Genomic DNA, 63,221 nt, shown 5'->3' on the forward strand with positions numbered 1-63,221 from the left:
GCAACTGCGTCTGTTGTGATCTTTATGATGACAATGACAACACTTTGACACACATGTTTCAATTTAAGATGATACCCTCTTAGTCCCCCTACGACTTGACTGACTACGTACATCAAGAGCGTTGATTACATTTCCTACATCAAGAGTTGACTCGTTAATGTTAACAGTTGGGATTGGATTAATAATTCCTTTGTATGCTTGACGATACATTTTAGTCTTAAAATACTTGTCGAAAAAATCATACAACGACAATGACCTTGACTCAATAGCGACGCAAGCGTGTTTGCATGGAAGCTTATTGATCTGCCAAACTCTATATAAACAATTCTTATCCATTAAATAAACAACAAAGAATTTTTTACCATCAACTACCTCAAACCTCCAATTACATGACCAATGCACTCTCAAATTTCGGGATTCAAGATATACTCTTGGAATAGTCTTCTCCTTTCTTGGATTTAATTTTTTAACCATCGTCAATGTTGATTCACGTTGTCGGTGTATTATATTCATGATCTACATGCGTATGTGGTCCACCATAACCACAATAGAGAGATAACGAGTTAGTTTAACCCAATTATTCCAACATTCAGCTATGTTATTATTCATAACACCCCATCTATCACTAAGAAATAAAGCATTTGCCCAACATTGAGGATGCGATTGTACAATAAACCCTCTGGAAAGTGACATAGAGTTGATGATATTATTTATATGTTGTTCATGCTCTTACAAAAATGAAGCATACACAACTTTCTTGATTACCGAAGACTAGTGTTTTTTGTTATATTTTGGATAAATTTGCAACACCTAGAATGAGGCAAACAAATCATTTCAGATTCAAAACATGTATCTGGATAAAAGTAAGTGATTAATTATTTACCTGCTTCATAAAATTATCTACTAAATGCCTCGAACAATAGGAATGGTGACTACCCACAAATAATTGCTCAACTGCCTTTATAATCTCAAGATGTCTGTCGAAGAAAAAAGTGAACTCGTTGAATAAAATCATTCTCAATTAGTGTCATTCTCCGCATCCACTATAGAATAACCAATTGTGAAAAGATTATCGTTGGCATCCTTCAACACAATAACTAGGATACAACCTTTATACTTATTCTTTATATGAGTTCCATCCAAAAAAACAACGACCAATAACCAATAAGAAAACTGACTGCACATGCATGGAAACAAATGAATAACCGTTTAAATTTAGATGTTACGGGATCAATCTCGTACTCAGCAACACTGGCAAGATTTGTTTCTCGAATAGTATATTAATACCATCTTAGCTTATTGTAGCATCTCTTCTCTATACCATGAATATCATGAATCGCTAACTCCTTGCCTTTCCACACTTTGTGGTAGTCTAACTCTACCCCATTCTTTGCAAGTCTTTTTAAATTGTACAATGGTGATAAGAGAACTCTCCTCTCAATTTATCTTTTACTACATTAGCAATCTAAGTTGCATCGGCTTTAGGATGCCCTTTACTACACAGATTGTTCTCACCACATGTACGTCGCAGTTGCATTTTCGAATCACAAAAAAACTATCTGCTTTATATTATGAAGCATAAATTCTCCATCCATAACTCCTTTCACTATAAATAGCAATTACTTTCTCGTGGTCATTTTTTAATAAAAAAATGAACGTCTTGTAGCAACAGCATAGTTTTTAACACATCTTCTAAAATCAAGCATCTATAGCATCCTTGAAATTTTGCCCTTAGCTGTGGATGCAGTTAATCTAAGCATCTATAGTATTAGGCCTGTATGATCTCCTCATCACTCTTTGACTGTGTATATCCTCCTCAACCCTTACCAGTTTGATACGATTAATAGTGTCAAGTTAATTATATCATATGCACTTGTATTATATGTAACATATAATATTATCAAAACGACAATATGAAGAGGGATATAATATATATTACCTCCTCAAATTTAGGCTATCGTCGACATGTTTATTTCTATTCTCTATTCTCAAATCGATCATGCTTAGCTTCATACACATGAAAATGTATCATGTTGAGCACATCATCATCATCATTCAAAGTTACATACATCTTATGTTGCGGAGCTAGCTAGGTATTGCAGAATCACAAATTCAGGAGTAATCTCTGTATATTTTTTGCCAAGACTCGCATATATATCCATCAAACTATAATCACTGAAATTAAAATCACAAACAACTAGTTCTTGCACTTACAACTATCCAAAAATGCAAGGTTGTAAGGCCCACTTCCAGAATCCATTTTAACCTAATCCACAAAAACATAACATTCGATTCAATCATATAAAAACTAAAGATCAAAGCTTTATTCATATACAATTCAAGAATTTTTTTTTCCCAGAGATTTACTAATGATTTAAGAATTTTTGTATTCAAGAACTAAATAATAAAAATTTGCCATCAAGTTATCTCTAAATAACACAAACTCAACCAAAAAACTAACCCCCCCTATCTTGTTCACAAACTCAGTTTTATTCAACCTCACAAATTTTGAATATCATACTGCTTAAATTGGGTACAATACTCTATTTATTGATAATCACTACAAAATATTCATATATCTCATTCTTTCTTTAAATTGAAGAAGATGCAATATAAACTCATTTATAAATTCGTAGTTCCAAAATATAAATCAAATTTTATTCAACCTCAACCTCATAAAATTAAAAATACCCATGAACTAAAATACTCATGACCTAAAGCTTCGATTTTTCTCACAAGAATAGTAAATTAGTCGAAATCTAGGGCAAAAAAATTATAACATACGGATGATTCTTGCTTGAAGGTGAATGTAGAGTTTTGTCAGTTCTTCGATTTCTACCTTCAACGTCGATGGAGATGCTTGAGGGTCGAAGTAAGGGGAGGTCAGGTCATCGCCGATAGTTTGGAGGAGAAGTCGGGGACTGCGTTAACGATGGTTTGGAGTCGCGGAGGCTCGAAGTAAGGGGCAAGAGTGTGTCAACAATTGGGAGAAAAATAAATAATATTTGAGGATTTTAATTTAATACGAGGGTAAGTTAGTAATTTTGCATGAGTTAGAGAATTGAAATAAGTAAAATGGTTTGGTTAGATATTGATATTGGGAAGAAAGAAAGTATGGCATATTGATTGAATGTAAATATTTAAATTTGCACGGGAATTTGAAAGTAATTTCCCCATAGACTATCTTAAAAATTCTTAAAGATGATGAATATCGGGCTCATTCATGACTGGGCGTTTCCAGGCCCGTTAATCTCCTCCCCCAAACCCTAGATCGCTTGTTGAGGTTTTTTTATTTCGCCTTTTGCAGCTGAGGTCTTTAACCGCAAGGTTTTAAATATCTCGCCGGTTCATTAATTGCCTCCGCTTCCATGGATTCTTTCCGCACTGTAAAATGTTCAACTTTTTGACCTAATTATCTGTCTCGATGAAGGTTCGTTCTCGGCGGCGGCGGCGGCGGCGGCGCCACCTCGAATGCCTGCGACCGTAAGCTTTGTCATCGAGGCTTCCGAGCGGAATCTTCACCATTCTTTCGTTCATCTTACCCCTCTCCATTGCTTTCGCATGAATCGTACGGTGTTCGTGGCTTTGTGCATAAACTATTTTTACTCTTTAAGCCATGATGAACGATGCTACTTATTTATGTCTGGACATATGAGATCCAGCATCCGTGATATGATCTGCATCGTCTGAGCTATTTTTCTTCCAGATTTTTTATATGTTTGGTTCGATCGTACGTTTTTTGTTAGCTGATCCTTTGGCTTTGTTGCAAGCTTCCCCTTTTTACATTTTTCGATCATTCCTTTTCTTCTTCTTCTTCTTCTTTGCATGAAGATCCTTGAATTCTGTCACTGTCATTTTGCTGCTCGTTTATCTTTTTGTCTTCCCCTTTCGTTGCTTGTACAGCTCTTTAGAGATGAACTGAAACTTGTGCAGATTTGTGCCGATCAAGCCCCTTTTTTTTGGTATTCTGTATTTATTTGATCTAATCGATTGCAAAACTGGCAAATCTGACTACGCATTTGGCCAAATTCCAGTTCTTAATCTTTCGTTTGTCCTCAGACTGCATTTATTTTCAGATTCAATTCAAAGCTATGATGAAGAATTCATGTTCTCTCAACAAATGAGGCATTCTTTGATTATTAATGATTCTACTGAGCTTACAATACAATTTTTTTCATATTATTTTTAAAAATATATACTTGAATATAGATTTTTAAATTAATCAAATGTTTAACTAGCGATCGAGCTAAAGGTCTCGTTAAATAATAAAAAGGAAGGAAAAATCTTTAAAAATGATTATTTATGCTATTTAAAATAATTTTCAAAAAATATTTTAAGCTGTACTTTAATATTTAATTATGTTTAACTAAAATGTATTTAAATATTATTATAAAAAATATAAGGTAAAAATGAAAAAATATCACCTATTTTAAAAAAATAATTGAAAGGGTATTTTATTATATTTTACACTTTAAAATATTAGTTAATGCTGTATAAATAATTTGATATTTTTTAATCAAATTTAGTTAAAGTTATTAATGTTAAAATATTTTTATTAATCTAATTAAAATTGTTTTAACCGTTATGATTATCAAAAAATGTCTAAATTAATCAATAAATTATTTATAATTTTTAATAAATATTAATGTTTAAATTTTTTATTGTATATTTTTTTTTATTATTGAACCAGCATAAATTAAATTTATTATTTTCATTAATATAGGATAAAAGTGAATAATAATATTGTTAATTTTAACCAAAAAGATTTTTGATATCCGATGAAAATGAATAATTGGAAGCTGAGAATAACGGCCTATTTCAATTTTTTTTTCTCCCAAAATAATAATATATAAACAGTCATAAATTTATTCCTTCTCTTCCGATCAAATTTGCTGCTATGAAATCCCTTGCCTCCGCTCGCCGCCTCTCCGCCGCCGCCTTCCCTGCGGCACTTCCCATCCCCTTCCATTCGATCCCCGACTCGCGAGGCCGCGACCACGACTTCATCTCCGTCGCCCACAGCCATCTCCTTCATGGCGATTGGGAGGCGCTAAACGCGCTAGCGCCTTCCCTCACACCCTTCCGCACCACCCACATCCTCCTCCGCCTTCGCCACGATCCAATCCTCTCCCTCGAGTTCTACCGCTGGAGCCTCACCCACGGCCCCCCCGCGGCCCACTCCCTCGACACCCACGCCATCGTGCTCCACATCGTCACCAAATCCTGCCGCTACACCGTCGCGGACCGGATCTTCCGGCAAAACGTGGTCCCTCGCACCCAGAACTCCACCTCCGAGCTCTTCGACGCCGTGCTCCGCACCTACCGCTTATGCGACTCGTCTCCCGCCGTCTTCGACTCCATGTTCAAGTCCTACTCCCACGAGAGGAAGCTCAGGAAAGCCAGCGAGACCTTCCGGCTGATGCGGGACTACGGATTCTCCCCCAAACTCAAATCGTGCAACGCCTTCTTGAGCTCTCTGCTCGATCGGGGCCGGGCTGACGTCGCGGTGGCCTTCCATCGGGAGATGCAGCGGTGCCGGATCTCGCCCAACGTCTATACCCTAAACATGGTGATATCCGCCCTTTGCAAATTGGGGAAATCGGAGCAAGCTATCTGCTTACTCGAGAGGATGGAAGCGATCGGGTGCAGTCCCACCGTCGTCTCATTCAATACCTTGATCGACGCTCACTGTAAGAAAGGGATCACAGATCTTGCCTCGAAGCTGAAGAACACGATGATCAGCAAAGGCTTGCGGCCGACTGAGGTAACCTACAACACTCTCATCCATGGGTTCTGCAAGGAAGGTAAAATGCGCGAGGCTTACAGATGTTTTCGAGAGATGAAAGCCGCCCAGTTGAAGCCGAACACGATCACCTACAACACCCTGATAAACGGTTACAGTGGAGTCGATGATATAGAGAAGGGATCGAGGCTGTATGAGGAGATGGTGACCAACGGGATCGAGGTCGATCTCGTCACCTACAATGCTCTGATAAAGGGCCTCTGCAATGTCGGGGAAACGAAGAAGGCTGCTTGTTTGGTGAAGGAGCTCAATGGCAAGAATCTCGCCCCCAATGGCATGACCTATGCTGCCCTCATCGCTGGGCAATGCAGGAGGAAGAACTCCGAGCGGGCGCTCGAGCTTTACAAGGCCATGAACAGGAGGGGATTCACACCGGACGGCGATACGTTCGAGCTCTTGATATCGACCTTTTGTGAGAACGATGATTTCGAAGGCGCGGCTGAAGTGTTGAAGGAGATGGCAAGGAGGCGCATGGCGCTTGATGAGGCATTGCTCGCTAGACTTCTCGAAGGGATTTCTGCTTCCGGAAAGACTCGTCTGGCTTCTGAATTGCAGTCGATTCTTGTCGGGACAAGGCTCGTTCCTGAAGAAACAATTTGTAAAGCTGGTTCCTAAATTCCTCTGCACATTAAATTTACAAAACAATTTGCGCCTAAATTTAGGGCAAGAGTGGCTTTTTTGTGCTCTGGATATTTAAAATGTTCCATTTGTTATAACTGGCAGTAAAAGAAGGGGTATGTATATCTTTGGCACCAAAACAATAGGATCTAGAGACACTACACAAATACATTCAAAACGTCTCCATTGATTTAGTTACCAGGTTTAAATAAGTGTCATAAAGTTACAGAGCAGTAGCCTTGAGTTATAACAATTGCCCTTCCAATCTGGTCTAGGCCGCGCCTCCACTGGTGGCAGTCCTAATAATCTGAAACAAAGCTGCAACCAAAAGAAAAAAAAAGGATTTTAGAGGTCGTTAACAAAGTCAGTATAAGTATGACCTTTAGAGAAGTTTGGTTGGATAGAAAAGTAGGAAAAATAACAAAACATACACATAAGCGGAATGTGCCTCTCCCTCCTAAATTTCTAACAAAGAAAACGACTTCTCATAAATCTTCTAGTAGGTGATGTGAAACAAAGTAACAGCAAAAATAGAATAAAAATTATTTAAATAAAAATGAAGATATATCAAAGGATTGAATTCAATGGCGCGAAAGGATTCATATAGTCGATCCCTCTTAGTAGGAGAAAGATAGGTTGTTATTGTTGTTGCTCGATTGAAGATTAGGAGGAAATACTAGGGAAGATTAATGGTCTTTTTGCCAAAATTAAGGGTAAGTTTTCTTGGGTAGAAAAACAAGAGGGGGGATGAAAGGAAGTGTACGTGCATGAATGGTGGAGAAATTTAGTGTGTGATTCCATCTGTAGGTTATATATTCGATTCAAACGATGGGGAGTGCAAAAAGATTTTGATCGCTCCTTCAAAAGAAAACTTGCCCTTGCACTATTTATCATGTTTTTGAACTATTATACCCAAAGAATCCAAACTCAATCATTGAGGGAATGAGGTCAGGATGTCTTACATGATCCGATGACAACAAAGATGAAGAATCCCAGGACAATGGGCCCAACAGGGTAGTCATTTCCCTTTTTCACTGTTGTCTCAGGTACAGATCCCCTCTTTGTTATATTTTTCTGAAACTTAGCTACCTTCCTCTCTGCGAGGCGTCTTGATGTCGTCTGCAAATGAAGGAAACAAAGATACTATAGAGAACCATCCACATTCACACCATTCCAGAGATCCACATTACAACCATTAAATGGATTCTACGAGTAGCAAGACCATTACACAGTATGCTGATTGAATTGCATATAAAAACTACTCAAAAGAAATCACTAACTTATTTGAGACAGACAATTTATCCAATTGGAATTCTCTTGTGTGCGGTGTGTGTTTGGTGAAAAAAAAAGAGAGTCTATAATATAATGCAGGTTAGATTCATGATCTAGTGTTCCAAAATAATGGGATTGTTATTTTCATTTTCTCAACTCCAAAGATAATCATTGGCATTAGAATTCTTTTCCAACTGGAATTGATTCCAAACAAGCTATATCAGAAAAGAATTTTCAGAAATTAAGTTTCAACTCTTGTGCCTGGACCTTGGAGGGACAGGGGAAAAAAATTTCTCACTACTAAATTAGTTTGGATAGGAATTGAAATTAGACTCTGATTATACAAGTAATGTAGACAAACATAATTGATTAAGTAATGAGGCACCCTTAAGAATTAGGAAAACCCAAATTATTGGGAGTTACTCATCTTAAGCTGTCATTAAAAAAACTGGCTACATCAAACCTTGGAATTCTAGTCCCTTTTCCTCTATTTTGAAACAGATAACTATAAAGTAATTCGTCATCAAAACATGAAACTGAAAAAGATAATGTATCAACTTTTACAATCAGTGATTGCATGTGTGAAAGAAAAGGTATAGAAAATTGTTGTCCATTTAAAAAATTAAAGGACTAAAAGCAATTAGAGCTCTTCCACCAATCATTAAAATTACGAAATCAAGTTTTTTTCCCTCTAATCCATGCCCAATGTTAACAGTTTTCTAATGTTGTATATAGGGCGCAACCCAAACTCGGAAGTGTGATCTGTGAGACTTCATTTTATGCTGCTATCACTAGAGATCCACAGGATTATAGCTTCTAATATGCATTTGAATAATTCAATGCCATAATTTTAGCAATGAACATTTCAACGATAGAATCAATTACAGCAAACTGATAAAACATAAGTTTGACAATTACTATTCTTTTATTACTTTTTTGATAATATATCCATAACGAAGAGAAATTGCGTCAAAAAAAAAAAGAAAAAAAAATCTACCTTCTGATATAGTAGATCGAGCATTAACTTATGCGTTAAGAAGCAGTAGGTTTATCAGAATTTCTTTTCTCAATCAACTCACAGTACGTACGTCGGTACGAACTATTATTCCTAAAAAAATTATTTCAAAGAACAAGGCAAGCGAGCAGATCGCAACCGAGGAAAAATAATTACCTCGCGCTGCAAAAAAAGGATCAGATCTACAAATTCACATGCAATATCAACAGAGAGCTAATATTTGAACATCAACACAAAATTTCCATTGGAAACTTCGAGGCGAACAGCGTGAATAATTGAATCGAACAGATCCATTCGAGAAAAGGAGGAAAAACATTGAACTGGCGAAAAATCCCCACAAAGTCTCGGAGGCCTAAGAAGAATCTGAAGAAAAGAAGAATTAAAATCAAAGCTCCTATCGGAGGCTTACCATATTTTCGCCGGGCAGATGAACGGAGGGATCTATAAAACTGGAGATCCTGAGGAGAGATCGAGGTCGAGCCGGCGTCGCCGATGAGGCACGTTACTCGGATCGCTGCCAGTGTTGAAATAAACGCGCCGGACTCGGAATAGTAAATGAGCGTGCTTTGTGCACTCGCAACCCGCCCATCGCACCCGGCCTTTGGTCGCCGAGAGTGGAAGACGTGAACGGTGAGGATTGTTTGGGTGGATGTCGGTATCCTTTTCCGTAGTGATAAAATAATTTTTCCAAATAAAATCCGTACCGGTCGTCGGGCCGGACCGCGTCCGCCTTTTAGCTGGTAAATATCACACGCGATGTAATAGCTCAATCCTCTTTAATTTAGGTATGGCAATTTCTGCTGAATCGGTTGTAAATTTAATATCCAACCAATCGAATGGGATGGAAAAAAAAATTATACTTAATTAAATAATTAGGTATTTATATGGATATTTTTAGATTACATTGCACACTCACTGGCGAGCGCCTGGAAGTAAGACTGCAAACGAATCAAACCGGCGCGAGCCTTTCGAGTCGGTTAAAAAAATATTCGATTCGTATTTAAATTTATCGAATTCGAGCCGAACTCGAACATGTTCAAACTTTTTTTCAAACCGAACTCGAGTCCAAATTATATTATTCGAACCGTTCGCGAACCGCTCGCGAGCCTTAATATTTATTAATATAAGTTAAATATATATTAAATAAATAAATTTCGAGCCTTTCGAATCTATTTTCGAGCAATAATTTGAATAGTTCTTGAACATGTTCGAATATCGAACTTGAACTCGAGCCCTAATTCAAACCGAACTCAGAACTAGACATTTTAAATTTTTCGAACTTCGAATCGAGCTCGAACTCGAATATACTTATTTCGAGCCAAATTCTAGTCTTACATTTTACTATATATTCGACTCGATTCGATTCGTTTATATCCCTATCCGGAAATCTGTCCAAATGTCCTGATCAGTAAAAGTGAATCGGACATTCGGAGGGTTTTCATGCTGAATTTACACAGGCGTTTATTAGTTTATTAATATGTAGGGTAAGAATGTATATATCATATTTCTTTTATTGGAAAAGAAAAATTTTAGCTCATTTTTTTTTTTTAAAAAAAAAAAATTAGTTTATCTTTTTATCAAGTCACCAACAGCGTGAGAGAAGAAAAAGAGCAAATAAGTACAAGAATTTAAAATTTTAATAAATGTTCATAAATATAAATCCATTGAAATAATTTATTTTAAAAAATAAAGAATGATAAATAGTAATAGAATAATAGATATCCTATCATTTATTAATACAAAAATATGGATAAAAATTAAATACCCGATCAATATAATGAAAATAAATAGATATAAAATTCGACCTAATTTCTATCCTTTATAATTCCTAATTTAATTCAACAAGAAATATAGTTATTAAAAAATAGGAAATTTTTACATTTATTCATTTAAATTCATTTTCAGAAAGATTTTTTTTTTCATTTAAGACTTCAAAGCCTTTGTATAAAAATAGTTGACTGCTCGTCTGTGAAATTTATCTCTTTCATCCTTTCTCTCCAATGCCCCAGTTTTAGATTAATGTTTCTTATATTTAATATTTAGAACAGACTACATTCACCGAACAAACATAATCTACCTTAGTCATTACAAGATTAGTCCAAGAGAGGTACTAATATCCCGTTGATAAGCTAAAAACATCTTTATAGTCGATTTACCTTCATCACACTATAGGATTAGAACAAGTTGTAGGCAGCCAGCAGTGGATCATTTTGATTGTTGCCCATCAGTATTTGCTGTCACAGTATACATATTCTTCAGCAAGTCCTGAATTTTGTTTAGTATCTGGTCGCCACCGCCACTGCTGCTTCCCTGTGGCGGCCTCTGGCTCTCTTGATGTTTTATCTTTTCGTAGATGTACTGTTTTTCAGCTTCAGCTTCCTCTAGCCGACGTTTCAGGTACATACTTGCATAATCCTGCTCGGCCTTCTCTGACTTGGACATTGCGATGCTCTGTAGTCTCTCAGCTTCCTGCTTTGCCTCGGTCGCTTTAAGCTGGAACATCTCAGCCTCTGCCTGCTTCAGCCTGATTATGCTCTCCAGTTCCTCCACCTGCTGCTTCTTCCTTTGTCTCTCCAGTTTTAGCTCTTGAACTTCTCTAGCCTTGTCCTCTAGCTCACGATCGCAGCTCTCAAGAGCTAGACGAGCGCGCTTGAACATACGCATCTTTTCCTCAGCAACCATCTCCATCTTTTTCACAGCTTCCTGGACAACCTCGGCAATTTTATTGCAGGCCTCTTGTGGAGAAATCAGACGTCCAACTTCTTCATTCTCTGGATTTTTTATTGAATCTATGTCTAGCTCTGTTCAGACAAAAAAAAAAAACCTTCAAACCAGTAGAACACATGGGGTATATTAGGAAAACAAGTAAGACCAGATGAATGCATGAGCTATACTTAAAATTGATCCAAAGGGCATAAGTTGGTCCAAAACTCATTAGGGTGCTTATAACAAAGTATATATGGACAATGCACATCAGTAGAGATTAATAAGCACTAATGTTGTTTGGGTATAGTGCAACAATAAGTTTTAGGATGCACAAATTTCTAATCTAGAAGTTTGAATTGAGACCATTTGACAGAATTTTATCTCTGGAATTTTTACAAAATTATCTCTTTCAGCCTAGATTTACAGTTGCTAGCTGCGACAACAATGATACTGATGGCAGAGTGAAGACTGGCATATTTGCTATAATGCTTACTGGAGTTGGTAGTTGATGGCTCGCAATGCTTAGTGAGGTAGTTGGGATTGTGATGAGGCAGTGCTGCACTTTCTGACATGGATCAGTTCACTTGAAATTATATAGAATTTTAAACATTTGAGTCATTCATGAAATGTGATGTTAAATAAGAAGGTATCGACCTCTTTTTCATTAAATTAACAAGTTAGCATTTCTCCTAGAAGTCTTTCTGAAACATGTCTTCAAACAACCCAAAGAATATATTGGCAGTATGCTATAGAAGTTCAAATGATCTTCACAGAAATGATCATTTACCTCATGTCAGCTAAAAGCTACTCAGAATTAACAAGGGGTGCATCACATGAAAGTCTTTTTGACCTCATGTCAGCTAAAGTTCCTTAGAGTTGAGTTAACTAGGGAGTAGGGTGCAACACATGAAAGAATAAGCACCCATGTGGCAAAAGGCGATTCGCTCACCCCCAGCGCCCCCGCCAACCCGTCCCTAGGCCAACACGGAGGAGGTAAATCACGGGTGGCTACTAGCCATTAGTGCAAATGGCCAAGACATGGGGGAGGTTATGCTCGGCCACGCCGAGTTTCGACCCCAAGACCTCATGTGGCAACACCCCATGCCTTAACCATCGCACCGCCCCGAGGGGACAAAGAATAAGCACCCATGCACCTTATGAAAGTAAAAATACAGGACAAACTATCTTTCTCAAGTGTTGGGATATAGCAAAGATCTATTAGAATCTTTATACCAAAAACTAGTAAAATTAACTCACAAACTTAATTACATTATCACTATGAAAACTGCATTCAGAATGACATATATGTAGCAAATGGAAAAAACATTGAGACATAACATATGAATCAAAAAAGATATTTCAAAGCAGTACTAATCTAAACCATGAAAGCTAAAGTCCTCAAAGAACAAGTGAAATTTGAATGTTAAATTTAACGTGTTCAACATGATAATTCTTATCTATACCTTGAAAAAAGTGCAGGAGCATTCTGCAAACCATGGACTCAGGCGTTCCATTTTTCAGTTTTTCTATGAGCTCACTAAACTTCCGGGACAGCTTCCTTCCTTTAGGATCCTGACTTAAGTGAAAAATCTTGCAGACGAAGTCTATTTCTCGTATCAAGGCCTCTCGGTCCCATGCAGGAGTGCATTGTTGGAACACATCCTTAACCCACCCTAACAACTCAGATGTTCTGTGGCATGCTTGACACCTGAAAAGCATCTCAGTATGGCCTCCTCCACTCTTAATAGATTGACCTGTTCCAATTTGTCCAACTCTCATGGCACAATCTGTGTGGGTCCAATGAGTGCATGTATCACAGCCAATCCAACGGCATGTATTTACCTCAAAATCAAACTTGTTGCAAATGACACACATACAGAGGTTGCAGAAACCATTCCGGTTGGTGCATATCTCACAGCTACAATCATCTGCAGGGAGAGCATTTTGACAAGCAATGTTCCTGCACCTCTTATACAAGAAAACTTCAATGAGACTAGTCTGTGGTAGGCTGACACTTGGATGCAAAAAAGCCTGAATGCCTGTATTAATTGCCACAAGAATTTCCAGTTGTGCGTGATGAGTAGCAGCAAGGGACTTGGCGTTCAGGTCAACTCTACCCTGGACAAGCTTCTGGAGATACAGAAACTCTTCTATATGATGAGACCCCCCTGCACCCTCAAGGATCAACCGGAGTTCACTCTTAAGCTCCTCAAGAAGCTCATCTGGCATACCTTTCATTTTTTCGGCAACAACCTCAACCCTGTCACGAGCAACTTCATGAAGAGATAATCTATTTGCATTTGCCATCCTTTGAACCTGCTGTTGTTCCGCCACTTCATTTTCTCCTTCCTTTTCCTTGTCTACTTTATTCCCTGCCATGGCATCAGAACGGTTTGTCTCAACGGGCCAGGTCTCACGAGAACTTGCACTCTCAGTAGGCGAGTCTTGCACTTGGTCAGAATTTGATCCTGGCTCCAGGGTGTCAGGTGATGCCACTGGATCAGATGAAGCCAGAGAGAGAGATGCTTGTAGCACTGTTGACCTTAAATGCTGACGAGGCGGTAGCATAGCTAATGATGGTTGGTGGGGATGCTGAGGATGGTGGTGGTTCGCACCAGAAGAGGTGCCCATCTCAATTACTAGCTTTCTTCTATAACCTTACCTGTGACATTGAAAAACTTGATCATCACAAGTGCACACAATTTCTAAAGCTAAGAAATAAATTACAGATCAAATGATCAAATCTAGAAAGATTCAGGAACCATGTGTGCAAAGGAAGGAAAAGATACAACCCATTGCAAAATCCCAATTTTTTTTGCTGTGTTTACTTGTGCAAAAATAGGGCACAGAAGAAATAAGCATATAAATTCTTCTTGTTTATTTGGAAGGTGATAGGAAGTAGGAAGGAATTTAATTCCATCCAATTCCTCTATCTCACTTTCACCAAACGGAAATGGAAGGAGATGAAATTTATGCAGCTAAAAAAGACAAATGGATAAGTAATATTATTCAATGTCATCCAGGCAAACAGGAATAATGGAAGAGAGTGCAATTCTACGTTCTTTCCACCCCTCTTAAGTGAAACAACATAGCACAATGCGCAAAATCTGATCTTGCTCCACAAATCAGTACAATCAAATGCTAACTATGAATTTCACATGGTTATATGTTTATGGCAAGAAATAAGCCGGCAATAAATCTAAAATCATAAGGACACAATTATTCCACCATCAAACACAATTGGGTAACCCACAACAAGATTGCATACCATAGGCTGATGAGAGAACATGGTCAACCTAAACATGAGAAAAGTTGAGCAAAGGAGGAGAACAAAAAAGGGATTGAGGAGCAAGATCATATTTTGCACTTTGAGCGATGTTGTTGCACTTAGAAGGGAGGAAAATAGAATGTATTGTTACACTCACTTCCATTAATCCTATTTTCGGGATGACATTGATTCATATCGCATATTCATTTGTCTTTTTGGATGCTTAAAATTCATTTTCTTCAATTTCCATATTAAAAAAAAAAATGAATGGAGGCAATGGATGGAATTGAATTCCTTCCTAGTCCCTATTTCTTTCCAAGCAACAGGTGGAATTTATGATCTTATTTCTTTGTTTCCTATTTTGTAGAAGTAAACAGGAAAAAAAATAATTTCCCTTATTTACTACTAAATTAGTCTGGCAAATTTTTTATTGGAACCTGATTATAGAAGTAGTGTAGAGAGCAAAACTGGAGAAAAATAAAAGGATTGATTTAGTAATGAGCGCCTTTAAGAATTAGAAAAAACAAATTATTGGGAGCTACTCATCCTAAATTTTGTCATAAAAAAAAAAACTGCCTACATCAAACCTTCGGATTCCAGTCCCTTTTTCTCTATTCGAACCAACAGATAAATATCAAACATTTCGTCCAAAACAGAACTAAAGTGAGAGAGAGATCAAAACAGGAAACTGAAAAATAATGCATCAACTTTTATAATCAATGGAAGCATATGACAAACAAAAGGAGTAGACAATTATTGTCCATTTAAAAAATTAAAAGGCATAAAATTAATTAGCGCTGTCATTAAAATTCGGAGATTAAGTTTCTTTCAGTTTTTTTTTCTTTTTTTTAATCCATACCCAACAGTATCAGTTTTTGTTGTTCCCTATATATAGGCAGCAACTCTTACACAAGTTTTCTATTGCTTTTCCATCATTTCCTCTATTTATTAATTTGTTTCATGGGCAAGTCGAAAAGTATGATCTAAGAAACTTCATTATATGTTGCCATCACTGGAGATCCACTGGATTATACCTAATATTTCAATGCCATAATTTTAGGGGGTCAATATTTCAACGCCATAATTGAATCAATTACAACAAACTGATAAAACATAAGTTTGCCAATTACATTAATTTCTTTCCTTTTCCATAATATATCGATGACGAAGAGAAATTGAGCCCGGGAAAAAGAAATGATTTTTTCCTACCTTCTGATATATTAGATCGAGCAAGTAATAGGTTCATCGGAATTTTTTCTCTCAATCAACCCACAGACCACAGTACGTACGGACTATTATTCCTAAAAAAAATATTTCAAAGAACAAGGCAAGCGAGCAGATCGCAGCCGAGCAGACCTCCCTCGGAAAAATAATTACCTCGTTTTATCTACAAAAAAGGATCAGATCTACAAATTCCCATGCAATATCAGCAGATAGCTAATCCTTAAACATTAAGATGAAATTTCCATTGGAAACTTCGAAGAAAACAGCACCAGCAACTGAATCGAACAGATCCATTCGAGAAAAGGAGAACAAAATTGAACTGACGAAAAAAAAACGCAACAGAAATCGCGTAGGCCTAATAATAATCTGAAGAGAAAAAGAATTAAAAATCAAAGCTCATACCAGAGGCTCACCATATTCTCGCCGGACGGATGAACGGAGAGATCTATAAAACCTGGAGATCTGGAGGAGCGATCGAGGGCGAGCCGGCGTCGGTGACGAGGCACGAGACTCGCATAGCCGCCAGGGTTGAAAATAAACGCGCTGGACTCAGAATTAGTAAATGCGCAGTGTTTCGGGCACTTGCAAGAAACCCGCTAATCACACCCGGCCTTCGGTCTCCGAGACTGGAATATATGAACGGTGAAGATTGTTTGGGTGGGTCCCGGTATCCATATTTATAGTGAGAAAATTATTTTTCTATATAAAAATCTGGGCCGGTTGGCCTGGACCGTCGCCCGCTTTTGAGCTGGTGGCGTTGCACGCGGTGCATTAACTCAATCCGACGACTCGATTAAATAAGAAATATAATCAATGGAAAATACAATTATTGTCCCGTGGCGTAACACAGCTGAGACGCATAGTTTTGTGATGGAGAAATTTTTTATTTTAAATTTTAGATAAAATAGTTAAAAAAAATTTACGTCAGTTATCCTATCTATTTTCTAAATTATATATTTATGAATCATACTTCTCTAAATTTAAGGAATGGATTTCATTCCCTAAATATTATAGAGGAGATAAAAGAAATAGAGAAGTTGATATAAAATATTTTGAAAAATAAATATTTAAATTTAATAAAATAATTCTTTTATCTTAAATTATACATTTTGGATTAAAAAAACTGGTACGGATGCTCGAAAGCCGTCTCGGCTATACATTTATTTTTAGTTATGTACCTATTATATCTATATCCATGCAATCGGCTGGACATGATATATTATTCAATTAAATTCACTTATATAACAAATATTGATCTTCAGCTAATTTATATGGACAAAAATTAAAAAGACATCCTAATTTATAAATCATAAAAAATACTTTTAAAAAAAATATCTACCAAATATTTTATCTCTAAAATGTCTATTATTGACATTGTTGTAGCTACAATCTTAGTCCTTACTTTTAAAGTTATAATTAGCTGTTATAGTGTGTGTAGAAGATATTTTATAACTGGTATAACGATCAAAAGTTACTAAATAGTTATTATAATTATTTTAAAATAATTTTAATTAAATTAGTAAAAAAATATTTTGATATAATAATATTCAAAATTTAAATTTTAAAATTTAAAATTCAAATTTTTAAGATTTATAAATCAACTACACCATATAAAAGTTATTCAATAGTTGTTTTAATATATAAAAGTTATTTAATAGTTTGTACAATGAAAATTTTAATATTTCATTATTTAAAGTTTAAGATTTAAGACTTAAGATTTTATAATTTGGTCCAAAATTTATAAAAATAATTGATAGATACTATAGTGTATAGAAGTCACTCGATAGTTACTGTTATATGAAAAAAAAAATTATTTTATTAAAACTTAAACCTTAGTCCATCAATTCTAAATACTATTATCTCAAAATATTTTTTACTAACTTAATCAAAATTATTTAAATTTAATTAACTAAAATTACTTTGAAACAATTGTAGCAATTAATAAAAATTATTAAATAACTACTTACACTACTATAACAATATTATATTAAGTGTTATACGCAGTAGTTATTCATTAATTTTTATATGGTGTAGTAGTTACAACTAGTTGATATGATAAAATTGAAAGTTCAAGTGTTTTCAAAATAAAATATCTGAAGTCCTTTTAATAATTTACTTAATTATTTAGGATGTTATTTTAATTGTTGTCCATTTTATATTAACAAAAATATTGTGTCTGCAATCATGATCTTTAGAAGAGAAATTAATTGTCACTTTACTTAATTAAAACTACTAAGTACATACTGCGCTACAATATTATATTAATTGTTACTGATTCGGTCCAAAAGTCTAGTCGACGGATGTTAGGATATGGTGCTCCTATTGATCATGTGAAGACTCCGAGCAAAGCAGACTTGTAACCACAACCACATCAATGTCGAGCCAGGGAAGGGTTCCTCGATGTTGGCACTCCGACGCTCAGTCACTGGCGATGTGGAAGCAGTAGAGTGAAGAAGTAGAAGAATAGTAGATTATCGTATACCTCCGTTGAAACTTTGACCTCCTTTATATAGGGCTCTTGTAGCGCACGTGCACGTTTCTCAAGGCTTGCACGCTTCTCGAGACTTTTCTTGAAAAGATATATCAGTAAAATGTCCCTGACACAATACCTTAACGAGTCGAGCATATCTCCGAAGTGACAGTGGAAGCTTCTGCCGTACGATCTTTTATCTAAACCAGCCGCCGACCATGTTGTCTGTCAGCGGCACATGTTCCCAAAAAGATAATATACAGCTAGTAGTGTCTTTTACTGGGCCGAGCGGGATAGCCGCTCGGCTCGGATGTGTGTGTTCTCTGGCCAAGCAGGGAGGCCTCTCGACCTGCGCTTCCACTGTCCTTAGAAAGCCGCTCGGCGGCCCTTCTATTTGTTCATAGCTCTGTCATAAATCCGCTCTGTCCTTGTAACTCCATATGAGGTCGAGCGAGGAAGCCGCTCAACGTGCGCTTGCAGATACCTAGCAGTCTTTTTGAGCGTTGAAAGCTCAGAACCTTGCTGAGTTGTTATGATTTCGGATCGGGTCTCCCTTATCCCTCTCGAGTGAGCGTGCTACCTGATCGGCCAGTGGTCTAGGGGCATTTGACTGCCTTGACTAGCCCCTACCATGACACTGACCTCCATGGCAACGGGGTGGGGCCCTCTCCCCTTATCACCGCATTACAAGCCTCTCCTTCAAGTCTAGTCGAAGGAGGTTGCAGTCCGACTGATTAGACCAGTGTGCGCCGATTTCTTCCCGATCAGCCTTCATCATTGTATAGCCTCTGGTCAGGTCGTACCTGATCATCACCGATCGACCTTCTGAAAGTAGTCACTCCGGCGAGCATCATGCTTCTTTAATCTACTCGGTAGAACAAAGGTTTGCCCTTGTAGAATTTTTCCTCTGGCTGTCTTAAGTGAGCGGGGGCTCGGCTGACGCCACCTGAATATCTTGGAATTCACGCAAATCCTTTTTCATTAAGGCAGAACGGGTTCTCATGTCATTCTTAATTACCACCCAGTGATAGCCGTCATGTGTCAGACCCGCCTTGCGAAGCTTCAGAATGCCGAGATCGAGGCGGTCACAGTTAAGGAATTGGCGAACCGCGGCCTACAACCGGTCGACTCTCAAGATGAGAGCGCAGCGACTCTCATCCTGGCGAGTTGGGGGAGGGGGGCAGCTAGCCTAGCCCCCAATGTCGAGGTTATTAGTGGCGCGAAGTAACCATCCGAGCAAGTGCCCATCGTCCGCTCGGAGAGTTCAGATTCCTCTGGCGAGCCATTGCTAAGGCGTAAAAGGCGCCGCACAGAGTCTTCGCGCTCTGCTGCCTCGACGGTGGGATCTACCGAAAGGGTCGAGGTCGACACCTCGAATCCCTCCGCGGTTCCTGCGACTACGCCTAAGGTATCCTCCAACCAGACTCCATCGATGGTTGAGTTATCGCTGGAGCCTATTGCCGCGGAGCCACTGGCTTCTATGCCGCTATCGCGGCCATCGAGGGTTCGGCGATCGACCATCATCCCGGCATCTACGTTCCGGCTGGCCGGCCCAGCAACCTAGACCCATTCGGCTCCAGGCAGCCGACGATCCATTACGGCGATCCTTCACCTACCCACGGAGGAGTACAGTGAGTCGAGCGCCCAGTTGAGCACTGCTGAGCATCAAGTCATCATACGGGGTCCGCTCACCCAAGTCTGGGAAGAAGCTTCAGCCCGAGCGGCGGTGATGCCCCCGGGCGCGCTTGCCAACAATCATACCCAAATAACAATTGGAGTAACCTCCTTGTAATTATCTTTCTTTCGATCAACTCTAATCCTTTTACCTGCTTGTAGTATTGGTGGAGAGCTTGGCCAGGTGCTACAGGCTAGCTCATCTGGAGGATGAGTTCATGAAACTCCAGGTCTCCAGCAGCCAACCCACTGTCGATCCGAGGGAGATGGCCAGATTGAAGGACGACCTGGAGAAGACGACCAAGCTTCTCGAGGTTGAACGGGCTAAATCTTCCGGCCACGAGGAGATGCTGGGTTGACTCAAGAAGCAAGTCAACACGTTTGATAAGAAGATCAGGTTTAAGTCGTCGCTCGACGATCTGGTGAGAACTTGGGTTTAAGGTCGTCGCTCGACTGTTGGTGGAGACACGCGTTTAACATTGCCGCTTGACGATTTGGTGAAGACATGGGTTTAAGGTCGCCGCTCGACTGTCGGTGGAGACACGCGTTTAACGTCGCCGCTTTACGATTTGGTGAAGACTCGCGTTTAATGTCGCCGCTCGACGATTTGGTGAAAACTCGCGTTTAACGTTGTCGCTCGACGATTTGGTGAAGACTTGGGTTTAAGGTCGTCGCTTGATCGTTGGTGGAGACATGCGTTTAACGTCGTCGCTCGACAATTTGGTGAAGACTTGGGTTTAAGGTTGCCGCTCGACCGTTAGTGGAGACACGCGTTTAACGTGGTCGTTCGACAATTTGGTGAAGACTCACGTTTAACATCGCCGCTCGACATAGACTATAAAGGTAGTCACTTCTGCTCGGCGAGGATAGATTTGGATTTCCTCTTTTTCTTCATAGACTATAGTAGGAGGCTTTTCAGCAATAGCACTAACCTCTAGCCGCGAGGTCTTCTGAACGGACCTGGCATCAGTCTTGACCATTTCGACATAGCAGCGCAGAGCGGCCAGCTGATCACCCTTGACCTCCCCTACTCGATCGTCTACAGGAAACTTGATATTTTGACAGTCGGTAGAGACTACTGCTCGGAACTCATTGAGGGACGATCGGCCCAGGATAACGTTGTAGGCTGAGGGGCGTCTACCATGATGAAGTTTATGGTTCTAGTCCTCCTGAGCGGCTCCTCTCTGAGTGATATGGCCAACCTAGTTTAGTTTATCTGCAAAACCTCATTGCAGTGAATCTATACAGTGGGTCATCATTGGCAATAACTCACCTCGGTCAATTTGGAGCTGATCGAAAGCCTTTTTGAAAATTATGTTCACCGAACTCCCTGTGTCAACAAAAATTCGATGAATAGTATAATTTACGATTACCACTCGAATGATGAGGGCATCATCATGAGGGACTTCTACTCCCTCGAGGCCCCGAGCCCGTTTGCCGTTTTTCGACTGCAGCCTACTGCATGGATTTCCAGCCGTCGAGTGTATGTCTTTCTGGTTCGGTTAGATTCACCACTGGTTGGTCCACTAGCGATGATGTTTATTTCTCCCCTAGCGATATTACCTCTATTTTCCTCCTCCCGAGCAGATGGTCTGTTTCGCTCGTGCACGGCTTGAGAAGGATCAATACTTTCCCTTCGTTGATGATGTTGTCATCGCTTGAGTGATCTTCTTGCATCTTCCCGCCACCCCCGACGGATTGATGCCCGTGTCGCAAGTCAGGAGAGGGTGATCGGAGACGATGGCCTCTTGGAGCCGGTCTGGTGATCGACATCAGATCGCGACAGTCGCGTGTGTGGTGCGACGCCGACTGGTGGAAGAAACAAAACATAGGTGTCCATACCTTGCCCTTTAACACCTTTTGTCGTTCGGAAGCCACATGTTGCACGGTATGTAACCTCGCCTCCTGGTGTGGTCGCACTCCTTCGGCTCTTGGTCCCCTTGGCAGCTGGTGGCTACTCGGCGGTCGGCGTTTGGTCGGCCGAGGGTTCAGCTGGTGCCTCCTTTCTTCTTGCTGTTTGAGTTCCTTCCACATTTATGTACTCATTAACTTTCTTGAGCATGTGATCGTAGTCCTGGGGTGGCTTCTTGGTTGAAGCGGTGGATGTATGCTCGGAGAGCTTCTCTCGGTCCTTACTTCAAGGAAAACAAATTGACGCTCATCTTTTGGTAGCGCCTGTTGTTCGGGAAATGGTGCAGGAAGGCCATTTGGAAATCCTTGAAGCTTCGTATTGATCCATTCGGCAGTCTTCTAAACCAGTGTTGTGCCGAGCCGGAGAGTGTGGTGAGAAAGACTCGGCACTTCACCCCATCTGTATATTGATGAAGTGTGGCGGCATTTCGAACTTTCCCAGATGATCATCGGGGTCGGTCGATACGTTGTATTCCCCGATTGTCAATGGAGCATAGTGCCTCGGCAAAAGGTCTTGCAATATTGCGTCAGTAAACTGGTGGTTGATCTGCTCGGGAGACGCTTCGCCTCGGGGTGCCTTGTCTTTCTGTTCATCTCGAATGGGTGCTTCGTCTGAAGAGGATCCTCGCTCTTTATTCGCCTGCGCGATCTCCAAGGGCATCAGGAACAGAGCCCGATGGAACGGTATCGGAGCGGATAGTGCCTCTCCATACGTGCCGGTCGACAATCTATTTTGTCCCCAGATAGAAATTTGTTCTGGGCGGTCCTCTTGTGTCGCTCGGCCTCCTACCGCTGAGGTTGCTTGCTGCGCTTATCGATCGGCCAACGCCTTTTGTTGTCGCTGCTCGACTATTTTTTGCGCTCGAGCCTGTACGAGCATGTCTAGCTCCTCTTGGGTGAGCGCCACGGTGTGAAATCGTCCAGCGTCCTTCATCTTCTCGGCTCGGATGCAGGTTGCATTCCCATATATGCCGTCAAATTTGATCCTGTCCGAAAGTCAAGTCGACGGATGCTGGGGATGTGGCGCTCCTGTTGACCGAGCGAAGACTCCGAGAGCGAAGTGGACCTGCAATCGTAACCACATCAGTGCCGAGCCAGGGAAGGGTTCCCCAGCGTTAGTCCTCCGACGCTCAAGTCAGTCACTGGCGATGTGGAAGCAGTAGAGCAAAGAAGTAGAAGAATAATAGCAATAGTAGATTATCGCATACCTCCGCTTAAACTTGGACCTCCTTTATATAGGGCTCCTGTAGCGCGCATGCACGCTTCCCAAGGTGTGCACATTTCTCAAGCCTTTTCCTGAAAAGATGTATCAGTAAAGTGTCTCTGGCACAATACCTTAATGAGCCGAGCATATTTCCGAAGTGACAGTGGAAGCTTCTACCGTACGATCTTCTATCTGAACCAGCCGCCGACTATGTCGCCTGTCAGCGACACATATTCCCAAAAAGATAATATCCAGCTAGCAGTGTCTTTTACTGGGCCGAGTGGGATAGCTGCTTGGCTCGGATGTGTGTGTTCTCTGGCCGAGTGGGGAGGCCGCTCGACCTGCGCTTCTGCAATCCTTAGAAAGCCGCTCAGCGGCCCTTCTATTTCTTCATAGCTAGATCCATAGATGCACTCTGTCCTTGTAGCTCCATATATATGAGGCTGAGAGGGGAAGCCGCTCGACGTGCTCTTGCAGATACCTGGCAGTATTTCTGAGCGTCGGAAGCTCGGAACCTCATTAAGCTATTATGATTTCAGATCGGGTCTCCCTTATCTCACTCGGGCGAGCATGCTATTCGATCGACCAGTGGTCTAGGGGCGTTTGACCGCCTTGACTGACACCTATCATGACACTGACTTTCATAATGACAACGGGGTGGGAGCCCTCCCGTTTTATTAACTATCAAGTAACTTTTATATAATATAGTAATTATGACTATAAGGTTAAAAGTAAAACTATTTTCTAAATAAAATATCTTAAGTCCCTCTTTTAATAATTTACTTAATTAATTTCGGAGTTTATTTTAATTTTTGCCCATTTCATATTAACAAAAATATTGCCCTTCAATCCTGCTATTCATAACACAGATTAATTGTCACTTTACTTAATTAAAAAATGTTAATTAAGGGGAGTGTCTAAGGATCGAATAAAAAAATATAGATATTGATTATGTATTAATAAGGCGATAAGAACAAGGAGGCCTAGAAGAGTGACGGAAGGAGAAGAGGAGGAGGAGGTTTCAGCAATGGATCAGTACTCTGCGTCGACCATCGCAGCTGGAATCGCAGGTGGGTGGGCGATTGGATTTTGAGGATCATGTTAGTTGCTTGAAGATTTGCGTCCTGAAGGCGATTTTAATTTGTATAATTCCAGGAAATTTGTTCGCCTTCGTTCTGTTCGTGTCGCCGATGTGAGTAATCGAGGAGGAGGAGGAGTTCATTTGATTAGCTGCGATATTGTGTTAACTAGATGATCTGTTCAGGCCGACGTTTAGGAGGATCGTCGGGAACGAGTCGACGGAGGAGTTCTCGGGGTCGCCCTACGTCTACTCGCTGATGAACTGCTTGATCTGCATGTGGTACGGGCTGCCGTGCGTCGGCGGCGTCGTGCTCGTCGCCACCGTCAACTCCGCCGGCGCCGTCTTCCAGTCGGCCTACGTCGGCGTCTTCATTTTCTACGCCGACCAGGCCAGAAAGGTTCTTTAATTATAGTTTAATTAGTTCCTTTATCAAGCTGGTTTGTTTATATATATATATATATATATATATATATTTTGTTATGATATCATGCGCGTCACGCAGTTATCAGCGTTTTTTTTTCTTTTTATTTTTTTTAAAATTTTGAATTTAAAAATAATTAAAATATTTTTAAAAAAATTTATTTTAGAGTTCATATTTCCCAATTGAGTTATAATTTGTATGTTATTTTTTTAAAAAAAAATTATCTTTAAGGTTTAGATTTTCCAATTGGATTATAATATTTAGTAAAAAAATTAAAAATAAAATAAATTTAAGTATTTATGGAATATTGTAACGTGTTTAGGAAATATATCCATGGATTAAAGATTTATATACGAAAAAATATTAATTTTTAATTATATATATATATATATATATATATATATATATATATATATATATAATTTTTTTAACCTTCACACTTTTACCATGTACACTCATGGCGCCCCTCATATATCCAGGAGTCGGGTCAGGATGTTGACCTGGGTGCCTCGAGTCATAAAAAAATTAATATAGTTGCTCGATTGGAGAGCAGATTCTCTAGTCCGCAAATTGGGGATGACCCATTACATGAGGACTTTTGATTTGAATGGACTCCATCTTTAAATAGGTGGGGTTTATCCAAATCAAAAGTTCTCATCAATGGATCATCTCCTAATCCGCAATTTGTAGACCAGAGAATTTTTACTGGCTCAACTGAGCATCAGGTGCCCGGACATATAAGAGACGTCCAAGAATTTGGACGGTAAAACCTGTGGTCATATATATATATATATATATATATATATATATATATATATATAATTTTAATGAATTATTTAGAGTAAAAATTAAAAAGACAAAACATCATATTAGTGCCTTAAAAAAAATCAGAAACATCATATTAGTGCCTTAAAAAAAAATCAAAATGAGCACATCTGACATGATTTTATCCTAAAAATACACATTAATTCAGTATTGTTGTAAAAGCTACAAGTTAGCTACACCTTTTAGAAACTATTATTGAAGATTAATGCTTTTCCATAAATGAATGTACAAGACATATGCATGAATGTCTAGAATAAATAGGATTCATGACTAAGATTCATGAACTAGTAATCAAAGCATGTATTTCATTTAATTTTAGATACATGTATGTTGCAAGTACATAGAACTAGTTGAAGCATAGACTAGTATAAATAGGAGAAGTCTTGTACCCATTGTCATAAGAGTTTTTTCTTAACAAGTATAATTCCAACGACTAAAAGCATAAGTCTTGGAAATACCCAACATATTTTGTGGTATCAGAGCGAAAGGTTTTGGTTCTAAATATCTCCCGCATATTTATCAATGGCGTCTACAAGCAACCAAGAACTCGCGTTCACATATTCCCAACAAGGTATCCCCATCTTTGTTGGTCAAGATTTTGAATTATGGAACGTGCTTATGAGGACCGTATTCGTGTCTCACGAATTATGGGATGTTATTGATGAGGGGTATATTACTCATACTCCGGAGGAGGTTGCGGCATTTACAAATGCGCAGAAAAAAGAGCATAAAGAGAACAAGACGAAGGATGCAAAAGCCTTGTCCTTTATGCATCAAGGGGTGAGCCGATCAATTCTTCCGCGCATTACGAGTGCTAAGACCGCAAAAAAGGCCTGGCAAATTCTAAAAAATCAGTTCGGAGGCCATGAGAAGGTAATCACAATTAAATTGCAAAATCTATGGCGAGATTTCGATAATTTGGGCATGAAGGATTCCGAAAATGTGCAAGATTTTCTCTCCAGAGTTTTAACAGTTATAAATCAAATTCGAGGATATGGAGATACTCTAGAAGAGAAAAAGATTATAGAGAAAGTCCTACGATGTTTGCCAACGAAATTTGAGCATATAGTTGCAGCGATCGAAGAATACAAAGATTTATTAAAATTGTCTCTGGATGAACTCATGGGTTCTCTTGAAGCCCATGAAAAGAGGATGAACAGATTCTCTACTCAAACCTTGGAACAAGCTTTTCAAGGAAAAATGAATGTTTCTCAAAAAGAGAAAGACAGCCCGCAAGAGAAGAATAACATATCGGCACAAAGAGCATCGCAAGGAAGAGGTCGTGGCAGATTTTAAAATTCTAATACTCGTGGTCAAGGTAGAGGAGGAAGAGGTAACTCTAGCTTGCGATTCAAGAATCAAGATTCAGATTCTTATTGTCGCATATGCCGAAGAAATGGTCATGACACTCAAAGTTGTTGGAATAGATGCAAAAGGTGCAGAAATGCAAATCACTCAAAAAAAGACTATTGGTTTCAAGATGAGGATGAGACAAAGGAGGCAAACTTCTCTGAAAAAAATGAAGCCGATCAGGTATTTTATTCATGCTTAAATTCTCAACAGCAACTTGAGAATATTTGGTATGTGGACAGCGGCTGCAGCAACCATATGTCTGGAAATAAGAAGATGTTCGTGGATATCGATGAATCATTTTCATTAGAGGTAAAGATTGGAGATGGCAAAGCACTTAAAATTACTGGAAAAGGTGCCGTTTCTATTCAGACAAAAGAAGGGAAAGACAATATCATCAAAGATGTCCTTTATGTGCCGGAATTAACTCAAAATTTATTGAGTGTTGGCCAGCTCTTGCAGAAAAACTACAAGGTGGAGTTCAATAATGATCATTGTGTCATTATTGACAAGCAGAAGAAACTCACGATGGCAAGAATTAAGATGAGTCAGAATAAAGTATTTCCTCTAAACTTGCCATTAGCCGAGAAAGTTGCACTTCAAAGCATGACGGATGGAGATCATAAGATCTGGCATTTGAGGTATGGACATTTGAGCTACAAAGGTTTAAATTTACTAAAAAAAAAGAAAATGGTATTTGGGCTTCCAAATTTTCCATACCAAGATAAACCATGTGAAGGATGCATTTTCGGCAAAATGCATCGGCTACCATTTCCAAAAATATCTTATAGAGCCAAAGTCCCTCTCGAGTTGGTACATGCAGATATTTGCGGACCAACGCAAACTCCATCTCTCAACAATTACAAGTATTTTCTCTTATTCGTGGATGACTACACCAGGATGATGTGGGTCTACATACTCAACCAAAAGTCAGAAGCATTCCCGAAATTTTTGGAGTTCAAGAGACTTGTAGAAAATCAGTGTGGGAGAAAAATAAAAATTCTTCGCACAGATCGTGGAGGAGAATTTATTGGAAATGCCTTCATGGATTATTGCAAAGAGAAGGGGATCCAAAGGCAGTTGACAGTTCGATACAGCCCGCAACAAAATGGAGTCGCCGAGAGGAAAAATCGCACCATAGTGGAGATGGCTCGTAGCATGATGGCGGGTAAAGGACTTCCAAAATCATTTTGGACAGAAGCTGTAAATGCAGCTGTGTATATTTTGAACCGGTCACCAACAAAAGCGGTTCCAAATAAGACTCCATATGAGGCATGGCTTCAGAGGAAGCCACAGGTGAATAATTTTAAAGTTTTAGGCTGCATCGCATATTCTCATATTCCATTTCAGCAAAGAGAAAAATTTGATGAAAAAGGAGAAAAACTTATTTTTGTCGGTTATAGCGACCAGTCCAAAGGGTATCGATTATTGGACTCAAGGACAAATAAACTCATAATTTCTCGAGATGTTATTTTTGATGAAATGCAGTCGTGGAATTGGGGCGATAAAGAGAAGATTGTATCTCAGCCAACACCGCCTATTTTTTTACCAAAGATGATTGATCAATCAAACACAAGTGAAGGTGCAAGTACATCAAGTAATAGAGATATCTATCCAGAGTCAGAAAGCCCTGTAAGAAAAGTTCGAAGCTTAAGAGACATATATGATTCTTGTGATGTCGCATTTTTTACATATGAGCCACAAACTTATGAGCAAGCTGAAAATCAAGAAGTATGGCACGAGGCAATGAACGAAGAAATTATCAGCATTGAAAAAAACAAAACATGGGAGCTCATAGATCTTCCTAAAGGAAAAAATGTGATCGGGGTTAAATGGATCTACAAGACAAAATTCAAGGAAGATGGCTCAATTCACAAACATAAAGCTCGTCTAGTAGCAAAGGGGTATTCTCAACAACCTGGAGTTGGCTTCACAGAGACATTTGCACCAGTTGCTCGCATGGAGACGATACGAATTGTTCTCGCTGTTGCAGCACAATTGGAGTTACCGGTCTATCAATTGGATGTAAAATCCGCGTTTCTCAATGGTGACTTGAAGGAAGAAGTTTATGTGGAGCAACCGACAGGTTATGTTATCGAAGGAAAAGAAGAAAAAGTTTACCGGCTTCGGAAAGCACTATACGGCTTAAAGCAAGCACCAAGGGCCTGGAATAGCAAGATTGACCATTATTTTCGATCACAAGGATTCGAACAAAGTCGGAATGAGCCATCATTATATGTAAAGAAAGGTGCGCAAGATTTTCTAATTGTGTGCCTTTATGTCGACGACTTGATATATGTTGGTACTAATCCTTATATGGTGAAAGAATTTAAAGAAGCTATGATGAAAGAATATGAGATGACAGACTTGGGTCTCATGAAGTATTTTCTTGGGATTCAAGTTCGACAATCCAAAGGAGAGATTTTTATGTCTCAAGAAAAATATCTTGACGAAGTATTAAGAAATTTTCAAATGAGCAATTGCAAATCAATCTCAACTCCATTGGCAACTAATGAGAAGTTGCAGCTAGATGATGGAGCAGCTAAAGTTGATGCAAAAATATACAGAAGCTTAGTCGGCTCATTGATCTACTTGACAAATACAAGACCTGACATTGTATATTCTGTCAGCTTGATCTCAAGGTTTATGCACGAACCAAGCAAGCTACACTATGCAGCTGCTAAAAGGATTTTGAGATATCTTCAAGGAACAAGAAAGCTTGGTATCAAGTATGTCAAAGAAAAAGAAAATAAACTTGTTGGATATACCGATAGCGATTGGGCTGGATCACTCGATGACCGCAAAAGTACATCCGTATATATATTTTGCTTGGGTTCGAAAATTATTTCTTGGGTATCTAAGAAGCAGAAGACGGTATCACTCTCATCAGCAGAAGCCAAATATATTGCAGCCACCGATGCTGCTTGTGAAGCTGTTTGGCTACGAAGAATTTTAAGTGATGTTGAGCAAAAGTAAGAGGCCCCTACAACAATTTTGTGTGATAATAACTCTACTATTGCGATGACAAAGAATCCAGTTTTTCACGCAAGGACGAAACATATTGAACTTCGACATCATTTTATACGAGATCTCGTGAGTGATAAAAAAATTCAGTTGAAGTTCATCAACACAAACGAGCAGTTAGCGGATGGTTTTACTAAAGCAGTTAGCTCAGGAAAAATCAAGCAACTTCGAAATCATGTTCGAATTACATGATCTGATCAAGGGAAAAACATTAAGGAGGAGTATTGAAGATTAATGCTTTTCCATAAATGAATGTACAAGACATATGCATGAATGTCTAGAATAAATAGGATTCATGACTAAGATTCATGAACTAGTAATCAAAGCATGTATTTCATTTAATTTTAGATACATGTATGTTGCAAGTACATAGAACTAGTTGAAGCATAGACTAGTATAAATAGGAGAAGTCTTGTACCCATTGTCATAAGAGTTTTTTCTTAACAAGTATAATTCCAACGACTAAAAGCATAAGTCTTGGAAATACCCAACAACTATATGCTAACTTCTATACATTCAATCATGATTAGATTATTTTTATTTGAAATATAATCAGTGTCATGGAGTCCTTGTTGTTTGATTTGCTAGTTGAGATATTATTTTAATCAAATTATAACTTAGAAAAATAAAAATTAAATAATATAAAATTATTATTGTAGAAACAAGCAACTAGCTTCTATACATTGTAGAAGCTAGCAACTAGCTCTACACATTGTAGAAGTTAGATGATAGTTTATACCCAGTTGATCATGATCAAATAATATTAATTTGAAATGTAATAATTGTTATAAAGTTCTAATTATTTATTTTGCTCGTTAAAATATTATTTTTATTGAAGTTATCATTCAAATAAGTAAATCAAAATGATATAAAGTTACCGTGCTATAAATTAGCAACTAGCTTCTATAATGTGTAGAAGTTAATATCTAACTTCTATAATTGTAGAAACTAGTTGCTAACTTCTACACATCCGAATGATTAGATAATATATTGTAGAAATTAATTTTTACATATTGTAGAAATTAGTTTCTATCTTCTACACAACGGAATCATCAAATAATGTAAGGATATTTTGAATAGGTTGTTTTAAATAGGGACTTATTTGATTTTAATCAGAAATTGGGCGCTCAATCTATGAAAACGCAAATAATGGATATCCATTTCATTTTTATTCAATTATTTAAGTTTATTCATTTGAATGAGGGTTTTTTTAAAAAAAAAATATTTGAAGCTCAAACTTGTTCACAGACAATTATATTATTAAATATAAATTTAAACAAAATAATAAAAAAAACTTAAGAGATATTTTAACATTAGAATAGAGATAATTATGCTTAACTAAAGTTGCACATAGTATTTCAATCTTTCAATTAGTTAAATTTATTGGGTAAAGTAATATTTGAAACCAAATTTTCATGATAAAAACACTATACTTAGTCTTGATTTCATTTGTTCATGCAGTTGAGAATGATAGCAATGTTCATGGGAGTCCTATGCACTTTTATCGCCATTGTTTACGTCAGTTTGGAGTTCTTCGACCCTCTAAACCGAAAGACCTTTGTTGGATACTTAAGCATGGCTTCACTCATCTCCATGTTTGCTTCTCCCCTATTTATCATCGTATGTCCACACATCTAGCTAACCCTACTTAATCTACTCGATCGCAATTATAAAACTGCTTTCATAATTTACGATTGAAAATTTTATTCAGCTGATTAAATTTTATTTTGGTGGTTAAATCGGTCATTAATTCACCATTTTCTTGTAGTTCCCCTAACCATGCCCTAGTCCATTTTGTGTTTTTTTTTTCAGAATTTGGTGATCAGGACTAGAAGTGTGGAGTTCATGCCATTCTACTTATCCCTTGCCACCACCTTGATGAGCCTGTCTTTCTTTGTATATGGGATGCTATTGCATGACTTCTTCATATATGTAAGAAGATCAATCATTTCACTTTTTTTCCAAGGACCCTAATATCTTTTCCTTAATTAAGTTCAGCGATATAAATTTGATTCTAATTATTATTTTTATTTATTTATTTTTCCCATAGATTCCAAATGGGATCGGAGCTCTCCTTGGGGTTGTTCAATTGTTATTGTATGGCTATTACGGTGGAAAATCTAGAGAGCGGTCTATTTTGCCATTGTTGGCTTGATAAAATAATTGTGTGTTCATTTATTTTGACACGCTTCCGTAACCGTCTTATGAAACGGCTTATCAGGAAAATATCTCTGATATCATATCTTAATAGGACATGCAAATCCTTGATGAGACAATATAAGCTTCCGTCGTATGATCCATCTATTGACCATGCCTCGTTGTCAACGACATTATCTCCCAAAGGGATATTGAGAGATATGAAAGGGGTTCCACTGTTTGGCCGAGCGGGGGAGTCGCTCGGCCGGGGATCCCCGCCCTGTCGACCTCAGCTGAGTTTCTCCATAATCCCTTGGCTCGATTGATTATTTTTGCCTGACCGGACTAGCGCTCTGGTCGCCTTAGCGTTCCTCCACTTCGTAATGAGCATCTGATCGATGTTCTAATCATAATGCTCTTGGCTGTCCGTGCATTCCTCTCAGACAAGCCACTTGTCGATCGGGCAATTCATGCCTGATCAGCAACTATAGTAGACCTTCGCTCGACCTACCTTTGGTGAGCCTGTTGGTTCTCTGGCATTGACTGCTCTGACTTTGACCTCCATGTTGGTCGTTATCTCCGCCCTTGACCCGCACTTGGTGGACCCTCCTTTATCACCGCATCACAAGACTTCTTCTTAAGTTTAGTCGAAGGAGGTCAGAAGTCCGACTGACTGGACAAGAAGTGTCTTGGGTGACTTTTACATCCTATCAGACATTTTAGGCTCAGACGCGCCACTCAACTACCACTTGCTTCCATGAGTTTAAATCTACCGCTCGACTATCATATGACATGGGTTTATAGTCACCGCTCGACTATGTCTTAGTTTGAGTATTGTGCCGATCGGGATGGTTGACGATAACATTTAGTAAATTTTTCATTTCTCGACACTTTCTCGGATGACTACCCTTTGATGGTTGCTGACGCCATCACAATTTAAGGATGACTATGCAAATCTCCGCTCATTATGATGGAGCACGTCGTTCATACCTTTTAATTAAGCCTCATTAATGCTTTCCCATAGCCAATTGTCATATGTCTCACTTTTTGTCACCGTATGTTTTCTTACCGACTCGTTAGGTAAACTTATAATTATTTTCTTATTAATTCTTAATTTAAATATCTAAAATATTATATATATATAGATTTCTACCATTGGTAAATCATATACAATCTCTCTAGTCTAATAGTAGTTATCATTCTTAATTACTAGAAGATTTGAATTTTCTGTGTCTGCATCATTAGTTATGAAAATAATATATTAAATATTCATTTCTTATCATATTCAACAAATCAGAGTGGCGCAGCGGAAGCGTGGTGGGCCCATAACCCACAGGTCCCAGGATCGAAACCTGGCTCTGATAAATTTAAATCAACTTTTTTTTACAAATTTCGTTTGGTCTGATTTGTCAGGCTTAAACAAATCCGGCCCATATTTGACTCATTAACGGGCCCATCACCGGTCCGACTGCTTATCCAAACCGTTTGACACTCATTTCAGAAATTGTAATTTAATCGAGTTACGGTCGATGTTTCTCAACGGTCGTTGGAAATTAGTTTCAAAATATTTTTAATATAAAAAAACCATGTTATGCTTGCAGTTGATTACTAACTATTATGTAATTTTTATTTATAAAATGGCATAAATAAAATACCTGTTAAATTGTTGTATTAATAGATAATTGACAATTGCAACCATTAAGAGTAAATAATGCACTCAACCAATATCCAAATTATATATTCTACTTCCAAACTTATTAAATGACACATTATTTTTTAAAAAATTCTTTGTATAACAGGTAGGATCCATGAATTTCCACCTATGAGTGAAATGATTCATGATCTGAATTGTACTTTGTGCTCCAAAGGATTCGGCTTCCCTTAATTAGGTAGTGAAGGTGATTGGAAAATTATGACCGAGCTAGCTACTTGAATGATTTGATCTAAACGCAACTAAGTTAGTCATGATTTTCCCTATGACACTTGAGCATGAAATTATAGTTAGGTCTTGACCTTCTTGGGAGAGGCATCGCAAGTGGTAAGACATGAGCCGCACAAATACGATTATTTAAGATTAATTTTCAACAGGGACATTTATCCGATGTAATTAATTTATAGAACGTTCGATTTGAGTGCCGGGCTACTTATTGCTTTTACGGATTTTTTTTTAAAAAATCATCTCTAAATAATTGATAGACTAATTTGGCTATAACTTCATTATTATTATTTTTAAACCGAAAAGATAGACAAAGAAAATAATGAAAAAGACTACAATGAAAAAGTTAAGCGATTAGATAATTTTAAAATTCGGTGGGATTTGTGTATTTGAAAAGTTTCAATTCATTATTTTTTTTAAAAAAATCAAAAATATATTTAAAAATTTAAAAATCATAATCAATTTGCCACAAACTCATACTTTATTTATTTATTTTACTAAGAAATGATGAGAAAGCATCCAATTGACCAAGAGAAGGAAGACATCAAAAAATTCAATAACTTGGTGGATCATCTTTTATCATCGCATCACAAGCTTTGTCCTAAGTTTAGTCGAACGGAAAGGAAAGACAGAAATCAAGTGTTTGAAACGAACCAAATCAAATTAAAAAAAACTTATGATGTATTTGATTTGTATGTTTTTTATTTTCATTTTCTAAAAAACATGCGTTTTCTAAAAAAACAGAAAATAAATTTTAATCATTCTCTATTTTTTTATAAAATACTATCTTTTTTTTTTAGAAAATAGACATAGAAAATATAAATCAAACATCATGTTTTTTAAAACACACATTTTTAGAAAATAAAAAATGTAAACCAAGTTCACCCTTAATTCTTTCATTAAAAAATTTTAAACAAAATGATTGATAACTTTACGTCGATCATTTTTTTAAAAATATTTTATTAAACTCATAATATTCTCATAAATTTATCTTTTTTTTAGAATTTTAATAAAAAAATTAAAGGAAGAATATTAATATTTCTTTTTAAAAATATCAAACTAATTATTCAAAAGGCTTTTACCATTTTCGCACTATTAAAAGGCATATCCAATTTTCTGATTTTTTTTTCCAAAAACTCATTATACTTTATTTTTTTTATCGAATGATATATTTAATTCTCAAGATATCCTTTCCATCTATTGCAATTCTAAATTAAAATAAAATTTTAATTTTTCTTTCTATCAAATAAAATCGAACCAATCAACCATTGTCGCATCAGCATTTATTTTTCAAAAAAATAATTTTTTAGTCGTATTTAATTTTCTAAATATTCTATGTATTTCAATTCTAAATTAAAGTAAAAAAAAATATTATTATTTTATTTAAATCAAACCAAACTAAATCGTACCAAAATCCAATTAAAAATAACCGAATAGAAAAAAAAATAAAAACTTAATTATTTTATTAAAAAAATTCATAAAAAGTCGTTGATAACAACTTTATAATATTAAACTCATGACTCCCTAAATTTATCTATATTTTTATTTTTTGATTTTGGACTTTTAATAAAAAAATAAAAATTCAAAGCAACTAAAGGGTTAATAAAAAAATCTTTTAAAAAATACTTTTTTATTTTTTATATCTAACTATAACAAAACAAGAAAAAATGAAATAAAAATAAACTAAAAATTAATGATTTTAATATAAAGATCTTTCGTAACATTAAAAATCTATTATTTATATCAAATTAATATTATTTACTACAAATAATCTTCTAAATTTGTTTATATATTTTTTAAAAAATATTGAATTTTTTAAGTCCAATAAAGAATGGAGTTTAGGAGGGGATTTTGGAGGACTTTAGGGAGTGATTTGCTAATGTGATAAGGAAGATTATCTATTCAATGAGTGGTGGTCTATAACAAGTGATAAAGCTTTGGACAAGTTAATACTTTTAATATTTTTCTAAGTTGATATTAGATATTCTGAGAGTTATCATCCTGACCTACAAATCTTTTCCATGTGTCATCGGATAAATTAAAAAGTGTTCACAACAAACGACCTATTAGTTCAACATTCTTAGATTAATTGTACATTAAAAAAAATTCATCCGTTAATTCGCTGAAACTGAAATTTCATTTTTCGATGTCTGAAAACTAAAAAGATACTTTACTACTATGTTATTAATCGTCGAGTGTTATGAAATGAGTTTGGTGCCCTAGATGGCTTAGTTCCTAGATCAATGAAGCTAAAGACCTATGAGTAGGCAAGAGAGCCACGTGAGATTACGAGATTGATTATGACCTTCAAATATTTAAAATTCATTTGTAAATGAAAATGTTTCCTATGTAAAGGTAGCCTACAAAATAACTTGGTTTCAATAAGGAAATTATTTATCATCACAGTCGTAAATTGTCAACCTCTCAATCTTGGGCCTTGCTTTGACTTATTGTAATTATAAGCTAAGTAAATGTGTGCTATGTGGTTGATTTAATTTAAGTGTTGGTTAATATACTATTTCTATTTGAATAATGATTTACTCTATGTAATTCTAATTAATTTGAGATTAGTTTAATCCAATTGAATAGATCTTGTACAATTTGTTGGAGGTGACCGTGACAAAATCATTGAGACATCTAGTTACTCTTGTTGAGCTTTTAGCAACAAGAGTATTTGTTGGAAGTGATCATGTCAATCAACTATGGACCATCTCCACATCTTAACACTGTTGTGGTAAAAGGCGAATACGTTCGCCTTTAGTGTTCCTGTCAACTCGTCCCAGGATCAACACGGAGGAGGTAAATCACGGACGACTACTAACATTTGGAATAATGGTTAGCACATAAAAAAAATATTATCTCCACAGCCTAACACCTTCCATGCTCAAGTGGATGACATTGAACTTGGCGGACTATGATCAATGTGTTTAGGAGAATGACAATTTGACCTGCCATTGAATTCTGCTTTCTTCCTATTTGGGTTGGTATATCCTTGCATTCAAAGGAGAGACCATGGACAAAAGAGAAGGTAATTATACATTTCCATGTTATCTATCACAAACAAAACAACTATACAATCCACAAGGCAGCAACAGTTACCTTAGGACAGTGAGGCTTGAGCACATGGTATAGGGAATCCTTTGTCCCAGTTACATATACATAGGTAAAATAAAAATATTCTAAAACTCAATTCAAGTTGTTCCTATAGAATGATGCTTCTCGATTTAAGCCGCAATTTTTCTGTCTTTTCCATTTGTAGGATGCAAGTAGCTTCAACAGGCCAAGCACTCAAATAGGATGATATATTATCGCCTTCATAATTCAATTGCGGATCATGTACTGACTTTAGCTGTGTATTTATTTGTTGATTGTTATAATGACTACTATACTGTTCATTAAACTAACAAATAAGTAAAATTTACAGTCCAACTAGTCCGGATGAATAAATATTCAATGATCAAATCTAACTAACTGAATTTAAAATTTACTTTGGTTAATTCAATAATTTAATTTTTCTTTTAAAAATTTAATTTTAAATTAATTAGGTTCAATTTTTAAATTTTTTATTTAATTAAATCGAATAAAATGAAATAAATAATTAAATCTCCATAAAATAAAAAAAAATCGGTTTCAATTAAATCTCTCATTATTTCAAAAAAATTCATTAATTTAATTTTCAATCGAATTAATTGATATGTTATCGGTTCGATTTATTTAATTTTTATTAGAAAATTTAATCAGTTAAGTTAATTTGATTTCAATTAATCCAATTCAATTTCAACTTAATATGTACAATTACCAATTATTTACTGTTCAGATCTTAACTAAAAATTATTGTAAAATATTTTTAAGATAAACAGATAAAATATTTAGTAGAAATTTTAAAAAGTGAATTTGAGCGCTGAGAAAGTCTGAATAAGTTAAAGATATTGAATACTTCATGAAAATTGTAGAGAAGTGAATCTAGATTCGAAGCCGACAATTACATCTCTGCCGTACATGGGAACTCAATGATGATTAATATAAAAACATAGCGGGTCTGTCTTTGACCGGGCCATCAATAATTATCAAATTGGATGAGACGTGGATCATCAGAATTTATAAATTCAAAATAAATCTACAGATCCAAATACTGTTATAATTGAAGGCAAGCAAAATTTCAATTAAATCGAACCAACTAACTAAATTTAAAATTTTGGTACGATTCATTTTAGTTTTTTAAAAAATAATTTAATTTAAATTTATTTTTAATCTAATTTTTAGATCTAATTAAAATTTTGAATCCTGATTTTTATATTGAAATTGATTTTTTTTTCAAATCAAATTAAATTTTTAGACCTTAATTGAAAAAATTCACCTAATTCGTTTTCAACCGTATTAATTGATATTTTGTCATTTCGATTTGTTTGATTTTTTTTTTTTTAAATTCGGTTGGTTCAATGAGTTTGAAAAAAATTGATTTGGTTCGATTAGTTTAATTCCATGCAACTTGATTTTAATTGAATACACACTCTTAATTGGGGTCGAAATTCGGCACATCTGAATATATTTTTCTCCATGCCTTATTACTGTACAAATGACTAATAGTCATTTATAATTTATCCTTTCTGTATTGGCCAAAGACGAATTGACGGAAATACTAGGGTAAATGAATCACCTTTTGACATATAATTAAAAAACAAATTCTAATTAGGAGATAATAGATGCAGTTAATCAGAAATAGTTTACCAAACACAACACGATAAACCACCAATCATATTCTTAGACACATTGTAAATGATAACATGGATTTAAGTAGTAATACTTAATTGTTCAGTTTGCCCCCAAACAACATGTACTAAGTTGTGATTATGATTTTATCATTGTTTCATAGAAAACAACATCCAACGTGACTTCAAAATACGTTGGAGGAATCGAATATGCTTTAAGGAAATTGTGTCGTACATAAATCTTAGTTTCTCTCTTTCTCGACTTGATACTTTAGATTTAGTAGCAAAGTGATTTGATACTATCTTGGACAACGCAGCAACTCGGTCTAACCAATCTAAGCTGACAATTTAAAATTATCAGCGGATCATTTCAATAAAAATAAGTCTAAATTTAAATTCTAATAATTTTAATTTCAGTAGATTTTTTATAACTTCAGGAAATATCTCCAACAAAATAGTGTAATATTGTCCAACATTAAAAGACCTAAATAGACTACATATGCCAAATAAATAAATACATAAAGTACAAAAATATATGATTTAACTTACCATATCATTCCATCCATAATTCAGTCGGATTAGTCGGAAAATAGTGATTAAAGGCATCTCACATTTTAATTTTATATGAACCTGAGTTTTGATCCCGCAATTAATTTGTAAACAATTGTAAGCTTTTTTGCAAATAATGAATATTTTAAAATTGTTATGGGCATTCTGAAAATTACGCAATCTTTGGGAGGCAAAAATGTAATTTTCCGGATTTCCAATCCTTTCCGCCTGTAACCGGCGATATACTAACCAGCAGCGTTTTATCGTCTTCCCGTGTTTGGAATATATCGGGCACTCTCCACTGCTATCTCACTCTGAGCTCCGGGTCACTTCGTGCAGCTACGCCGGCGCTTCTTCCGTGGCCTCCGCATCGACAGGTGCTTGCTCCCCCGATTCGCCCATTCTTTTCGCTTGTTCTATCGTGTTGCTTAATCTCCTCGAAAGATCCTCTCTTCGCCTTCGAAGCTTCGTCGATTTGTTCTGGTTTCAGTCAAATCCACCCGGATCCTGTTGCCTCCCTTCTCTTTCGCCCCTTTTGAAATTTTCCTTTGAGGTAAGAACCGAAGGTAGTGTTCTCTGTTAGTGCTTTGATTTTTTTTTTCTTGTATTTCTCCCTGACCTCTTTCCCTATTCTCTTTCCAAAAAATGGTTTTGTTCCGCTCACTATTTTCCTTTGGAGGGAAATAAAGGCTTTTAGTTATTTGCTTATTATCCTGTGCGGGCTCTATCCGTGTTTTACGTTGATGGTGATATATATTCTTTTTTTTGAAGACTTAAATTTGTCAGGAAAAATGCCTCTTACTGATCTAAAACTTCACTGCCTACCACAATAATGTGGGAAATGCTATTTGTGTTTGTACGTATATCTGTATCTGCACCACTGATTGATTTGTTCCACTGACAACCTGTGACGAGAATAACTGGCTCCACAATTTAATGATTTGACCCTTGTGCTGCAGATAGGTGTAATTAGGAATCATGGTGAAATCTACCGAGTTCTATGATATATTGGGTGTTAGCATAGACGCGTCTTCTTCTGAGATCAAGAAGGCCTATTACCTTAAGGTAACTAGAAGATTCCTCTGATGAAGATATACTTGAGTCATTCTTTTTCACATATTCTTGTAAAAGACACTTATTTCTGCATCAGAACAGTAAGAAAATCCTCCGGACAAGTTCAGTAGTTCCCGATTATAAAAGTGAGTCATTTGAGTGCTTCAAGTTGAACTCTTTGCAGGTTCAAAATGATGTGAAAGTATTAAACTTGTAATAATAGTGACGTTCTATTCTTGGTAATTCACATATAGTTAAGAAGATTTTGTTGAACTTTAATTATCAATAGATCGGAAGGATTACATGCTCATTTGTATCAATTGAAAATCCTGAACCCCCAATCACTTTTACCATATGATGCTTAAATTGAATGGCCAGATCCCACCTAGTATTTTATATCAGTTTGTCTCATCTAGTTAAACATTTGACATCGCTATGAAGATTTTGACCTTTTAAATTGCTGATTTTGTCTCTTTATCTTTAGGCAAGATTGGTGCACCCAGATAAAAATCCCGGAGATCCACAAGCTGCTCATAACTTTCAGGTGCTTCCTATTGATGGTTCCAAAAAGAGTGGCACAATTACCTAATTGTCTACATGAATATGTTTTAATATGTTCAAAAGAAATTGTTTCTTTTTAGAATCTAGGTTTTATTTGATCCAAATATACGCCATGCAATTTGCAATTCACAATTTATTGCAATTTGCAAATGGAAACATATATAACTATACTAATAAATTTAAGATTCTTACTTCCCCGTGTTTCACTACTGTTTTATTAAGATAATATTATATTTGAAGATACTTGGCGAGGCTTATCAAGTCTTGAGTGATCCTGTGAAACGTGAAGAGTATGACAAGCATGGAAAGGAAGGTCTTTCCCAGTAAGTTCATAGAAAGGATTTTTATACGATGAATCTTCACTGAGATAGCACTGGCATTTTGCCTGAATTAAAGGTTCTATTAATGACATTGTTTTATTTTGTCCAGTTACTTATATGTTAGTAATTTTAATATGTCAGAGATTCCATGGTAGATCCTGGTACTGTCTTTGGAATGATGTTTGGAAGTGATTTCTTTGAGGATTATATTGGACAACTGGCTTTAGCAACCATTGCTTCTGTAGAAGCAGAAGAAGAATCAAATATTTCAGACAACAGAAGACAAAGAGTGCAAGAGAGAATTAAGGTATAGTTAGTCTTTCAGCAATCCCTAAATTACCTAGTCAGAGAACTCTGATAGAGTCAAGTATTGCCACTCAATCAGATCATGTGAGACTTTTGGTTGCTACCTCTACATTCTAACCATGAATTGGTATATATTCAGCCAAATTTTGCTGTCACTCACATCTTGCATGTCTGCATTAGCCTTAAGAATTGATCTCTGAAGTTATAGGCAATGTTGCTGAAGAACTTAATTTCTAAGCTTAGTACATTTGTAAAATTCCAGTGTTGCATTTGGTGGATTTGAGTTTGACTAATCATCCATTGTGCTAATTTTCTTTACCTTGCTATTTCTCTCTAGCTCATATTTGATAAGCTTATTGCTTTGTACATGCGACTTTGGGAGCTAATTTTGTGAATTTGATGAACAAGCAGATGCAACTCACATTTACTACTTTTCAATTATTAGCAGCTACAGCTTTACTGTGCCATGAATAATATGGAAGAATAATATTTGAAATTTTTTCTTTTACATTCCTTTTACCAGATTATGTTTGATTTACATCTATTAGACTATCTCATTAAAGTTTTGTTCACCATTTTATACTAGTTTATTGGAAGAGAGATATGTAGCTTCGGTATTTTAAATAACTATCATCTGAAATTTTATGGCCATCCAAATCTGAGTGGAAGCAATTACCACAGAACAATAGACATGCACTGGAAATGAGTAGGGACATTTATCTCATCATAGTACTTGACAATGAAGATTGATTTGATGGCATGCCATATTCAATTGCAAGTTCTAATCATTAAGACTCAATTTCTCTGAATGCATTTCGTTACATCAAAATTGGTATTGGTTCTCTAATGTGTGTGATCTAAGAATATAGATGCAAGCTTTCTGTCATGTTGTACGCTATTTATACTTCACTTATAAGGAGCTTTTCTAGTTTAATAAGGAGCTTTGTTGGTTCAACATAACTATATTGTGATCATTTCCATGTATCAAAGTGCAGGAACTACAAAGAGAAAGAGAACAGAAACTAATCCAAACTCTGAAAGATCATCTTCATCTCTATGTGTCAGGACAAGAAAATGAATTTGTGAATTGGGCAAACTCTGAAGCAAGTCGTCTATCCCAAGCTGGTGACTACTTATTGACTTCATTATTTCTTCTCTTTTTGTAGTTTTTATAAGACATACAATTCCAAAAAAATGCTTGATGATCAAACTGTAGTAAGTGGTCTTCAATGTGCAAAGTAACCTGGTATTGTACCTCTGGTGTTTAGAAACAAACTAAGAAAGTAATGAACCTTTGCATGGAAAAATGGTGCATTTTTCTCTCTCTATTTTTTTAATCATTGTAAAAGTCCATAATACCTATTCACTGGGGGGAAAAATGTGGTTGTGAGTGGTGTTATCCTCAATGTTCTACAATCTTTTGATCAGTAAATAACAAAGTCAAAATAAATTTTGAAACTGCATCTGGTATTGCACTATTGTTATCGGTATTGATTAGCCTTTTCTTTATCAAATTGCCACCTGCTAAAGTGAAGTATTTATTTTTTAGCTTTTGGGGAGCCTATGCTCCACACTATTGGTTATATATATGCTAGACAAGCCGCTAGAGAAATTGGAAAGAGCAAGCGATACATGGGCGTGCCATTTATAGCTGAATGGGTAAGAGATAAGGGTCACCATGTAAAATCACAAGTTAATGCAGCATCAGGTACTTGCATGATTTTCTACATTTTTGTTCTTTCCATGAGTTTTGACATTTCCATTTTTTTCTCATTTTAGGGGCGGTGGAACTGATCCAGCTTCAAGAAGGGGTGAAAAGAGAATCACAGGATCCTGAGAACCTCATGAAAATCATGGAAGAGAAAAAAGACGCAATGCTTAGCTCTTTGTGGAAAATTAATGTGCTTGACATAGAATCCACTCTTTCACTCGTGTGTCAGGCAGTAAGCACTGTACTCATATAAGTTATGCCTCACATTGTACTGCATTGGCATAAGGATAAAATTAGATATTATAAATTCCTATATTCATCTAGTGTTTGGTGAGATAATTGGAAGTGCCAGACGTGCTTTAGATTTTTTTAATAGAATAATTAAATGCTTGATTGAATTCAGGTTTTAAGAGACAATACTGTTTCAAAGGATGTACTGAAGTTACGAGCCACAGCATTGAAGAAGTTGGGAACAATTTTCCAGGTAAGGGAGCTTACTGAGAACTATTTCATTCTAGATAGACTGTTGATCACTAGTTCCTAGGTACTGTGAATTACATGAAGTAAATAACAAAATAAAATTGAATGTGATGGAGTTTGAACATGTGATTTTCTTGATTTCAATATTTTTGTTTTTAAATACGAAATTGGTTGCGGCACATCCTATCCTATCCTATCCTATCCTGCATAATACATAAGAAGCAGGGCAAGATGAGGTGCATCACGTTATCTTCCCATCCTATCTGAATCTTGAGTAGGGCAAGTTAGCTGGGCAACATAATTTACATAAAGTATATGATATGGACAACTTTGTTGGATGCCACTATAATTGGAAGCAAATTACCAGCTTGGAATAAATTTGCTACTACCTAATTAGCTAGTGGAATAAATCTACTACTACCTAAATTGTCAATTTGGAATAAATCTGTCACTACTTAATTAACTGCTGAAATAAATCTACTACTGCCAGAATTTGCTACTGCTATAAGTAGAAATAAATAAAGGGTCTTTCTATTTATGATTCCTTGTTTCCTTTAGCGATTGGTCTTTTCCTTTTTCCTTGAATAATCCATGTAATTAACTTCTTATATAAGGAGTGTTATTATCAATAAAGAGAGGAAGAAAAATTGAGTAATTTAGACTATGTCTAGGACGAGTCTTTCCCCCTCCCTTCCCTATTACGTGTTGCATGACCAAGTACGGATCCGGATCTCGACTTGTGACTCGATCCTGCACTCGGGACCATAACAACTTGGTATCAAAGTTGATCATGGGTGACATGGTTCCAATCACATCCAAACTCGATACCTTCATGGAAAGATTGATCTCACAACATCAAGTTTTCATGGAGCAGATCATCCTCCGCCAACGAGGACTAGAGGAGAAGATGACCGAGTTATCCCCTACTGTTTAAGAGATAAGACAACAGCCAGTGCCCACCGCAAATAGCTCTACTAGCATGGAGTGTGGCCCTTCCAAAGCCTCGGAGGTCAGATTAAAACCACCAATTAGGGCACCCTAGTTCCACGATACTCAAAGATAGAGTTTCCCACCTATTCTGGAGAAGGGGATTCACTGGGCTAGATTAAAAGGTGCGAAAAATTCTTTGCCAACCAAAGGACCACAGAAACCGACAAAGTTGGCCTTGTCGCCTTTCACTTGGTAGGGGAAGTCCAACTTTGGTTTAATCCGATGGAACAAGAAGAACCTGATATGACTTGGAAGAAATTCAAAAATCATTGTCATATCCACTTTGGGTCGCCTATGAGCAACAACCCACTAGGAGAGCTAGCAAATCTGAAGCAGACGGGCTTGGTAGAAGACTACTAGCGGCAGTTCCAGTCCCACCTTGCTCGGACTTCGGACCTTCGACCACAACAATAGGTTGACTTGTTCACTGCAGGGCTAGTCGAAGATCGCCGTATTGACATCAAACTGCATAAGCTTGAAAACCTAGGCATTGTGCACCTAGGCATTGCAATGAATATGACCAGGGCATTAGAATGGAAGCAGTGCTTCCATCAAGGCGGGGGGTTGCTGTGCACAAATTGAGGCGGGACTACAAATAAGCTCAACACTAGCAGTGGAGGCCCTCCTTTGGCGAAGACCAAGACAACGGGGGACATCAGCAAGGATACTCCACCTGCTTCATTTTTCAAGCATCTGACCCATGCCGAAATGGCAGAACGGAGAGCCAAGGGCCTCTGTTTTAATTGTTATGAGTCCTACTCCACGAGTCACAAGTGTAAACTCCTATTTTGGATTGAAGTGCCTGATGATGACAGGGAAGGTGAGGAAGAGGTGGAAGTGGATTTGAAAATTTCCCTCCATACTATTAGTGGCGTTATACCTCGCTTTCGAGCTTGAGGACAAGCTCAACATCGAGGAGAGGAGTGATGATATGGACACCTTTGTTGGATTCCACTATAGTTGGAAGCAAATTACCAGTTTGGAATAAATCTGCTACTACCTAATTAGCTAGTGGAATAAATCTACTACTACCTAATTGCCAGTTTGGAATAAATCTGCTACTACCTAATTAGCTGCTGGAATAAATCTGCTACTACTATAAGTAGAAATAAATAAAGGGTCTTTCTATTTTTGATTTCTTGTTTTGGTCTTTTCCTTTTTTTCTTGAATAGTCCATGTAATTGGCTTCTTATATAAGGAGTGTTATCATCAATGAAGAGAGGAAGAAAAATTGAGTAATTTGGACGAGTCTTTCTTCCTTCCCCATTACGTGTTGCATGACTAAGTACGGATCCGGATCTTGACCTGTGACTCGATCTTGCATTCGGGACCATAACATTATACAACATAATCTATAATATATTTAATTTGTCTTTAAATTTTATGTCGAAAAACTGGGGTGGGACATTAAATTATTATCTCTTTCCTGCTCTATCTTGCATGCAAGTTATATTTCTTTATTCGATTCCCCTCATCTTAGTGATGGGGCAGGATTCCCAGATGCCTTAGTTAGGACAGGCTGATGTTGTTTTCATTGGAACAGATCAAATCTCTATTTTTATTTGTTCCTTTGTTTTATAATCATGTTTACTTTGAAGGAGACATCCTTACCATCACATTGGTCATTTCACCAGATATATGTTCTTTCACTAATATCTTAGCTGTAAGTATAATTTCTCCAACACATTGCATAAAGGAATTTCATTTAAATTCATCCAATTGCTGGTGGCAGAATTGGAAATGAAAGGCTCACTATTGTTATTAAAATATAAACTCTAAAAAAATATATAGTTTATTTATGAGTAATAGAATGTGTGTAGATCTGGATTCTTTAAATACCAAAAATTATTAATATTAATGAATTATTTAAACCTCATTAAATTTAGAGAAATATATTGATTTATGTAAACTAATTGTCTGCCGTTTCAAACCAATGACTATTGTTTTTTACTACATAAATTTAATAATTAAGATATTATTCAAAACATTATTAAGTATTATTGCAAATATAGTATCATCTCAATATATATAATTATTAAAGTTTAAATCATTCATGGAGGACCTAGTTTATGTTCCAGCAAAGAAATAAATTATGCTCAATCTAGCTTAAGAATGAAATAAAATGACTAACATTAACTAAACTAAATCTGTAACATAACATGATCATCATCTAATATATATCCTTAATTTGTATTAAAAAAATAGATTTATGTATTTATATGATCTTTTTCCCCACTGGTTTACTAAAAAAAACGGAACTCCCATTGACCAATATAATGTTGAATATAACATATATGGGGCACCTCCCCTTCGGAGTACCTTTAAAGCTCCAAATGGGAGTTCATTACAAAATGCTCTGGAACAAAATCTAAAATGTAGCTTTTCATGGTATTGGAAGTAAACTAATAACCCCCTGAAAATATTCATCCTTAAATAATTAATAACAATATGAAATAATGTTTGAAACTATAATATAAATTTAGAGAACATCTCCAAATCTGCATCAGGTATTGTTGAAACAATTTGTTTGTTTAAATGCCATATTACAATAACATATAAATGCAATACAAGTTGTCCCACAACGATTAAAATGATAAGAAAAAAATAGAAAGCCATGTACTGAAATATAAATCTAGAATAATAAAAGAACAAAAAAAATATCAGAAATAAAGTAGTCATTCTATGCCATTCAGAAGGAAGTTCTTTCTTGATGAATAGAGAAAGGAGGTTGGATGGAGAGAAGATTAAGAAAAAGTTGATGTGATATAAGAGAGTGTGCATGGGAAGTTTAAGATTCAGATGCTATCTAATTAAGGGGTTATCAATATAAGGGATTATATTGTGTCAGATAATATAAGATATTTTTGTCAAATAAATATGTTAAATTCGGTTTAGAAATTGTACAATATGCATCAATATTAATTCAAACAAAATGAAATTATTATAAGCTTCTAATCATTCCAAATTGTGCAAGTGAATAGCAGAAATAAATCGAGTATTGTTTTGACAAAAATAGGTTGACTTTGATTTTACATTGTTTTTAATTTTTTATATTTCGATTACTGTGATTTTACTATGATATGACAGATCAACAATCATCTTATAACACAAACATGTCTCTGAAATTTAAAAATCTCTATTACGCCAGTGCTTTTGGTGGTGATCTCTGCCATGAAGTTTGTCTAACTGCAGTCTTGTTCTGAATTATATCAGGGTGCAAAAGCTAACTGTAGAAGGGAAAGCAGCCTTCGTGTGGAGACTGGCACCTGCAATATGTTTAGATCAAAAAGCAATTAGCATTTCAGACTTCTGTATCAAAGTGCTCTGTCGATTGGTGAAGGAAATCCATATTGTAGTGTGCAGGAGCTCATTGGCTGATAATGCCAAATTGTACTCCATAACCTCTCTTAAGTTTGTGCGTCTCTATTGGCATGATAACATGTTTTCACATTCGATGAGGGATTTGACTGCAGCACAAAGATAATTTACCTTGTGTAGGACACGTTTACTTGTTTGGTGGTTTCCTTTTCCTTTTCCTTGTCCAGAGGATTTATTACTGAAAACTATTGATTTGATGAAAAAGGGTATCTTGAATTAGTTTGCTGGATTGCTAACTGTAGATTTAAACTCACAAGTTCCTTCTATATTCTTTCATCTGTTTAAGTCAAGAATATTAGCACCAAGAAACTAATTATAATTATATGGCTAATTTGGACTTCTTCATGTGGTTTCTGCGTGCGTCAAGGTTGTTATAATTTGTCACTGGTTGCTGCTGAGTCTGAACAGACGAATCATGTTGTTAACATTGACACTCTCCAAAGGCAATATTAGGGTTTGAGATATCGAGTCGGGCCAATGTTTTGATCTTAGAATGATATTATTATCAGCTCTTGCCGGCATTTTGGACACTCACCAAAGGTAATATATAGGGGCTGTGTCAATGTTTTTATCTCAGAATGATATTGTTTTTGGCTCTTGCTGGCATTTTGGACACTCTCCAAAGGTAATATAGGGGTTGAAATCTAGAGTCATGTGACCCAATTAATCTTGAAGGTGGGCAGTTTTTCCCGTTCGTCCATCTGTTAAATCCAAAAGCGCAAGTCACTCCTTGTCTAGCAATCAACAACTCCTTGTCTAGCAATCAACAATTTAGATTTTTCATTTCAACAGAAGAAAATGTTCCAAGTACACTAATCCAAATTCAAATCGTGGATGTTTGATTAAAGCCTTGCCATCGTACCATGTCACGGGTGATTACCAAAAGTTGCAGTTTAGATTCTCTGGTCTGTAAAACGCAGACCACAAGATTGGTGGAAAGTGATGATCCCACTTGTAAAATAAGTGAGGGTCATCATTCTCCTCTTGTCCGCATTTTGCGGACCAAGGATCCGTGCTCCAAAAGTTGTCACTTTACACGTGTTGCCTGGATCAATATTTCAATCTATAATTTGAAGGAGGGAGCTTGTGTCAATGATGGGAGTGGGAAGGACACACCGGGGAGGCAACGGAAGAGAGGAGAAAAAATAACTCAGTTGGATTAGCTGTTCTAAGGCCTAGGGGGGAAAAAGTTGATACATTAGAGGCAGAAACCTCATCAAAGATCGATCGTACCAGAATTATAGAATAAATGCCATGTATACAGACATAATCTTGTTCACCTTATGGTAATATTGATTACAGTTTATCAAGTGAATAATAAATAATAACCAGCTACATGGTGCATACATTGCAGCTCTTCCTACAATACCCATGTGAATCCTTGGTGCCTACCATATATTGAGGGTTTTTCACACACTCGCCTGCTAAGGCCCACTGCGGGCAAAGAACATTCTCATCTTCACACCCTGAGCTGGAGCTTGTTTTGTGTGGTCTCTCAAAAGACCTCACATGAATCCATTTTGTTGCGGACCATTTTTCACCCTCTATGACGGGGCAGCTTCCGTGCAAACTCTCGGAGTCTGTTGTCGCATCAGGGTGTAGGCTAAAGAACAGCAAGGCATCACCTTTTGAAGGTTTTACTGCAGAAAAAAATATCATGATTTGTAGATGAAATACTGAGAATTAGAATCAGAAAGAAAAAAAATTGTTGGATAGCTGGTATAAGTGATACCTGCATAACCATTTTTTGCACAGTCTGACCAGGTGTCATCCTTCAATTGAGATAACTTCCCCTGAGATGATAGAAAAAGAGTCAGGATGGTCTCTTATGCAATGTATTTAATGATGGATCTATTACCTTCGCAGAAGGAAAGATGGTCTCTCCACCCTTCTGAACATTGGATAGGTACATTAATACTGTGGCAATTCGATGACCTCCTAGTTCTTGATTGGCTTTATCGTGAAAGAAATCAAAATGAGGCTCATATTTTTGGCCATGCTCATAATGCAGTATTTGAAAGGATTCGCCATTTTCTGAAAAAAGGTGGAAAAAAGTAAGATCATTTAGGAATAATAAATTCTTTTATGCAGCAAATCTTTTAATTTAAGGGATGTAAGAAACCTTCTGGAAGGAAGGTCCAAGCAGCAATCCTCTTCTCGATTCTTGCAACAATTTCATCCTACAAGAAGATGGTTGCAAATTTAATAAAATTAATCTTCATAGTGTAGCTCAGCAGCAACTACCATAGAAGGAAAAAAAAGGATGATGCTGATGGCATGTTGCTTGGGCGGATGAATAAGAGGGAAAAGGGAAGTGGAAGGAACAAAGAAGACACATGAAAATTTGGCAGACTGGCTTCTGTTTCTTTCCATCTTACTCCACTATTCCCTCCCATCCTCTTCCCAACATTTATCCACACAAGTAAATAAATGCACAAAGGACAATATAAAATGCTTATTTCTGCATAAGAATCTGTGTCAGCATACATGAGAGTGTGCATTGGCTTTGTGTAGTGTGTGCATGCTTGTGCACATTTACAACAACCACAACAACAACAACCCTTGTGCACATTTGATTACATAATTCCGAGAAGAGAAAGAAAAAGCAATTCAGTCGGTCATTAGCATTCTGAAACAACTTCAAGTAAAAAACAAGAGTTGCCCAGAGCATTTAAGGTTGACAATTCAAACTTCACTTCACTTTTAGACAATTTGGCATCAAGAAAGAAAAACTGATAATTGCAAATTTTCCATCAGGAATCTACGGGTCCAAATCAACTATAAATCACATTTACTATCTACACACATATAATGTGTCTCTAATTGTGACATGATCGATGGGCTGACATTTAACACTCTCTCTCACAAAAAAAGTACTAGTAATTACTTCAAAATTTTAAAACAACACTATGGACAAACTGCAATTATTGAAATATTGGTGATTCATAACATCATATTGCATCATATCAGATAATCTGATATGATGTAAAGAAGGAAGACGATCTAAAATTGGGCCACTTCACAGCTGGGTTGCAATGCATCTCCCTGATGTGTCAATGTGTTGTAGGATTTTAGAATATAATCTAAAATTGGGCCACTCATGCTCATTAATAGTTATGAATAGAGCGTTTGCATTGAGTAATGACAAGACTCATATATATTTGTTGTAGAACTCACCATCTACCTCACAGCTGGGTTATAATGTATCTTCCTCACATGTCAGTGTGATGTTGGACCTGGTCATTCAAATTAAGTCTCTTTATCAGTAAAACAAGGAGTCCACTTTGGTCGATGAAGTGACATTTGGAAGACTGAGCATGCCTTTATGCAAGTAACTGTATGCATAAGTTGACATTTGAGCCTACTTTCAGTTAGCCGCACCATTATGAGGTGAAAGTTACCTAACAAGCAAACTGTCGCAATGACTGACTAGAGGAGTAAGAAATTAAAGGGCAAGGCAATAAGATAGTATATGGGGTTATGAGTCCACTATAGCAAGGAATATGGTTAGATAAACAAACTTGAAACATGAAGGCCTAGAGGTCAGTGAGCCAATAGAGCTGAAGATAGCAATATAATTCCTCAAGTTCCTCCTTGTGGCTGGCATTCAAGGAGCCATTAATGACATACCTCCTTGCAGCTAGCACTTAATGACTCAAGGAACCACACGATATTCCAATCAAAGCAAGTAAATCTAGTATTGGCACGCTCATGCAAGGATCGCAATTTCATTAGCAAGTTCCAAGCAAGGACCTACAAAATAAAGCTAGCTGACTTGAATGGCAATGCAACAATATTTTTAAGTAGCAACTTCCGGGCATTATAGTAGCTAGACCTCATTTTCATTCTAGGGCCAATCATATAGCTAGTGAACAACAAAAGATGAGACACGCTCTCAATGACTAGGTGTCACCCAGTGACTTATTCTAACTTCTTCATTCTGTCTTCCACAACAAAGAAGAAAAGGGATGTCTAGCAAAATAATAAGAATCAGCCACAATGGAGACTATTTATCCCCACCTATTCTTACAGATCCACTATAAGTCCAGAAAGCTTGGGCATTGGAATCGTTTACATGAGGAACCTCTCAAAATAGCTAAGGGTGGGCAAGCATGATTACCACAATCTTCCCTCCTGCGAGGACAACATAGAGATAACAAACCTAAATAATATGTTGTTGTAGAAGTTGTTCCTTTGAAAGGTTATACAACTCTAGCAAAAACAATCAGTTCATCCTACAAACTAACCAGGGAAACTGAAATGGGTGAAAGAAATAGTATTTTGGTTGTTATTCAACGGTATCTTTTCCTGAACAATGAAATTACTAAGAAGACCTTCATCAAATCTCTTACAGCAAATGCTCTTTGCATTGGCATGTCATGTATAGCGAACTATTGCAAAATGTACTGAATCCTGGAAGACATACGTGCATCAAGGTTGCAAAATGCATAGAGCAATAAATAATTTTCATGAAAGGGCCAGAAACATTAAACATTACCTGCCTCTTTCCGATGAACATGCCAGAGCTCGTCCGCACCTCACTCATCATACTCTCCCCCGAATCATTATCCGCGACCATAGATTTCTCCAACTTATCCTTTGCCTGGTTCCAAAACGCTCGTCACTAATCGAACCCATAGAAACCCCCAAATTCACGATATGTAATACAGAAAAAAAAGTCAAAAGATTCTAACCAGAGAGATGAGATGGTCGCACTCCTCGTCGGAGAGGAATCCCTGATACAAGAAAGCCCTACCAAACACCAAGAGCAGAGTGAAGGCCAGAGGCCGAGGCAATCCTACAAGAATAAGAAGAAGGCGGGCTGGGAATCCCTCACCTGGGATTCCACGACAACTCAATTACTCGAGAAGGATCCAAGAAGTCGGAATCCGCCAGGCCGAACGACGATCCGAGCAGAAGAAGCGAGAGGAGAAGGGGGAGGAGGAGACGATACGAAGAGGCGGAGGATCCCATCACCGGGGAGGCGGCGGAGCAAGGGAGAAAGGAATCAGATCGGTGAACGCGGAGAGGAGACGACAGCGAGCAGGTCTTCGCAGGCGGATTCTTCGCCCTCATTAGTCCTCCTCGATCGCCGGTGAGGTTACGCCTCCACTTGCAATGGCTGACGTCATCGGTGGGCTCCGGCTCAATGTTTTTTTATATATATGTGCCTTCAAGCATTTTATTCTGAAAATATTCCTATACCTTTAATTTTTATACAAATTACCGGATAACTTCTACAAAATATTATATATATATACTAGAATTTATAAAGATTATGAGATAGCTGGTACAATAAATATAAGTTATTCATAAATGATATTAGGATCTCTAAACAATATGATATCAAAATATTATTTACCATTTGAACTAAATTATTTAAATTTCATTAATATGATTCTGTTCGGAATCTAAGTCAGACGGATCATCGAGTGAAGTAGATGAAATGTTAATCAAATTGTGATGTCCCGAAAGAGGGATATGCTGAGATAACTTCTATGTTGACCAAGTTGTTAGAAGTCCTCTGATCAACGCTATCTGCAGCTAGCGACCGGATCGCCCTGGTCCCTGGTACCCCGATACTCGAGGCAGATCCAACGAATATATAAATAATGGACTAATGCTAGAATAATAAAATGCGTATAGAATATGAATAGAGAACGTACCCTGGCCCGGGATACCCTCGGGTGGATCGGTGAGTTGGTCGGGATGATGCTCGCGTTGCCCTGACTCGGAAAGGTAGATGACTTTGAACAGACGGGAGAGCTGGATCTGACAGCACTCAGTCGAACGTGACCTGCATTCGGAAAACGACATGCGGGCTGGGACCTCTCCACGCCACTGTGGTCGGGATATGATATTGGCACGCATGTCGAGATATGACATTGACACGTAGGTCGAGATGTGACATCGGCACGCAAGCCGAGAAACGACATCGACATGCAGCCCGAGAGGTGACATTAACATGTAGGTCAGGATATAATAACGGCACGAAAGCAGGAGATAGGTTAGCGACACGTAAGCTGAGATATATCAGTAGCACACGGGTTGGGATATGATCTTGTCCGGAACCTGAGTCAGACGAAGGCCGGATGAGCTGTCGCTGGTGTTGACGAAGAGGCGACTATGACACCCTTATCATATGTGCCCTAAAGAACGAACCCTCACGTGGCACTTGCGGATGGCGATAACTAAGCTGGCGGTACTTGAGCTCTGCACGCACTCAGACAAGCACAGGGAACGTTAGAGGCCAGAAGCTAGGGAAAAAGTCCCCAGAGCAGGCTCTCCGACACTCAAGTCAGGTACTTTTTCCACAAAAGAACATTGTACGAAGGAGAAAGAAAAGTATAAGATAAGTGTGAATATGTGAGAGAGCGTACCTGCTCAAGGGAGAGGACCTCATTTTTTATATGACAGTACGTACCTCTGAAGCCTGACTACTGTCAGGGAATGTCGGGTGTCAGGACTTGTCTGGTGATGGAGGACGCGTGACACCCTTTTGTGGACTGGAAGAAGGTTCCATTCGCAGATGACCGCAAGCCATTGGAATATTCCCTGACATACAACAGTTATTCTCTGATAAGTGGTTACGATTCCCTGACCTTGTTGTCATGTAGCACCTTCTGTCCCACCCAGGTATGACAAGGGCAGCTCGGGATGATCTGTCAGGTATAACACCTAGCCTAAGTCTTGTGGGGCAAGGAGAGCTGAAGTGATATCGCTCAAGAGCTGACCGAGAGTTGGCCTACTAAGAGAACCAGACCTAGATATAATCGAACTATGAAAACTCGACCAGTCGAAGTAGGTCAGGCATCACCCCGATTGCACATCCTGATTTAGATCTAGGATCCTGATATGTAAGCACTCGACCGGGCATTATGCGTCTAAGGACACTAGGCGGTCCTACCTCTTCTTTCCCTAGCTATTGACTGCTACGTCCTTTTGACTATTGACTGACACGTCCTCTTGGCTGTTGATTGTCACGTCCTCCTAACTGTTGATTGTCATATCCCCTTGACTTCTGACTATCACATCTCCTTGACTTCTGACTGCCACGTCTCCTTGACTCCCGATGATCGGACCCTACCATTATGCACCGTATCACAAACCTCCATCCCCCAAGTCTAGTCAAAGGAGGTTCAGGTCCGACTGACTAGACTCATACCCTGGTTTCATTTATTTCGCCATTATAACCTTAAATTCTACTCCTTTTTTCAGATCCTCGGTCGTATAACCTGTTTAACTACTCAATCCACCTAGGAAGAAGGATCATTTTAACTTCTGTATAAGTTGTTTTCCCCTTCCCCTCTTGTTTAAAAGGAGGTCAATCACCATCCATAAAATCGTACTTTCTTTCTACTGACGCCCTTTACCCATGGATGTGAATTCTGAGTCAGATGAACTACAACGTTTCCGTCAACAATTGGATCAGACGATTCAACTGCTTATCCAAAGGGGTATGCCTTAGCCGAGATAACGTAGGATAGAGATCTTCAATCTTCTCTTCGGTGAGAAATTGAGGAACTTTGGTTAGCCGCTAAATCTCGAGCCCGGGCTGAAGTACCGTTGAAATAGAAAGTTTATTTAGACCTGGAGAGTCAAGCCCAATTCCTTATCTATTTGAAAGAGAAACACGCCTCTTTCATATCCCTTCTTCAAGAAGAAAACCGACTCAAAGAGGAAACCATTGTCTAGCAACGTCACATTATTCAATCCACCAAGGTAGAGCTAATTCAAGCTCAAGCTTATCTGGAGCAGGTAGGTCAAGCAGAACACTTTTGCTCGAGGTGTCGACCGACTGCGGATACCATAAGAGAACTCTGATCGCTTAGATATCTCAAATGCAAAAATAATCCTTTGAGGAGTGTTTCCTGTATTTTATCAAATAAATACAAATCTAGTTAGGTTTCGGTCTTTGTTCATATTTCTTTTTCCATTGCCTCCCTAACACTTCCTTACTTTATGCAGACCCTGAGGAGGGTTAGTGAAAGCTCTGTCTGCTGATAACCCACCTAGGAACAAGAGTGTAGAAAGCTGACCCATGAGTTGTTAAGTGTGGGAATATGCTTGCTTATAACTTGTGCTAGGGCAAGAGTTTGAAATCCCGACCGAGAGGTCGTTGGTCGTGAGAGTATGCTCACTTATAACTCGCGCTGCGACGAGAGTTTCGAGGCGTGAGAGTATACTCACTTATAACTCGCACTAGGGCGAGAGACTGAAATACCGATTGGAAGGTCGTTAGTCGTGAGAGCATGATCACTTATAACTCGCATTGGGGTGAGAGTCTGGAGGTGTGAGAGCATGCTCACTTATAACTCACACTAGGGTGAGAGTCTGGAGGCATAAGAGCATGCTCACTTATAACTCGCGCTGGGGCAAGAGTCTGGAGTCCCGACCAGGAATTGGTTTGGAAGCCTAATCGAGAATTTGTCTGGAAGCCTGATTGGGAATTGGTTTGAAAGCCTAACCAGGAATTGGTCTTGAAGCCTGACAAGGAATTGACTTGGAAGGGCAGCACTTGTGGCTCTGAAGGAGTTGGGCTAGTGGACTTAGCCTAATGTTCCTGCGATCACAAAGTGCATTACATAAGGCTTTAGTTAAATTTGAACCTTACCCTGATTCCAAGGATGGGTGGAGGAGCCAAATTTTGATCAACATTTTCCGCCGTCTCGTGCTTCATTTTCCGAGGCCACAGCCTGGAATTTTGGGTCCTCAAGGCATGATCTTCGTGAGATAGGGTGCTCCTGTTTGCATATCACCTCCATGATTTTCTTGTCATGTCCATCATAAATGCCCTTTCATAAGGAGCTGACACGTCCCCCTGAACTTTACTTGTGATGATGTCTGACGCATGTTTTCTGCACACGACCTCAGAGCGCTTCTGTCCCTTGATCTGATGATCATAGTATGCTTCGCAATTTTGATTGTCCGGTTCGACTCCCAATTCTCCTTAAGGGTTTTAGTTTAAAAACCCTAAAGGCCCCGTGTAGTGGCTTACTAGCGCATCGTCTTCCTCCAATCTCTCTTCCCTTGCTCATCTTTGCTTGCTAATCTTCCCTTTCGTATAACTACTTCTCCTTCTTCCTTTATTACACCTTCGTTTATTGATTAGATAATGGCTAGAGACACGATAGTGCTCTGGTATGCCTATTTTCATTCCGATTTAGACATGAGTGACTTTAAATTTGTACAATCCAGTTTAAGGTTGTCCGAAGCATATCAACTACGCCTCCCTGGGCCTGATGACCATCCATATTGTAACAACCCAAATTTCCTCATTACGAGTTGTAAAAGTGCTTATAAATATTTAGAAATATTCTAGAGACTTTTAGAAAATTTAGAGTATTTTTATGTAATTTTCGGAGTTCGTTTGGTATTTTTACCAAAAGAAACAAAGTTGAGGCAAAAAGAGGTCGGGCCAAAGATCAAACCGGAGACCTCTAATTAAGCAAAGCCTTAAGTTGTTTCGGATGACCAAGAACCCAGCAGGGCCGTGCTGATCAAATAGAGGGTGAAAGTAAATTTACGTAGTGATAGATAACAGAAATACCCTAGGTATAAAAAGGGATAAGTTAAGAGAGGAATTGGGTTTTTTATTCTCTCTTGACCTAAACCTTTCCTCCTCTCTACTGCGCGCGACGTCCCCTGCTTGGGCGAAAGCAAAAAGAGGAAGCTAAAGCTTCGTCTCCGACGGTCGGCCAAGGACCCAATTCCGAGGGCTTTTCACATCTTCACGATCACCTCGTCGAGGAGAGCGTGTAGACGCGAGGAGTCGCTGGAATTTACGAGATTCTCTGAAACCCTAGAAGCCGATCTCGACTGTGAGTCAAGGAAACTCTGTAAGTGCTTCTCACCTGTAGTAGGAGTAGCTCTCGGATCTTTGTTTCCTTCTTCATTTTCGAAGCATGCTGTAAAAAATGTTGCTTTTGAAGCTTGCTGGCGTAAATCTCAAAAAAAAAAAAATTTGTATAGATTAGGCATGTGGTTTAGGTTCTTCAGCCTTATAATTAGCATTTCAGATTTAGATTTTCCTTTTTACCTTAATGGGCACGATCGGCTCATATTTAGCCTTGCAGTTTTCGGTTTTTGTTACTAGGCAATGAGCATGAAATGATTTAGATTTGAGCATGTAGTGTTAGTTTCGTTGTTACTGCGATGAACAGAAATGGCCTAGATATGTAGCATCTCTGTTTTAGATTTTCTTTGCTGCAATGAGTAAAAGCAGTCATTTAAATGAGTATGCAGTGGAGTGGTTATATGCCCTATTAGATCTTTTAGAGACTTATGGGTAGATCAAGGTCTTTATAGGATTCTGAATTCCAGAATTTGGATCCCCAGACGGCAAGTGGTTGAAGAGATGCCGAGGCATTTTATATGAGAAGCATTAACAGGTAACAAGTATTTTACTTGAAGAAGCTAGTACCTGACTTCCGAGGTTGTCATTAAACAAATCCAGGTGCTCGATTTCGAGGTCTCGGCTCTGGTAAGGCCAAGGTCTTCACCCTCATAGGACTGGTGGCTCGCCACCCCAGTCTCTATTAGGGAGCGCGCTTTGGTACTACGCCTGGGCCCAAGAGAAAATTTATTATTATTTTGAAGTATAAAAGTATAAGTTTTGAACAAACGAAACAAGCTTTACATAGGTTTTAAATTTCCAGCAAGTGTTAGTTTTGCGCTACAAAAGGAGCGCGAACAGGGGAGCTTACTATTTAGTTTTGTCTGTGCTATGCATTGGGCACGAACAGCCTTTGCTTATGGGAGTATTCAGTTAGATCTTTTAGTAGCTTATTTAACACATGCAGTTTTGATTTCCTTTGGAATTCTTTAGTAGGAACAATTTGTGTGTTAACCATGCTGTTAGATCTCCTGTCGCTATTTTTAACATGCAGTTGTAGGTCCCTTCGTTGTGTAGTTTAGTCTTACAGTTTCAGATTACCTTGTTAAATCCGAGCATGAACAGCTTTAATTCAAGTGTGCAGTCCAGATTTCTTTTGCATTTCCACGAGCAAGAACAACCCACAAAGTGCATATAAGTTTTAGATCTTTTGCCGATTTAGTAAGCATGAACAATTTTTTTTTCTTTTAGTATGCAGTCCTAAATCCTTCGTTGCCAGTAAACAGCGTGAACAACCTTTTGTAGCGGTGCAGATTTATCCTTTTTGCTGGTTTTGTTGAGTGTGAACGACTTTATAATTGGCATTGCATATTTCAGTTTCCTTTGAAATTACTGGACATGAACACCATGTGTTTAAGCACTTCAGTTTCAAACTTTCATTAAGCATGCGTTTTAGTTTCGTTATATATAGACATATATGCACCTTGAGTTTTGTGATTTTAGACGGCGCTTACTAAGCATCCGCTTATAGTTGCATTTCCTCTTACTGCAGATAAAGGAAAAGGAAAGCTATAGAGAAAGAAGGCAACAAGGAGATGTGTGATGGGCGTGTGATGACTGATGAATACAAACCTTGGGACACTTCATTAAAAGTTTATAAAGATTCTGTCTTTAGAGCGTTAGGGAAATTTAGATGAATTAATTCCTTTTCGTTTTGCTAGTTTTGTTCATAGAACTCTCTCGTTCCCATTTGCTATACACATTAGTCTTTTGAGTTATATCACCGTAGCATACATGTGTAGATCGATATATTTCAGCTGATACTTAATTGCATCTTTCGAGTTTCCGAGAGTTCTAAGTATCACTATCAACAGCGTGAGCAAGACTAGTTAAGTAAAGTTTATAGTTAAGTAACGTTCACCTTTAGAGAGTAGTGAAGAGGAGGGTGGTCATTACACATATCCTCCCCCACCGACTTCGTGACCTTCTTCAAAGATCAGTTTCTTGGCGGTCTGCGATTTCCCATTCCTTCCTTCTTCTTATCCATGAGTCAGTATTTTGGTATTCCTTTGTTCCAGTTCGCTCCCAACACTTTCCGTGCCATGTGTGGAATGGTGATTCTCTGTCACTTGTATCAAGTTCCTTTGACTCCTCAACTTTTCCATCACTTCTATTCCCTCAAGCATTCTGAACCCGATATCTTCATAGTGCAATCTAGGGTTAGGTATAAGTTTTTTGAGGGCATACATTCTTCCAATAAAGGTTGGAAGTCCCACTTTTTCTATGTACAATTGCCTGACGTTGTGACCTGGCCTGTCGAATGACACCTCCGTCTTCCTTCTCCCTTCAACACCAACCCGCTTGCTTGACCGCCTCCAAAAGCTGGAAGGAGTGCAATTGCAGCTCCCTTGTTTGTTGTGGGAAAGTGTGCTATATACCTTTGGGCTAAGCCCTATCCAAACACCCTTGAGCGTACTTTTTGGTAAGATTACTTGGCTCTCTTTTTACATCTCCACTAACTGAGGTATTCTTTTTTGCTTGCAGAAGTCATCATGTTTCGAGCCTTCGCTCTTGATTCTTCCGTGATGCCCAGCGATATCCTGCGGAAACGGGGCCGAGAGATTTTGGCATGCCAGGAAGTTCCTCAGACCCCTCAGGCCAGCACCTCAGCAGAGGCTTCATCGCAACAATCTGGGGACCCCAAGTGTGAATACCCCATTTTGGACATGATGATAGACACTAGTGGAGATACCTTTGAAGGTTAAGTTAGATTCGACTCCTAGAAATCTTAACACCATAAAATTGAACCAAAGTTTATGATTGCTTTGTATCATGTGTAGGTTTGGATCTTAGGGATTTTGGATGTTGGGTCTAGTTAATCATATATTTCTTCTATGCTCTTCATTATGATAATTTAATAAGTCACATGTTATTTTTATTCTACTTATATTTATGTTGATTTAATGTGCTTTCTAATAAGATGACTTAGATAATCATATGTTAAAATTTTATGCTTATGTTTCTTTTGGTTTTATCATGATAACATAATAAGTCATGTGTTAATCTTTTTATGTAACTTGGACTTGTTCTAGCTATGCCTATGTTTCATGTGCTAAGTTGTAATGGTATGGTGACCTTTCACCTAGCCTTTTTAATGGATGACTTTTCATCTAGCCGTGACCTGTCACCTAGCCTTTTTAATTAATGACCCTTTATCTACTTGTAACTTTCATTTAGCCATGATCTTCCACTTAGCCTTTTTAATGAATGACCCTCCATCTACTTGTAACTTTCATCTAGCCATGACCTTTCACCTAGCCTTTTTAATGAATGACCCTCCATCTAGCCATCTCTTCATATGCCTTAGCCACCCCTTCATACCTATAAATGGCCAATACATTGTCTTCCAAATGGACACTTAAACCTTTGTGCATGTTTCTACACAAGTTCCGAGCCCAAGTTCCGATTAACAAGTGCAAGTTCAAGTTCCGTAAAGTTTCTGTCCAAAATCGAAGAAGTTTCTGACTAGGTAAGTGGGCTTTTCGTTTCGAGTGTAGCTACGGAATATGTTTGCATTTCATCATTTTGTATTACAAATTCATTTCTTTTTATTCCAAGATGCACTATTATGACTCAAGTTAGATATGGTAAAGGGAATTTCTGAAAATATGATAAGATATGACAAGTTATGGCCCTGATGCAATGAGTAATAATAATTGATATATGGCTCTGATGCGGTGGGTAATAATAACTGATATATGGCTTCTGTTGGTTGCTACTCGGAAAACCTATAGGTTCCACTGTACAAAAATTTTGTACAAAGGTCTGAACCTTTTCCTAGCTACCATGTGTTCTTTTAAATTAAATTTTGGATTGCCTGCGGAACTTAACACGTTTGATCCAAAACTTAATCTATTTGTTCTTTTAGATTTGACTTGGATCTCCTGCGGAACTTAACACGTTCGACCCAAGTCTCCTTAAGTTATTAATTCCATTAAATATTAATTTTCATAAAAGGTTCCCAGTACTGATGTGGCGAGGCACATGGCCTTCTTGGATATGGGAGCAACCACCACCGACTAGACAAAACCTTTAATAGAAAGCTAATATTTAATTTCCTAAAATAACTTTAGGTTAACCAAAGAGAGCAATCAAATCACAAGGAAAAGAAAGAAACAAAAGAACACAACTTCGAAAAAACATATTCGAAATTCTAGAACGTAAGCCTCTTGTATTTGGTATTATTTCCATAAATAACTAGCATGATGCGGAAATAGAAATTACTAGTTATACCTTGTAGAAAAACCTCTTGATCTTCTACCGTATTCCTCTTCTAACCTCAGACGTTGTGTGGGCAACGATCTTCCGAGACGAGAAACCACCAACCACCAACCACCTTCTTCTCCTCCAAGCAAGGTTCGGCCACAAAGGAAGAACTTTACCAAAGAAGAAAATCAAAATACTAACCAAGCTCCAAGAGATGCTAGCTTTCTCTCCTTCTTCTTCTTCTTCTCCAAGTAGTATCCGGCCACCACAAGAACTCCTAGAAAGATGAATTATTCGGCCACCACAAGAGGAAGAGAGGGAGAGGGTAATGGCCGGCCACAACACCAAGGAAAAAGGGAGAGAAAACAATAGAGGTTGTATCTTGTGAAGGCACCCTCACCCCTTCTTTTATATTCCTTGGCCTAGGCAAATTAGGAAATTTAATTACAATAAAATTTCCTTAATTTCCTTGACATGATTTAATTGAGAAAAATTAAATAAAATTTCCCAATTTAATCTCTAATGGCTGGCCACTTCTAGAGGAAATAAATTAGACAAGTTTTAATCAACAAATTAAAACTTCCTAATTTGTTTCCGGAAATTTTAAAATAAAATTTCTCTTTAAAAATCTCTTCATGGTTGATAAAGGAAATTTCTATAATTTTAATTTTATCAACATGTGGATAATTTTTAAAGAGAAAATAAAATAACTCATCAATCTACAAATAAGGAAAGAGATCTAATCTCTTTCTTTAATCTTTTGTAGATCTTTTACAAGAGAGATATTTTAATTTTAATTCTCTTTAAAAAATTATTTGTTCCACATAATAAAAACTAAAATTAAAATCCCTTTTTAATTTAATTTGGCCGGCCCCACTAGCTTGGGTTCAAGCTAGGGCCGGCCACCCAATAATATACCTAGGCCGACCCTAGCTTGGTTCCCAAGCTAGCTTGGCCGGCCCCTTATTAGTGGGTATAGAAGGTGGGTATAGGTGGGTATAAAACTTCTACAAATAAGAGGCTACGATAGGGACCGAGAGGAGGAATTGATTTTGGTCTCCCGATAAAATTAAGCATCCCGTGTTCGCCCCGAACACACAACTTAATTTTATCAATGATAATTCA

At 37.6% G+C, this 63,221-nt stretch overlaps 6 protein-coding genes and 1 non-coding gene across 10 annotated transcripts; 4 read left to right on the forward strand and 3 right to left on the reverse strand.

The window, feature by feature from the left end:
- Positions 1–4,734: 4,734 nt before the first annotated feature.
- On the forward strand, positions 4,735–6,440 carry LOC122051399 (pentatricopeptide repeat-containing protein At4g26680, mitochondrial-like). Its single transcript, XM_042612531.1, has one exon. It carries the CDS (start codon positions 4,898–4,900, stop codon positions 6,416–6,418), a length of 1,521 nt encoding a protein of 506 aa, XP_042468465.1. The 5' UTR covers positions 4,735–4,897; the 3' UTR covers positions 6,419–6,440.
- Positions 6,441–6,588: 148 nt separating this feature from the next.
- Positions 6,589–9,331, reverse strand: LOC122051400 (stress-associated endoplasmic reticulum protein 2-like). Its single transcript, XM_042612532.1, has 3 exons — positions 9,118–9,331; positions 7,384–7,540; positions 6,589–6,739 (listed from the first exon to the last, which is right to left on the reverse strand). Exons 1-3 carry the CDS (start codon positions 9,118–9,120, stop codon positions 6,693–6,695), a joined length of 207 nt encoding a protein of 68 aa, XP_042468466.1. The 5' UTR covers positions 9,121–9,331; the 3' UTR covers positions 6,589–6,692.
- Positions 9,332–10,717: 1,386 nt separating this feature from the next.
- On the reverse strand, positions 10,718–16,472 carry LOC122051402 (OBERON-like protein). Of its 2 annotated transcripts, none has more exons than XM_042612534.1 (3): positions 16,320–16,472; positions 12,878–14,076; positions 10,718–11,509 (listed from the first exon to the last, which is right to left on the reverse strand). In XM_042612534.1, exons 2-3 carry the CDS (start codon positions 14,043–14,045, stop codon positions 10,914–10,916), a joined length of 1,764 nt encoding a protein of 587 aa, XP_042468468.1. In that variant the 5' UTR covers positions 14,046–14,076; positions 16,320–16,472; the 3' UTR covers positions 10,718–10,913. The 2 variants fall into 2 exon arrangements, with proteins under 2 accessions (XP_042468468.1, XP_042468469.1); XM_042612535.1 differs by having other exon boundaries at positions 16,309–16,464.
- A 7,682-nt stretch (positions 16,473–24,154) lies between these two features.
- LOC122053600 (bidirectional sugar transporter SWEET2a-like) lies at positions 24,155–32,082 on the forward strand. 2 transcript variants are annotated; one of them, XM_042615619.1, is made up of 6 exons: positions 24,155–24,235; positions 24,321–24,357; positions 24,430–24,643; positions 31,328–31,486; positions 31,679–31,798; positions 31,917–32,082. In XM_042615619.1, exons 1-6 carry the CDS (start codon positions 24,193–24,195, stop codon positions 32,019–32,021), a joined length of 678 nt encoding a protein of 225 aa, XP_042471553.1. In that variant the 5' UTR covers positions 24,155–24,192; the 3' UTR covers positions 32,022–32,082. The 2 variants fall into 2 exon arrangements, with proteins under 2 accessions (XP_042471553.1, XP_042471552.1); XM_042615618.1 differs by lacking the exon at positions 31,328–31,486.
- Positions 32,083–33,294: 1,212 nt separating this feature from the next.
- Positions 33,295–33,366, forward strand: TRNAM-CAU. The gene has a single exon. It is a non-coding gene; the product is annotated as a tRNA-Met (tRNA).
- A 6,050-nt stretch (positions 33,367–39,416) lies between these two features.
- Positions 39,417–48,214, forward strand: LOC122051403 (chaperone protein dnaJ 10-like). Of its 2 annotated transcripts, none has more exons than XM_042612536.1 (10): positions 39,417–39,573; positions 40,156–40,261; positions 40,734–40,793; positions 41,051–41,133; positions 41,272–41,437; positions 42,432–42,561; positions 42,986–43,144; positions 43,216–43,379; positions 43,551–43,631; positions 47,831–48,214. In XM_042612536.1, the coding sequence occupies exons 2-10, from the start codon at positions 40,175–40,177 to the stop codon at positions 47,912–47,914; spliced, it is 1,014 nt and encodes a 337-aa protein (XP_042468470.1). In that variant the 5' UTR covers positions 39,417–39,573; positions 40,156–40,174; the 3' UTR covers positions 47,915–48,214. The 2 variants fall into 2 exon arrangements, with proteins under 2 accessions (XP_042468470.1, XP_042468471.1); XM_042612537.1 differs by lacking the exon at positions 39,417–39,573 and adding an exon at positions 39,586–39,749.
- Positions 48,215–49,208: 994 nt separating this feature from the next.
- On the reverse strand, positions 49,209–53,137 carry LOC122051404 (probable prolyl 4-hydroxylase 7). Its single transcript, XM_042612539.1, has 7 exons — positions 52,833–53,137; positions 52,690–52,747; positions 52,494–52,598; positions 50,118–50,175; positions 49,854–50,029; positions 49,728–49,788; positions 49,209–49,635 (listed from the first exon to the last, which is right to left on the reverse strand). Exons 1-7 carry the CDS (start codon positions 53,069–53,071, stop codon positions 49,328–49,330), a joined length of 1,005 nt encoding a protein of 334 aa, XP_042468473.1. The 5' UTR covers positions 53,072–53,137; the 3' UTR covers positions 49,209–49,327.
- Positions 53,138–63,221: the final 10,084 nt, after the last annotated feature.

The sequence above is a fragment of the Zingiber officinale genome, chromosome 3A, assembly GCF_018446385.1.
Source record: "Zingiber officinale cultivar Zhangliang chromosome 3A, Zo_v1.1, whole genome shotgun sequence".
Classification (NCBI taxonomy): domain Eukaryota; kingdom Viridiplantae; phylum Streptophyta; class Magnoliopsida; order Zingiberales; family Zingiberaceae; genus Zingiber; species Zingiber officinale.

Excerpts from the sequence above, each read along its gene's own strand:
- LOC122051399 (XM_042612531.1), top strand. The coding sequence starts at position 4,898 with ATGAAATCCCTTGCCTCCGCTCGCCGCCTCTCCGCCGCCGCCTTCCCT.
- LOC122051400 (XM_042612532.1), bottom strand. Across the intron at positions 6,740-7,383 it reads CTTTGTTGTCATCGGATCAT|CTTTGTTTCAGATTATTAGG; the intron begins GTAAGACATCCT and ends TTTTGGTTGCAG.
- LOC122051402 (XM_042612534.1), bottom strand. The coding sequence starts at position 14,045 with ATGGGCACCTCTTCTGGTGCGAACCACCACCATCCTCAGCATCCCCAC. Across the intron at positions 11,510-12,877 it reads GCTCCTGCACTTTTTTCAAG|AGCTAGACATAGATTCAATA; the intron begins GTATAGATAAGA and ends TTGTCTGAACAG.
- LOC122053600 (XM_042615619.1), top strand. The coding sequence starts at position 24,193 with ATGGATCAGTACTCTGCGTCGACCATCGCAGCTGGAATCGCAG. Across the intron at positions 24,644-31,327 it reads ACGCCGACCAGGCCAGAAAG|TTGAGAATGATAGCAATGTT; the intron begins GTTCTTTAATTA and ends TTGTTCATGCAG. Across the intron at positions 31,799-31,916 it reads TGCATGACTTCTTCATATAT|ATTCCAAATGGGATCGGAGC; the intron begins GTAAGAAGATCA and ends TTTTTCCCATAG.
- LOC122051403 (XM_042612536.1), top strand. The coding sequence starts at position 40,175 with ATGGTGAAATCTACCGAGTTCTATGATATATTGGGTGTTAGCATAGAC. Across the intron at positions 40,794-41,050 it reads AAGCTGCTCATAACTTTCAG|ATACTTGGCGAGGCTTATCA; the intron begins GTGCTTCCTATT and ends TTATATTTGAAG. Across the intron at positions 43,380-43,550 it reads TTTCACTCGTGTGTCAGGCA|GTTTTAAGAGACAATACTGT; the intron begins GTAAGCACTGTA and ends GATTGAATTCAG.
- LOC122051404 (XM_042612539.1), bottom strand. The coding sequence starts at position 53,071 with ATGAGGGCGAAGAATCCGCCTGCGAAGACCTGCTCGCTGTCGTCTCCT. Across the intron at positions 49,789-49,853 it reads CCATCTTTCCTTCTGCGAAG|GGGAAGTTATCTCAATTGAA; the intron begins GTAATAGATCCA and ends CTATCATCTCAG. Across the intron at positions 49,636-49,727 it reads TGCAAAAAATGGTTATGCAG|TAAAACCTTCAAAAGGTGAT; the intron begins GTATCACTTATA and ends TTTTTTCTGCAG.